Here is a 72,089-nt window from a genome sequence, read left to right on the forward strand (position 1 = left end):
TCCAGTCACTTAGCAAGGAATAGGAAATTTCCCCAAAATAAAATTCGGAGCTGACAGAAATCAACACAGAAGATCAGGTCCAACAGGAAAATGAACACAATCTGACAACTTCAACTCCCAGTTTCTCTCACTAATTGTTTTGGACATTCAAGCACTTGATGACGGTGAATTATTCACACTGCTGCTTCTTTCTCTTTCTCTTTACTTCGTCTTATCTCTTTCCCTTGGTTTCATTCTTCCTGCTCATTTTCTCCTTCCCTATCTCTCTGGAGTACTTACAACCTGCAAACTGTTACTTCATGCTACTTTTCACAGACAGTTCATTCCTAACATTCTGCGCCTCTGTTCTTATCACCAGCCCCAGGTTCAATGGTTCTATCCTCAGGGCCAGTTTGTTCAATGGTGAAACCTCTGTGAATAAGTTAATAGATCTACGGAATACGCAAGGCTCCACCTGTTCACCTGCACTCTTCACTTCATCTACAATGCATGGAATAAACAAGATCGAAAGCTTCTTCCAGACAAACCTCACAAACATTGAAATTCCTTCTCCTGGAATTATAAAGTAATCCGCTAGAATGTGGGATTGTTCAATTAATAAAACACCAACATCAGCGCTGCAGCTGATAATCTACAGATAAATGGAAAGACTCTTGATTCCAACTGATAGAGTGTAAACCAATAAAACATCACATTAGTACTTTCTATTTTACAATGTAGTCCAGTGACAGTGAAGGTCCACGGTGAAGCAGAGAAGGAGATTTGTGAAAGTGTCAGCACCAAACTCAGTTCAATAGCCGGACCTCCGATGCAGTGTCAGACACACACAGAATGAAACAACATTTGATAACATGATAACCAATATACAAATTGAAATCCCAGTTAAACTGAGCCATGTTATTGGGGAGGGATGACATTGTGCTGTCTCCTTGTAACACCGAGACTGTGAGATGTCTCATTATCAATCACTCAAAAAAAATCATAAAAATGTTCAAGGACCGGTTAGATCCACATCATGAAACTGTTAAAAGCTCTTGATGGTCTGATCTGGATCCTAGCCGAGATGCTTGATTTGAATACACTCAATATACACAGAATAATCCAGTAACAAAGCAACAGTTACCGAAACCACTATCATTAAAGACATAATACGCCTCCTGCAAGACTGGAAGAGTGGACAATGAGGAGATTCCATCAGTAAATTTCTGGAAAAGAAAAGGTGGCTATGTAACACATACAGTGAGAAATAATACCGAGTACAGGAGCACAGTTAATATCGATTGACACCATGAAAAGCTGAGATACAGGCTTACCAGGAATTCCAATTGCTGCAAGTACAGGATAGTAAATGACAATGAACTGAATGATTACTGGATATCCCATTTCTGTGAGAAGCAGAGACTTCTGTTAGCCTGGAACCCACAGCTCCACCAGGCACTGTGAGCTGATCCATTCCAATGGGTCCTGATTTACACAGGGGATAAGTCTCCACTGACACGGTTATAGCCCTGATCATTGTTATTAGTTACACTCTCCTGAACAAACACATTACATCAGCAGCTTTGACTCTGATGTAAATAATGTCAATGACATTTTCGAAGTAAGACCTGTCTCTGGAATAAAGCTGAAATCGGTACTCATTCGGGATAGATGCTACAATTATGAGTGGCAACATATATATTTTCCATATTATTGTATTGACCTTGTTCACTCTCAGGTTTCTATTGTAAATGTAACTGATCTGTCTACAGTTTGCACTGAATCCAGGGACAAAAGCTAACCCGTTTCACTCTGTTCCTGACTTTTCCCAGTTAAATGTGAATTTTGAGGAACCGATTCGAGACCATGTTCAGGCTTACAGACTAGAAACTACTGTGGGTGACATTGGGAGACAGACACTGTTCAAGTCCATTGGGGAGGCTGTCGCACGGTGATAATATCACTCGTCAAGTAATACAGAGGCCCAAATTGATGGTCTGGGTAGAGGGGTTCAAATCTCACCATGACAGCTGCATAAAATAGAGAGAGCTTCCTCTGTACGTATAATGTGGAGAGAGCACTGTCTCTATGTATAAAGTGGAGGGAGCTCCCTCTCTATGTATTAAGTGGAGGGAGCTCCATCACGACGAATACTGTGGAGTGACTTCCCTCTCAATGTATAATGTGGAGCTCCCTCTCTGCGCAAAAAGTGGAGGGATCTCTCTCTATATATGTAAATTGGAGGGAGCTCCCGTTCTGTATATAAAGTGGAGGGAGCTGCCTCGCTGTGTGTAAAATGGAGCGAGCACCCTCTCTATGTATAAATTGGAGGGAGCTCCCTCCATGTATATAAAGTGGAGGGAGCTCCAGTTCTGTTTATAAAGTGGAGTGAGCTTCCTCGAAGTATAACTTGCAGGATGCTCCCTCTCTATGTGTAAAGTGGAGGGAGGGAACTCGATGTACATAGTGGAGGGAGCTCCCTCTCTATGTATAAAGTGGAGGGAGCTCGCTCGATGTATAACGTGGATGGAGCTCCCTCTCGATGTATAAAGTGGAGTGAGCTGCCTCTCTATTTATAAAATTGACTGGGTTCCCTCTCTATGTATATAAAGTTGAGGGAGCTCCCTCTCTGTGTAAAAAGTGGAATGAGCTCCCTCTCTATGTATAAAATGGAGGGTTCTCCCTCTCTTTGTATGAAGTGGACGGAGCTCCCTCTCTATGTATAAAGTGGAGGGAGCACCCTCTCTATGTGTGAAATGGTGGGAGCCCCCTCTCTGTGTTTTAAGTGGAGCGAGCCCCCTCTCTGTGCATAAAGTGGAGGGAGCTCGCTCTCCATATATAGAGTGGTGGGAGCCCCCTCTCTATATATAAGGTGGAGCGAGCTCCCTCTCTATATCTAAAGTGGAGCGAGCTCCCTCACTCTATATAAAGTGGAGCAATCATTTCTGTGTCAATGACATTTTCTGAGTCAGAACTCTCAGGGTAATTCACCTGAAATCTGTACTCATACGGGGATGGATGCTACAATTATGAGTAGGGTCATTTGCATTTTTCATATTATTTTATTGGCCTTGCTCATTCTTGGTGTTTCTGTTGTAAATGTACCTGACCTGTCTGCAGTGGACACTGAATCCAGGGACAAAAGCAATCCCATCTCATTCTGTTCCTGCATTTTCCCAGTTAAAATGTGAACTTTGAGGAACCGATTCGAGACCATGTTTTGGTTGGAGCCTGGAACGTTTTGGTTACAGCCCAGAAACTACTGTGGGTAATATTATGTGCACATACTGTCCACGCCTATTGGGGAGGCTGTCACGTAGTGATAATATCATGGTGCTTGTCATCTAATGGCCCAACCTAAAGGCCTCGGGACAGGGAGACATCGAGTGACAGGGTGACTGACAGAGAAAGAAGGCCAAACCAGTGTTTTACACAGGTCTGGCATAGCCCCCTTGCTTTTGTACTCTCTGTCTCTATTTATAAACCCCAGGACACTTTATACCTTTTAACCACTTTCTCAAGCTGCCCTGCCACCTTCAGTGATGTGTGTATAAATGTCCTTGGGTATGTGGCACTCTACCACATCATCTTAAATCGTTAATAAATACACCATAACTGAGACACACACGGACTTTGCACTGGTAGACAGGTTTTTAAATTCCAGATTTATGTTTTTTTTTTAGAGAAACAGAATTCAAATTCACAACAGCCCAGTGTGGGATTTGCACTCCTGCTTTTTCAATCATCAGTTCAGGCCTTCAAATTAAAATCCATAAAAAGAGATTTATTTTCCTCCTGCTGTTGTGTGACTGTCTCAGGTTTTGTATATTGTTCCCTTCTCCTCTTCTCCCATGTGACTGAAGTCTTTGACGTTTATCAGACATTGGTAAACTACTTTATGTGGTGTCCTGCAAATACCTTCAATTCTGTGTATCTGCAAGGTCCATTCAAACACCCCTATTTCCTGTCTCTGCAAAGATAGTTCACACTTCCACAATGCAGGAATGTCTGAATGGAAACAGCTTTTGACACATTTCCCAACACGTTTGCTAACACTTTTCAGGATGAAGCTAAATTCATCTGACAAGATTGCAAAACCCAAATTTAATCTTTAAGATATAAAAAGTGTCGCAAATGAAATCCCAGATCTCTCTGTCCCTGCACCCATTTTAACATTGTAACATTTAGTTTATATCGCTTCTCCTCAGCCCTCCTTCCAAAATGCATAATTTTCCATTCCTCAGCATTGAAGTTAACCTGCCATGTGTCTGACCATTTCACCAGACTGCCTCTATCCTCCTGAAGTCTACTACTATTCAATTCCCTGTGTATTGCACTGCAGATGGCACAATGTTGAAGTTATGCCTTGTAAACCCAAGTCCAAGACATTAATATATATCAAAAAGATCAGTGGTCCTAATCCAAAGCCCTGGGGAGTACACCTGTACCACAATGTACGCTGTATACAGTGAGTACAAAAGCAGGGAGGTTATGCTGAACATTTATAAAGCACTGGTTGGCTGACAGAGACGGAGAGACTGCGATTCAGAGGGTAACAGAGAGGGAGAGACTGGGATTCAGAGAGTTACAGAGAGGGAGAGACTGGGATTCAGAGGGCAACGGAGAGGGAGAGACAGGGATTCAGAGGGTAACACAGAGTGAGAGACTGGGATTCGGATGTTAAACGAGAGGGAGAGAGTACCAGTGAGAAAGAGGGAGAGATTGGGATGGAGAGTGTTGGTCAGTGTTCCTGCAAAGCTCTGTGCAGCAGCCTGGAAGGTATGACACAGTGAGAGGTTGGGATTGAGAGGGTACATAGGGAGATAGAGATCCAGAGAAAAGAGGAGAGAGATAAACATGGAGGGAGTAGCAAAGAGAGAGTAAGAGAGAGGGGAAGACAGAGATGGAGAGAGATCACCAATAAGAGTAGTCTTTGATGGTTTGGTGCTCAACGCAATTCGATTACAGAAGGCATCACACAGGTCTTTCAGCAGTGGAGCAGCAACCGGTCTGCTCAGGACTCATATCAGCAACTACAGAAGGCAACAGGAACCACACACTGGTTGCCGGAATTCTTCAGTGACAGAAAGCAAGAGGAATCTGCCACCTTTCAAATTCAGGATTTATTTTCATGAGATGCAGCTTTCCTTTACAGAGAGAGGTCATTTTCTCCAGCCTTCCTGGCAGGTCAGTTTTAAATGCCTGCTCTCTGTCCAATTCACTGATTTTTATAAGTTCAAAGATAAATTAAAAAGCCTTTGTGAGCTTATCACGTGACCAGACCGTCTTTCCTGTCATTCAAAGTGTTGCTCTTAGAGGTCAGAACCCCTTGCTGTTTCCTTGAAACTGCTTGCTTTTCCTATTTTTGTGTGCAAATTCATCATCTAAAATTCCAGCTATTTGCAGGTGTCCAAGTCCACTGAAAATTCTTTTTTCAGTTTTTAAAACACACAGAATTTGAAGATTTTATTGCAAAAATAAAACCTATCTTCACACCTCTGGCCTTGGTGAAATGAAACGTCATTCTTGAATGCATTTTATTACAATGTAAAAACAGAAGATGAAAACTTTATAAACATTTGTTTGCACTCATGCCCCTCATTCACTCTACTGGTAGTTAATACAATTTTGCTTTGCACCGTTGAATCATAGAACAATTATGGCAAGAAGGAGGCCATTCAGCCTTTGCTGTCTCTGCTGGCCGAAGAAACTAGCCGCCCAATTTAATACCACCGTCCGACACCTGGTCCATAGCTTGGCAGGTTACAGCACTTCAGGTGCATTACCAGGTTACCTTATTAAAATAATTGAGGGCTTCTGCCTCTGCCACCATTCCTGCTAGCGAATTCCAGACACCCACTACCCTCTGGGTGTAATTTCTCTTCTAATTTCCCTTCTAATTCTTCTACCAATCACCTTAAACCTGTGTCCACTGGTAATTGAACTCTCCACTAGGGGAGCCAGGTTCTTCCTGTCTAATCTATCTAGGCGCCTCATAATTTTGTACACCTCAATTAAGTCACCTCTCAGCCTCCTCTGTTTTAAGGGAAACAACCTTAGCCTATCCAATCTTTCTTCATAACTGCAACTTTCAAGCCCTGGCAACAGTCTTGTTAATCTCCTCCATACTCTCTCCAGAGCAATTATGTCCTTTTCGCAATGCGGTGACCACAACTGTACACAATACTCCAGCTGTGCCCTAACTTGCATTTTATACGGTTCCAGCATTACATCCCAGCTTTTGTATTCTATACCACGGCAAATGAAGGAAAGAATTCCATATGTCTTCTTCACCACTCTATCTACCTGTCCTGCCAGCTTCAGGGATCTGTGAACATGTACTCTAAAGTGTCTCACTTCTTCTACCCTTCTCAATATTCTCCCTTTTATTGTGTATACCCTCACTTTATTTGCCCTCCCCAAAAGCATTACCTCACACTTCTCTGGACTGAATTCCATTTGCCACTTTTCTGCCCACTCAACCAAACCATGGATATCTTTCTGGAGTCCACTGCTATCCTTTTCACTATGAAGTACACAGCCAATTTTTATGTCATTGACAAATTTCTCAATCATGCCTCCTACATTTATGTCCAAACCATTAATATATGCCACAGAAAGCAAGTGACCCATCAGTGCACCCTGTCGAACAGCACTGGAAACAACAATCCTTTTGCAAAAAACATTCGTCGATAGAGAGATGCGGGAGGGAGAGAGAAAGAGATTAGGGGAGGGAGAGAGAGATATATGGGGGAGGGAGAGAGATAAATGGGTGGGAGGGAGAGAGAGAGAGATGGGGGAAGGAGAGAGAGAGAGATGGGGGGAAGGAGAGAGAGAAAAATGCCACGAGAGATTCACCAAATGATTCTACAGGTTTTATTCCTTTCAAATTGGTTTACGGACATGTGATGAGGGGTCCTCTAAAACTAATCAAAGACAGGTTCTTAGAACAAAGGAAATAGTCTTAGATACTAGACTATGTATCTGTGTTCCGGGAAGGGCTCACTAAAGCTTAAAATATGGCTCAGGAACACCTCAAAGCATCCCAAACCACTATGAAACATGGTCAGACAAGAATACAAAGACCCAAACATTTCAACCAGAGGATGAGGTATTAGCATTATTAACTTCACAGGGTGAACTATTAAAAGTATGGTCCATATAAAGTGGTCAAAAGAGTGGGTAAAGTAAATTATTTGATTGGCACCACAGATCGGTGGAAAAGAAATCAGCTGTGTCAGATCAAAATGCGAAAGCAATATTATCGCAGTCTCCCCTGTCATTCAAATTGTTGCTCTTAGGAAGTCAAAATCGCTTGCTGTTTCTTTGAAATTGCTTGTTTCTCCTATCCTTGTATGCAAAGTCAACATCCAAAAATTCCAGCTCCTTACAGTTGTCCAAGTCCACTGAAAATCCTTTTTTCTGTTTTTAAAACACATAGAATACGAAGATTTTAGTACAAAAATAAAGCCTCTTGTAATACTACTCTCTGTTTCATGTCAGCTAGTCAATCTTCTATCCATGCCAAAACGTTACCCCCTACGCATGAAGTTGTTATTTTCCACAATAAACTTTGATGTGGCACCTCATGAAATGCCTTCTGGAAGTCTAAGTACAGTACATCCACCAGTTTCCCTTTATCCACAGTACGTTACTTCTTCAAAGTACTCCAATAAATTGGTTAAGCATGATTTCCCTTTCACAAAACCAAACTGACTCTGTCTGACGACCTTGATTTTTTCTAAGTGCCCTGCTATAACGTCTTACAAAATTGCTTCTAACATTTTCCCTATGACAGATGTTAAGCTAACTCGCCTGTAGTTTCCTGCTTTCTGTCTCCCTCACTTTTTGAGTAAATGAGTTACATTGGCTATTTTCCAGTCTCATGGAATCTTCCCCAATTCGAGGGAATTTTGGAAAATTAAAACTAACGCATCAACTATCTCGCTAGCCACTTCTTTTAAGACCAATGGATGAAGTCCATTAGAACCCGAGGACTTGGCATCCAGCAGCTCCAACAATTGGCTCAGTACTACATTCCTGGTTATTGCAATTTTCTTGAGCTCCCCCCTCCCTTCCATTTCCTGATTTAGAGCTATTTCTGGGATGTTACTTGTATCCATTAATGTGCAGACCGATGCAAAATACCTGTTCAATTCATCTGCCATCTCCTGACATTCCCTTATTAAATCCCCAGACTCACTTACTATTGGACCAATACTCACTTTATTAAATGCGTTTTTTTAAAATATCTATAGAAATTCTTTCTATCTGTTTTTATATTGCTAGCCATTATTCTCTTGTGCTCCAACTTTTCCCTCCTCATTACCCTTTTAATCGTTCTTTGATTCTTTTTATATTCTGCCCAATCTTCAGGCCTGCCATCCATCTTTGTGCAACTATATGCTTTCTCATTAAGTGTGATACCATCTTTAACCTTTTTATTTAACCACAGATAGTGGGTCCTCCCACTAAGGAATTTTTCTTCCTTATTGGAATGTATCTATTCTGTGTATTCTGGAATATTCCCTTAAATGTCTGCCACTGCATCTCTATTGATCGATCCGTTAAATTACTTTGCTAGTTGACTTTTACTAGCTCTGCTTTCATGTCTTTATAATTGCCCTTATTTAAGTTTCAGACCCACTCTTTCATCCCTCAAACTGAATGTAAAATTCAATCATATTATGATTGTTGCTGCCTAGGGGCGCCTTCACTATTCCGACATTAATTAATCCTATCTCGTTGCACAGCACCAGGTCTAGTATAGCCTGCTCTCTGGTTGGGTCCAGAACATGCTGTTCTCAGAAACTATCCTGAAAACATTTTATGAACTGTTTATCTTGGCTACATTTGCCCATCTAATTTTTCACGTCTATATAGAACATAGAACATAGAACATTACAGCGCAGTACAGGCCCTTCAGCCCTCGATGTTGCGCCGACCTGTGAAACCATCTGACCTACACTATTCCATTTTCATCCATATGTCTATCCAATGACCACTTAAATGCCCTTAAAGTTGGCGAGTCTACTACTGTTGCAGGCATGGCGTTCCACGCCCCTACTACTCTCTGTGTAAAGAAACTACCTCTGACATCTGTCCTATATCTATCACCCCTCAACTTAAAGCTATGTCCCCTCGTGTTTGCCATCACCATCCGAGGATAAAGGCTCTCACTATCCACCCTGTGCAACCCTCTGATTATCTTATATGTCTCTGTTAAGTCACCTCTTCTCCTCCTTCTGTCTAACGAAAACAACCTCAAGTCCCTCAGCCTTTCCTCGTAAGACCTTCCCTCCATACCAGGCAAAATCCTAGTAAATCTCCTCTGCACCTTTTCCCAAGCTTCCACATCCTTCCTATAATGCGGTGACCAGAACTGCACGCAATACTCCAGGTGCGGCCGCACCAGAGTTCTGTACAGCTGCAGCATGACCTCGTGGCTCCTAAACGCGATCCCCCTACTAATAAAAGCTAACACACCATATGCCTTCTTAACAGCTCTATTAACCTGGGTGGCAACTTTCAGGGATTTATGTACCTGGACACCAAGATCTCTCTGCTCATCTACACTACCAAGAATCTTCCCATTAGCCCAGTATTCTGCAATCCTGTTACTCCTTCCGAAGTGAATCACCTCACACTTTTCCGCATTAAACTCCATTTGCCATCTCTCAGCCCAGCTCTGCAGCCTATCTATGTCCCTCTGTAACCTACAACATCCTTCGGCACTATCCAGAACTCCACCGACCTTCGTGTCATCCGCAAATTTACTAACCCACCCATCTACACCCTCATCCAGGTCATTTATAAAAATGACAAACAGCAGTGGCCCCAAAACAGATCCTTGCGGTACACCACTGGAAACTAAACTTCAGGATGAACATTTGCCATCAGCCACCACCCTCTGTCTTCCTTCAGCTAGCCAATTTCTGATCCAAAGCACTAATTCACCTTCAATCCCATACTTCTGTATTTTCTGCAATAGCCTACCGTGTGGAACTTTATCAAACGCCTTACTGAAATCCATATAGACCACATCCACGGCTTTACCCTCATCCACCTGTTTGGTCACCTTCTCGAAAAACTCAATAAGGTTTGTGAGGCACGACCTACCCGTCACAAAACCGTGCTGACTATCTCTAATGAACTTATTCTTTTCAAGATGATTATAAATCCTATCTCTTATAACCTTTTCCAACATTTTACCCACAACCGAAGGAAGGCTCACAGGTCTATAATTACCAGGGCTGTCTATACTCCCCTTCTTGAACAAGGGGACAACATTTGCTATCCTCCAGTCTTCCGGCACTATTCCTGTCTACAATGACGACATAAAAATCAAGGACAAAGGCTGTGCAATCTCCTCCCTGGCTTCCCAGAGAATCCTAGGATAAATCCCATCTGGCCCAGGGGACTTATCTATTTTCACACTTTATGTAGATTAAAATCTCCAATGATTATCGCTGCACCTTTCTGACAAAAGCACCCATTATTTCTTCCTTAATATCTATCATGTGCTTACGATTAGGGGGCCTGTAAAGCACTGCCACATGTGACTTCTTGCCTTTATCATTTCGCATTTCAATCCAAATCACTTCTCCATCCTGGTTTCCTGAATTAAGTCATCCCTTTCTATTGTGTTAATACCATCATTAATTGACAGAGCCACCCCTCCACCTTTTCCCACCTTCCTTTCCCTTCCTAAATGTCATATACCTTTCAATATTCAGGTCCCAATCAATGGCATCCTGCAGCCTTGCTTCTATCAGATGGTACTTATTTATTTCTATTTACACCATCTGTTTATCTGTTTTGTTTTGAATGCTACATGCATTCAGATACAGGGCCTTTAGTTTTGTCCTTTTATTATTTTTGTAACCTCTTGTCTGTCTGCTGATTTGCTCTTCGATTTGTACTCACTCTCCCTTCCTGTCTTGGTGTGTATTTATCTTTTCCCATTTTCATACCTTTATCTCTGGCCTTATCTCAACTGTTTGATTAACTGCATCTACCTAAATTTGATCCCTTGCTTCAAACCCTCTCTAATTCTCCAGATTTGTGGCTAGCTAGAACACTGGTCCAAGCACAGTTTAGATGTTGACCGTCCCAACGGTATAGCCCCCACTTTCACTGGTACTGGTGCCACTGCCTCACAAACCGAAACCCACTTGTACCAAGCGAGTTTTTGAGCCACACATTCATTTCTCTAATCTGATTTGCCCTACTTCAATTTCCACGTGGCTCCGGTAATAATCCAGAGATTATTACCTTTGCGGTTCTGCTTCTTAATTTGGTGCCTAGCTCCACATACTGACTATGCAGAACCTCTTTCCTTGTCCTCCCTATGTCATTGGTACCTACATGGACCATGAAGGCTGGATCATCCCCATCCCATTGCAAGTTCCTCTCTAGCCCTAAGCAGATGTCCTGAACCCTGGCACGAGGCAGGCAACACAGCCTTCTGGACTCTCGCAGTTTGCTGCAGAGAACAGTGTCATTCCCCCTCACTATACTGTCTCCCACTACCACTACATGCTTTTTTTCTCCCCCCACTTGAACTGTTTCCTGTGCCATGGTACCACAGTCAGTCCGTTCATCCACACTATCGCCCTCGCTCTTGTCCATGCAAGCCACAAGAACCTCAAACTTGCTGCTCAATTGCAAGGGCTGAAGCTCTTCCACTCCCACCTTCTCGATCCGCTTACCTGCTTCATTTGCAGTCACACCCTCCTGACCCTGACCAGTGATCAAAACAAAAGAACCTATCCTAAGGAGTGTGACTACCTTCTGGAACAAAGTGTTCAGGTAACTTACCCCGTCCCTGATGCATCATAGTATCTACAGCTCCGGCTCAAACTCAACTACACTGAGCTGAGGCTCCTCAAGCCAAAGACACTTACCCCAGACATGGTTGCCATGGATTGCCGTGGCATCCCGGAGCTTCCACATACTATATCCGTGGCTCATAACCTTTCCTGCCATCGTTATTGTGTTACTTTAATTTTTTTTTCTTAATTAATTTATAGTTCCCCTCCTTACTGAACACCCTTCTTCACACTCTGTGCCCTCCAGCAGTACTTAGTGCAGACCAGGAAGATTCCAGATTCAATTTGCATTCTGTGCTATGTTAGTTAATCTCAGTTGGCATGGTGGTGGGATCACCACAATTGGCCTCACCTACTCTTTAATTAGGGAGAGGTAAATGATCATGGCCCTTGCTCCTGATTGCTCTCTGATGTTTGTATGACACGAGTTTGGGTTCGGTTGGGTTGCTGATCTCTCTCTTGCTTCCCCCCTCTGCTCTCGGTGCGGTCAGTTAGGCTGCGAGCACTCACTGTCCTGGCTCAAACACAAATGGCTGCTTTGGAGAAGTGCCTCAAAGCTACAGGTACATGGAACCGTGCCACAGAAGGGGTTAACTTTTTCTGAGAGTGGAGGGAGGAAAATGGGCAGGAACGGATGAAAAAATAATCTATTATCAAAGTGTTGCACCGGATATCTTCTGCTTTTGAAAATGACTTCCCTACAGTAGAAGTTTGTATGACAACGAAAAGTCACCTTCATGTTACTGGTACAGGTAGAATAATCGTGATAAACAGCTGGAATCATGTTGGGATTGTCCGCCTCCTCGTTAGCCCCCCCCCCCCACCCCAACCCACACTTACCCCTCCACCAAATGCTTGCTGCTCTCCATCCCCACCTGATTCTGCTAACGGTAATGCACCTCCAGTTTTCTTAGAATCATACAGCGCAGGAAGAGGGGAATAGGCTGTGCAATTGAAAAGGAAAAATCTGCAGGGCTACGGGGAAAGAATAGGGAATTAGACCAATTGGTTATTTATCTCAAAATGCTGGCACTGCTCCGATGGGCCGAATGGCCTCTTCTTGCGCTGTTTGATTCAAAGAAAACTGGAGGTGCATTACCTTCAGCGGAGTCATGTGGGGATGGAGAGCAGCAAGGGCTTGGTGGTGGGGTAAGGATGGTTTGGGGGTGGGGGTAGGGCGGGAGCCAGGAGGTGGACAACAGCATCAAATAAATCTCAACAATCATTTACAAATAAAAACTCTCTAAATAAGTTGTGTTGAGTTCTTCATCACTAACGTTATGACATCTCTCTCGCTCTCACATCTCTCTCTATGCTGGTATCTTCTCGACTATAACTCAGAGTAATTGAAGTTTTGATCCGATTGTCTTTTGAAAATTAATATTGAATCTGCTTTCAGAAACCTTTCAGACCAGAACAACTCCCTGCCTATTTGTTTCTCCCCTCTGCTGGTGTAAACAGTCTCTCCTCACGTCTCCAAACTGCGGGAACGATTTTGAATACAATGAATTTCTGCAGGACAGCAGCTGCAGAGGAGCTGGAACATGCTGAATGTGGACAAGCGATGAACAAAAATATTCTCTGATTCCCCCAGGAGAGCAGAGGAAAAAAACATTCAGGAAGCAAATGGAAACACGTGACTCTTTATTACAGCAGCAAAAAACACTTTGTCAGAATGTAGAGGTCGTTATCGCTGAGCTTTACATAAGCTGATGGTGAAAAGTGGAAAATCTTTAATACAATTTGTATTAAATGTCCGTTTCACAGATATATACACTGGTGAATGTTAAGATGTTTTTTTGGATTGAATACAGGATAATGCATAAATACAGCAGCAGCAAATAAAGTACAAAGGATCACTGAGAAATATAACTGTAAATATAGGTGAGAATTGTTGTGTGAAATGTCACCAGTTGTTAAAATTTTCTTGGCTGCATCATTAACCTGGATCTAATTTCAGTCTTTGTCACACAGTGGAATTGAAAATCTGAATAAAAACCACCTGTTTCTACTGCAGTCAAACCGGCCTCTCCAGCAAAAACTCAGAATTTCAAGATAACTATAGTGAGTCATTTTCTGAACTTTCTGTTAACTGATAAAAAATGATTAAAACACTAATTAACTAATTAGTAAGTAGAGCAACTAAACCAGAGGGAGGAGATTACTGTATTTAGTTCGCATTCAGTATTTATTGTAGAAATCTAGCACGAGGGACCATATAGTTAAGTGTATCATAATTTAGTAAGGATTTAATAAGTATTCATTTATTTTATATTAATTAATTAGCGCTAGAAATGACTGTTAGAGGGGTGAAGTGCTTCACCTGTGAGATGTGGGAGGTCCGTCACGCTTCCAGTGTTCCGGCCGACCACATCTGCAGGAAGTGCACCCAGTTGCAGCTCCTCACAGACCGCATGGATCGGTTGGAGCGGCAACTGGATGCACTTCGGAGCATGCATGTGGCGGAAAGTGTCATAGACACGAGTTTTAGAGAAATGGTATCACCCAAGGTGCAGGCAGAGAGATGGGTGACCGCAAGAAGGGGCAGGCAGTCAGTGCAGGAATCCCCTGTGGCTATACCCCTCTCTAACAAGTATACAGTTTTGGATACTGTTGGGGGGGATGGCCTATCAGGGGAAAACAACAGCAGCAGCCAGAGCAGTGGCACCACGGCTGGCACTGTTGTTCAGCAGGGAGGGACAAAGCGCAGAAGAGCAATAATTATAGGGGACTCTATAGTCAGGGGCACAGATAGGCGCTTCTGTGGGCGTGAAAGAGACTCCAGGATGGTATGTTGCCTCTCTGGTGCCAGGGTCAAGGATGTTTATGAACGGACAGGGGGCATTCTGAAGGGGGAGGGTGAACAGCGAGAGGTTGTGGTACACATCGGTACCAATGACATAGGCAAGAAGAGTGATGAGGTCCTGCAGGGGGAATTCAGGGACTTAGGAGTAAGTTAAAAAAATCAGGACCTCTAGGCATGTAATCTCTGTATTACTGCCTGTGCCACGTGCCAGTGAGGCTAGAAATAGGAAGATACTGCAGCTAAAAACGTGGCTGAGCAGCTGGTGTAAAATGGAGGGTTTCAGATATCTGGACCATTGGGCTCTCTTCAGGGACAGATGGGACCTGTACAAGAAGGACGGGTTGCATCTAAACTGGAAGGGCACTAATATCCTGGCTGCAAGGTTTGCTGGCGTCACTCGGAAGGGTTTAAACTAGTGTGGCAGGGCGGTGGGAACCAGAGCGGTAGGACAGCTAGTGAAATAAATGAGGAGGACATAGTAAATAAGGCCAGTAGGACTAAGAGAAAGAGCAGGCAGGGAGATGCTGCTCAGCACAGCGCGAATGTTGGTCTGAAGTGCATTTGTTTCAATGCGAGATGTATAACAGGGAAGGCAGATGAACTTAGAGCTTGGATTAGTACTTGGAAATATGATGTTGTTGCCAGTACAGAGACTTGGTTGAGGGAAGGGCAGGATTGGCAGCGAAATGTTCCAGGTTTTACAAGCTTCAGACGGTATAGAGGGGGATGTAAAAGGGGTGGGGGAGGTGCATTGCTGGTTAAGGAGTGTATCACAGCTGTACTGCGGGAGGACACCTCAGAGGGGTGATGCAACGAGGCAATATGGGTGGAGCTCAGGAATAGGAAGGGTGCAGTCACGATGTTAGGTGTTTACTGCAGGCCTCCCAACAGCCAGCGGGAGGTAGAAGAGCAAACATGCAGACAGATTTTGGAAAGATGTAAAGGTAACAGGGTTGTGGTGGTGGGTGATTTTAACTTCCCCAATATTGACTGGGACTCACTTAGTGCTAGGGGCTTGGATGGGGCAGTATTTGTGAGGAGCATCTAGCAGGGCTTCTTGAAACAGTTCGTAGATAGTCCAACTAGGGATGGGGCCCTTCTGGACCTGGTATTGGGGAATGAGCCCGGCCAGGTATTCGAAGTTTCAGTGGGGGAGCATTTCGCGACCAGTGACCATAATTCCATAAGTTTTAAGGTACTTGTGGATAAGGATAAGAGTAGTCCTTGGGTGAAGGTGGTAAATTGGGGGAAGGCTAATTATAACAATATTCGGCAGGAACTGAAGCGTTTAGATTGGGGGCGGCTATTTGAGGGTAAATCAACATCAGACATGTGGGATTCTTTAAAGCGTCAGCTGATTAGAATCCAGGACCAGCATCTTCCTGTGAGGAAGAAAGACAAGTTTGGCAAGTTTCGGGATTCTTGGATAACACGAGATATTGTGAGCCTAGTCAAAAAGCAAAAGGAAGCATTTGGAAGGGCTGGAAGGCTAGGATCAGATGAATCCCTGCAGGAATATAAAGACAGTTGGAAGGAAATTAAGCAAGGAATTAGGAGGGCTAAAAGGTGTCATGAAAAGTCATTGGCAAACAGGATTATGGAAAATCCCAAGGCTTTTAATACGCATATAAAGAGCAAGAGGGTAACCAGGGAAAGGGTTGACGCCTTAAGGACCGAGATGGGAATCTATGCGTGGAGCCAGAGGAAATGGACGAGGTGCTAAATGAGTACTTTGCATCAGTATTCACCAAAGAGAAGAACTTGGTGGATGATGAGCCTAGGGAAGGGTGTGCAGATAGTCTCAGTCATCTCATTACCAAATCGGCGGAGGTGTCGGGTGTCTTGCAAAGCATTAAGGTAGATACGTCCCCAGGACCTGATAGGATCTACCCTAGAATACTGAGGGAGGCAAGGGAAGAAATTGCTGGGGCTTTGACAGAAATCTGCATCCTCATTTGCTATAGGTGAGGTCCCAGAGGACTGGAGAATAGCCAATGTTGTGCCTTTGTTTAAGAAGGGTGGCAAGGATAATCCAGGAAATTATAGGCCGGTGAGCCTTTCGTCAGTGGTAGGGAAACTGTTGGAGAGGATTATTCGGGACGGGATTTACTCTCATTTGGAAACAAACGAACGTTTTGACGAGAGACAGCATGGTTTTGTGAAGGGAAGGTCATGTCCTACTAATTTGATTGAGCTTTTTGAGGATGTGACGAAGACGATTGATGAAGGAAGGACAGTGGATGTTACCTATATGGACTTTAGTAACGCCTTTGACAAGTTCCCGCATGGCAGATTGGTACAAAATGTGAAGTCACACGGGATCGGAGGTGAGCTGGCATGATGGATACAGAACTGCCTCGGTCATAGAAGACAGAGTGTATCAGTGGATGGGTGCTTTTCTGAATGGAGGGATGTGACTAGTGGCGTTCTGCAGGGATCAGTGCTGGGACCTTTGCTGTTTGTAGTAGATATAAATGATTTGGAGGAAAATGTAGCTGGTCTGATGAGTAAGTTTGCAGACGACACAATGGTTGGTGGATTTGCGGATAATGATGAGGATCATCAGAGGATACAGCAGGATATTGATCGGTTGGAGACTTGGGCAGAGAAATGGCAGATGGAGATTAATCTGGACAAATGTGAGGTAATTCATTTCTGAAGGTCTAATGCAGGAGGGATGTATACAGTAAATGGCAGAACCCGTAGGGGTATTGACAGGCAGAGAGATCTGGGCGTACAGGTCCACAGGTCACTGAAAGTGGCAACGCATTTGGATAAGGTAGTCAAGAAGGCATACAGCATGCTTGCCTTCATCGGTCAGGGCACAGAGTATAAAAATTGGCAAGTCATGTTGCGGCTGTACAGAACCTTAGTTAGGCCACAATTAGAATATTGCATGCAATTCTGGTTGCCACACTACCAGAAGGCTTTGGAGAGGGTACAGAGGAGTTTACCAGGATGTTGCCTGGTCTGGAGGGCATTAGCTATGAGGAGATGTGGAGGTGGAGGGGCGACATGATAGAGGTTTACAAAGTTATGAGCGGCATGGACAAAGTGGATAGTCAGAAGATTTTTCCCAGGGTGGAAGTGCGAGGGGCAAAGTTTAGAGGGGATGTGCGAGGCAAGTTTTTTACACAGAGGGTGGTGAGTGCCTGAAACGTGCTGTCAGGGGAGGTGGTGGAAGCAGATACGATAGCGACGTTTAAGAGGCATCTTAAATATATGAATATATATTTAACGATAGGAGCGGAATAGAGGGATATGGGCCCCGGAAGTGCAGAAGGTGTTAGTTCAGGCAGGCATCAAGATCGGCGCAGGCTTGGAGGGCCGAATGGCCTGTTCCTGTGCTGTACTGTTCTTTGTTCCTTGTTCTTGGAGATGAATAGTGAAAGACATTTAATACAATTAGTGCTAATTGGCCGTTATCCAAACCGGCACCTCCAGGTTTTCAATAACAGCAGCTTTTCCGCTCTGTTAATAAGGTTTTTGGGAGAGAGTGAGAGAGAGAGAGAGAGAGACAGACAGACTGCCAGGTTTCTGTCCGGAATGGTCCATTTTGGATATGGCTGCAATATCCCTCTCTCCCCCACTCCCTGTTTACACAGAGCCTCACCTTGGACTGTCCTATACCTGGGAGGCAGTGTCCAGATGGAGGAAGCTGAGAGCTGGTTGGGTGAACTGTATTTTCGGTGGACTGTCTGTTTTGATTGACAGGTTCTGAGATATATGAGGACAGCATCAGCCTCCATTCTTTCTTTCCATGCAGCTGGTTTGTGAAGGTGAGCTTCTGTGTCGCAGTCTCTGTGCCCAGGTAAATTTCAAGCTGATTACAGTGTGTGTCTTTGAGAGAGAGGCCAGTCTGAATCCCCCCCTCTCTGTCCCAGTCCTGACCCTTTTCTTCAATTCCCACAGCAATCTCCCACTCCAGGATCCTTTCCCCGTGGACGAGCTGATGGAGGGAAGGTGTGAGAGTCCACCGATTGAGTGCAGACCGTGTGGGATGGTGAGGACTGCATCTTTATTGTCTCTCTCTCTGCCTTTCTCTCTCCTTCTGACTCAATCTCTCTCCCTCAATCTCTCTCCCTCAATCTCTGTGTCTATTTCTCTTTGTTTCTCTCTCAACCTCTTTCTCAATCTCTCTCTGATTCTCTCTCTATCTCCAGTTCTTTCTCTCTGTTCCTCAATCTCTCTGTGTTTCTCTCTTTCTCTGTTTTTTTCTGTCTCTCTGTTTCTCTCTCTGTTTTCTCTCTCTCTCTGTGTTTTCTCACTCTCTCTCTTTGTTTCTCTCTCTGTGTTTCTCCCTCTCTCTCTCTGTGGTTCTCTGTCTTTCTCCCTCTCTGTGTTTCTCTCTCTCTCTCTCTGTTTTTCTTCTCTCTCTCCCTCTGTGTTCCTTCATCTCTCTCTCTCTCTCACTTTTTTTAGATCAGAGATACAGCACTGAATCAGGCCCTTCTGCCCACCGACTCTGTGCCGAACATCAACCACCCATTTATACTAATCCTACACTAATCCCATATTCCTACCAAACATCCACACCTGCCCCTATATTTCCCTACCACCTACCTATGCTAGTGACAATTTATAATGGCCAATTTACCTATCAACCTGCAAGTCTTTTGGCTTGTGGGAGGAAACCGGAGCACCCGGAGAAAACCCACGCAGACACAGGGAGAACTTGCAAACTCCACACAGGCAGTACCCGGAATCGAACCCGGGTCCCTGGAGCTGTGAGGATGCGGTGCTAACCACTGCGCCTCTGTGCCACCCTACTTTGTGTTTCTCTCCCGCAATTTATCCCTCCCCCCGCAAATTATCCCCCAACCCCCCGCAATTTATATCCGCCCCCCAACCACCGCCCCCGCCCGCCGCAATTTTTATCCCTGCAATGTTTCCCCCCGGAAAACATCCCCCCCTTGTCCAGACCTCCCCAATCTAAATTCTCCTCGCCTGCAAACCCCTTTCTGAAATCTCCTGTTAACTGACCCCCATCTAATACCCTCACTATGATTTGACTCCCATCTAAATATTGCTTTCCCCCTGTTACAAGGCAACCCGTCTAAATACACCCCTGGGAACAAACTCCCATCTAAATACACTCCCAGGAACAGATTCCCATCTAAATATCCCCCTGGAACAAATCCCCACCAAAATACCCCCCGTGAACAGACTCCCATCTAAATGCCAGCCACCCCCCCCGGAACAAACTCCCATCTAAATAAGCCCCAGGAACAGAGTCCTATCTAATTACCCTCCGGGAACAAACTCCCATCCAAATATCCCCCAGGAACAGACTCCCATCAAAATATCTCCCTGAACAGACCCCCATCTAAATATCCCCCGTGAACAGACTCCCATCTAAATAGCCCCCCCCCCCCGCGGGATCAAACTCCCATCTAAATACCCTCCGGGAACAGACTCCCATCTAAATACCGCCCCCCCAGGAACAACTCCCATCTAAATACAACCCCCACCCCCGGAACAGGCCCCCATCTAAATACCCCCAGGAACAGACTCCCATCGAAATAATTTCCCCTCCGGAATAAACTCCCATCTAAATGCCGCCCCCCAGGAACAGATTCCCATCTAAACAACCCCAGGAACAAACTCCCATATAAATACCCCACCTCAGGAACAAACTCCCATCTAAATACCCCCCCCCCCCCCAGGAACAAGTTCCCATCTAAATACCCACGGGAACAAACTCCCAGCTCGACACCCCCAGGGAATAACTCCCATCTGAATAACTGCCCAGGACCAAACGCCCATTTAAGTACCCCCAGGGAAGAAACTCCCATCTGAATAATATCCCGGAACAAGCTCCCATCTAAGTACCCCCCCACCAGGATCAAACTCTCATCTAAATACACCCCCAGGAACAAACACCCATCTAAATACCTCCCGGGAACAAAATCCCATTGAAATACCGCCCCCCCAGGAACAAACTCCCATCTAAATACCCTCCCAATAACACCACAATAGGCAGCATTGTAAGCAGTGTAGCTGGAGGCATCAAATTACAAAGAGATATTAATGTCTTAAACAAATGGCCAAAACTGTGGGAGATAGATTTCAATGTCAGTAAAAAAAAAGAGTAGAACAGAATACTTTATAAATGGTGAAAAACTACAAACACTGAAGGTCCAAAGAGACTTGAGGGTCCATGTCCATTTGAGTGCAGTGTAGATGTACCAGAATGATAACTGGACTCCAAGGGTTAAATTACGAGGTGATATTACACAAACTAGGGATGTATTCCCTGGAATGCAGGAGGATCAAGGTGATTTGCTCAAAGATGTTGAGATTTTAAGGGGAACCGTGCCCACAAATCCCACCTCCATACTTACATTCCCTTTTTGATCCGTAATACTTTACCCTTAGTTATCCTCTTGTTCTTCATGTATTGAGAAAACATCTTTGTGTTTTCCTTGATTTTACATGGGAATATTATTTTCTGACTGTCTCTTTGCTTTCCTAATTTGTTTTTTAATTTCACCCCTGCACTTTCTTCACTCCTCTCGGCATTCTGTGGTATTGCACTTTTGGTATCTGACATAAGCCTCCCTGTTGTGCGTGATCCCACCCGGTTTGATCCTTGACATCCAAGGGGCTCTATATTTGGGAGTCTCACCCTGTTTGCATTTGTGTGAAAATATTTGTTCTCAACTCTCACTAACTCTCACTGTTCTGACACTCATTTACCTTCAGGTAGCTGTTTCCAGTCCACTTAGCTTAACCCTCCCCTCCCTGAAACTACCATCTCCTCTGATCCCCCTGAAGCACCCTCACATGCTTCCTAATGCGTGGTGACCAGAACTGGATGCAATATTCTAGTTGTGGCCTAACCAGAGCTTTGCAAAGGTTCAGCATAACTTTCGTGATTTTGTGCTCAACATCTCTATTTCTGAAGCAAGGATCCCATTGGCTTTACTGACTACTCTCTCAATATGTCCTGGCACCTTCAAAGATGTATGTACATGTACACGCAGGTCCCTCTGTCCCTACACTCTCTAGAACTGTGCCATTACGTCTATACTGCCTCTCCCAATCACTTCTGCCAAAATACAATACCTCACATTTTCCTGTATTAAATTCCATCTGCCACTTGTCTGCCCATTCTGCTCAACTATCTATGTCCTGTTGCAGTCGATTGGTATCACCCTCACTCTTTGCATCTCCTCCAAGTTTGAAATCATCGCTAAATATTGAAAATTTACTCAAACACTAAAACATTCCAAAATGCGAGGCTCACAAATTTAACACAAGTTTCCTTTTCTGAGTCTCGCTGGTCTGTTCTGATTTTCTGTTGGGTGGCATCAGATTGTGTTTTGTGTTCTGACCTGAACCCAAAAACGCATATCTCAGAGGCAGGATTATTACCCACGGAGCCACAGCTGTCTCCAATGTTCCCAGAATATTCAGTTGTTGTGCAGGGCCAGTTATTTTTTCGTGTGTTGTGCCTTTAAATATTTGAAGAATTTTTGAAGACGGCTTTCTAAATAAAGGCTTAGAGTATAAAAGCAAGGAGGTTATGATGAAGCTTTAGAAAGCACTGGTTCATCCTCCACTAATATTGCGTCCAATTCTGGACAAGGTACTTTAGGAAGGATTGGGGGCATTAGAGAGGGTGCAGAAAAGATTCATGAGCAAGGTTCCAGGGATGAGGGACTTCAGTTACGTGGATAGATTGGAGAAGCTGGGGTTGTTCTCCATAGAGAAGAGAAACTGAGATTAGATTTGATAGAGGTGTTTAAAAGCATGAGGGGTCTGGACAGAGTAGATGTCGGAGGAGAAATACAACACATCGGACATTCCAGACGCATTTCTGTTCAGTGTTTACTTGCACAAGTAAATTGACAATTTAATATTTTTAACTTACTTAACCCTTGTGTTCCCAGAAAGATAAAGCTAGCAAATTCAACAGTGTCCACTTTGACTTCACCCCTTCGTGTCTTATGTACATTCTCACAGGACAGCAGGTATAACTGTAGTCATAGTATTCAGCTGAAACTTGATCAGTTACATTATGATTTCAGTCCTTTCAATCCATATTTACAGTACACACGGTACCTTACTGTTGTAATAAAGTCATATACTTTCTATTCATCCCACTGGGGCAAAATTTCACTGGCTCAACATTCTCACCAAACACTAAAACATTCCACAATACAAGGCTCACAAATTCAACACAAGTATCCTTTTCTGAGTCTCGCTGGTCTGTTCTGATTATCTGAGGGATTACTGATGCTTATCCTCCACATGAGCATTCGTCCCAATCCCGCGTGCCTGTCCTGCTCCCAAACGCGATATCTGCTTACATTAAGGCAAGTGATACAGGAGCGTCTCAGTGACTAAAGCAGGTGAGTCCTGAGCCTGAGCCGGGCACAGTGAGTAACCCGGGTTATCCGGCACTCCAGGGAATGTTTAAACGGAGCTGTACTCCGTACCTAACCCGTGCTGTACCTTCTCTGAGATTGTTCAATGGGGCAGTGCAAGTGAGGAGAGTTATTCCTTAACCACTTTAAATATGGAGAAGTTATTCTTTCAAGTACATATCCAAGAGATTGTTTTAAATGTGGTGAGGGTTTCTGCCTCGACCATCGTTTAGATTCATAGAGCCACAGAGAGATACAGCACTGAAACAGGCCCTTCGGCCCACTCAGTCTGTGCAGGCCATCAACCACCCATTTTATACTAATCCTTTCAGGCTGTGAGTTCCAGACACCCACCAGCCTCTGGGTGAAGAAACTATTGATGTGCTTCGTTCAGTTAAGTTTGATGTCAATGTTTCCCCAGGATGTTGATGCTGGGGGATTCAGCGATAGGATAATGCTTCGAATGCCAAGGGGAGGTGGTTGGATTCTCTCTTTTTGCTGATGGTCATTGCCTGGCACTTGTGTGACGTGAATGTTACTTGCCACTGGTCGGCCCAAGCCTGAATGTTGTCCAGGTCTTGTGCCTGTGGCTATGGATTGTTTCATTATCTGAGGCAAAGTGGATGCTGTAAATCTAGAAACCATCGAGCTGAATCACTAACTCTATTTCTCCTTCCAGAGATGCTGCCTGACCTGTTCAGTATTTCCAGCATTTCCTGCTGGGATTTCATTATCTGAGGAGGTGTGAATGGAGTTGAACACTGTGCAATCATCAGTGAACATCCCTACTTCTGACCTTACGATGAAGGGCAGGTCATTGAGGAAGCAGCTGCAGATGCTTGGGCTGTGGACACTACCCTGAGGAACTCCTGCAGTGATGTCCTGGGACTGAGATGATTAACCTCCAACAAACACAACCATCTTCCTTCGTGCTCGGTATGACTCCAAACAGCGGATTCCTACTGGCTTCATTTTTACTCGGGCTCCTCGATGCGACACTCAGTCAAACGCTGCCTTGATGTTCAGGTCAGTCTCTCTTCCCAGTAGCAGACAGGAGTGAATCGTTCCCTTTGACCCGTTGTGTACTGAACATGCTCTGCTTCTTCACAGCCTGATCCAGGACTGTACACAGCCGATTAATGTAGCCCATCAAACACTCCGAGAGCAGGTTCAGCACAGCTTCGGAACAGAGTACAGTTCCTTCAACATTCTATCTAAACTTCCTCCCTCTGTCTCTCCCTCTGCTATCTCTGACACTAGGAGTGAGACAGAGGGAGAGAGGGTTAGATATGCAGACAGAGAGACTGCTGCGGAGAGGGACAGGGTGTCGAGGGAGATTGTTGGGGTAGATTGAAAGGGAGAATGCAAGATATATTAATTTGATATAATCCTTCACTGCTGTGTGCACAAACATATAGGAGATAGGTACGGAGAGTGAAACATCAGGAGAGACTCAGAGGAAATATCCTCCATTTTAAACATCCATCAAGCTATTCTACTGTGGGAGCCATCACCCCACCATGATATAGGTTGTGGAAATTTTGAAATCTATGTCCCTGCTTATGAACCTCTGTGCTACGGGGAATAAGTCCTTTCTACCCAATCTATCGACGTCCCTCATAATTTTATACGCCTCAACTCAATTTCCCCTCAGCCTCCTCTCTTCCAAATAAACAACCCCCAGCCTGTCCAATCATTCCTTTGGATTTCTTTGCATTTTTGGAACGCTCTTCTGCTAATAGGAATTCATGCTGGCTTAATTGTTAATTTTTTAATCTGTGATTGATAGATTCTTGTTAACCAAAGGGATTAAGAGATAAGGGACAAACGTGGGATATATGGCATTCGTTAGATCACAGATCAGCCCTGATCTCATTGAATGCTGGAACAGGGTTGAGGGGTTGAATTGCCTCGACATTTTCCTATGTCCGATGTTAAATATCCTTCTTTCACTCCCAGGCATCCTGCCTGGCTCGCTGTCGTTCTCTCTGTCTTTCTCTCTCTGTTTCGGACAGTGTAGAGTGAGATTCACTCTGTATCCACCCCATGATGTTCCTGCCCTGGGAGTCGTCTTTGCTTATGCTGCGTTTCATCCGGTCTCAGTTTGTACAGCACAACGCCATTTCTCTGTTTATAATATAATGGGCCCTGCCTTTACTCTGTATCTAACCCCATGCTGCCCCTGCCCTGGGAGTGTGTGGTGGGACAGTGCAGAGGGAAACTTAGTGTGTGTCTAACCTCACAGTGTTCTTGGCTTGGAAGTGTAAATTGGGAGAGTGTAGATGGAGCTTTACTCTGAATCCCTGGAATTTAGAACGTTAAGGGGTGATTTGATCAAAGTTTTCAGAATAATAAGGGGAAGTGACAGCATGGAATGTCCAACATTGGATTCAAGGACTCTTTGTGAAACAGAGAGTAACAATTCGCACTGGCTGCGGAGTCGAGAACTTGTGGGCATATTCTAAAAATCTAAACATCGTCTAAAACCATTCAGGAGTGAAATGAAGAAACACTTCAACACGCCAGGTGTGGTATCAGTTTGGAACTCTCTTCCACAAGCAGCAATTACTGCTGATACACTTGTTAATTTTTAGATTTTTTTTGTTAAAGGTATGAAGAGATATAGGGCCAACACGGGTATATGGAGTTCAATCGCAGATCAGCCATGATCGTTTTGAATGACAGAACAGGGTTGAGGGGCCAAATGGCCTCCTCCTCTTCCAATGTCCTCCGACAAATATCCTGCTATCAATCTCTGTGTCTGGGTCACCGTCTCGGTTTGTGTCTCTCTCTTTGTTTCTCTTTCCGTCTGTCTCTCTCTCTCTCTCTCTCCCTCTTCTCTCAGAACATCTTTAGAAATCCACAAACAACAGTCAGCCATTTTAGGTTTGTTCACGGTGGCCATTTTATGTTACCACAGCACTGGGACATTTATTTCAGAGATTGATTCCCCACTAATGTACTGTTAGTGCTTTAAACGTGACAGAGACACAGACATGGAGACACTGAGACACACAGAATCAGAAAGGAGTGAATCAGTCCCTTGTACCAATTGTGAACTGTATGTATACAGGCGCTGACACTGTATTAAATTAATTCCTGGGATCTGGGCATCACTGACAAGACCAGCATTTACTGTCTGATTTCCCTGAGAATGTGGTGATGAGCTGCTCCCCTCATCGACCCTCCTAGTTACCCCCACAAAAAATACAGTCAAGCTAGTCTGACACGATCTTCACTTAACAAATCCATGCTGACTATGCTTGATTAATCTGCATCTTTCTAAATGACCATTACTACTATTTATCAGAATTTATCCCAATCATTTGCCCTCCACTGAGGTTAGGCTGAGTGGCGGTATTACTGTCTATCCCTTTCTCCCTTTTTAATCAATGGTACAACGTTAGCCGTCCTCCAGTCCTTTCCTTCTTTAATTCTCACTGGTCTCTCCATCTCTCTCACACTCCCTCTCTTTGTCTCGCTCTCCTTCCTTCTCTGTCTATCTCTCTCTCTCTCTCTTTCTCTCTCTGACTCTTCCTATCTATTTCTTTGCCTCTGTACATTACTCTGTGTCTCTCTAACGCCAACTCTCCCTCTCTCTCTGTCTCTCCATCTCTCTCCCTTTTGCTCTCTCTCTGTGTCTCTCTGTTTGTCTCTGTCTCTTCCTCTATCACTGTCTCTCTCTATCTCTGCCTCTGTCTGTGATTCTCCCCCCCTCTCTCAATCTCTTTTGCTCTCTCTTTGCAGTGCCCCACTAGTCACAGCTTGCCAACCTGAAAATGACCCATTTCGTCCTACCCTCTGTTTCCTGTCAATTAACCAGTTCTCAATCCATGGCAGTATATACCCCCCAATCCCATGTGCTCTAATTTTGATTACTAATCTCTTGTGTGGGACCTTAACAAAAGCTTTTTGAAAATCTATATCTACCACATCCACCGGTTCCCCCTTATCTATTTCGCCAGTTAATCCTCAAAACACTCCAACAGCTTTGTTAAGGATGATTTCCCTTTCATAAATCCATGTTTACTCTGCCCAATCCGACCATTATTTTGCAAGTGTCCGGTAATCACATCTTTTATTATTGATTCGAGCATTTTCCCTTTGACTGATGTTAGACGAACAGGTCCGTCGTACCCTATTTTCTCTCTCCCTCCTTTTGTAAATAGTGGGGTTACATTTGCTATCTTCCAATCTGCAGGAACCATTCCAGATTCTATCGAATTTTCAAGAATGACCAGCAATGCATCAACTATCTCGACAGCCACCTCTTTCAACACTCTGGGATGTAGATCATCAGGTCCAGGGGATTTATTTACTTTAAGTCCCATTCATTAGTCTAGTACTTTTTTTTACTGATATTTATATTTTGCAGTTCCTGATTTAGACTAGATCCTTGATTCTCCATTATTTCTGGGAGGTTTTTCGTATTTTCCTCTGTGAAGACAGACACAAAGTATTTGTTTAGTTTCTCTGTCATTGTCCTATGATGAGAGGCTGAGTAAATTGGACCTGTATTCTCTTGAGTTTAGAAGAATGTGCGGTGATCGGATTGAAACATATCAGATTCTAAAGGGACTGGATAGAGAAAGAGGAAAAGATTGGGATGGCGAGTGTCGGTCAGTGTTCCTGCAAATCTGTGTGCAGCAGACTGTAAGGTATGACAGAGCGGGAGATTGGGATAGAGAGAGTAGAGAGTGACATAGAGATAGAGAGAGAAGAGGAGATGTTCAGCATAACCTCCCTGCTTTTTAACTCACTGTAGACAGTGTACATTGTGGGACTGCGATATTCCCCAGGGGTTTGGATTGGGACCACTGATCTTTTTGATATATATTAATGACTTGGACTTGAGCTTACAGGGCATAACTTCAACATTGTGCCATCTGCAATGCAATAAACAGGGAAGGGAATAGTAGTAGACTTCAGGAGGATAGAGGCAGTCTGGTGAAATGGTCAGACACATGGCAGGTTAACTTCAATGCTGAGAAATGTAAAATGATGCATTTTGGAAGGAAGGCTGAGGAGACGTGACATTAAGGAAATTGTACAATGTTAAAATGGGTGCCAGGACAGAGAGATCTGGGATTGCATTTGTGTCACTTTTTATATCTGAAAGATTCAATTTGGGGCTTGGAATCTTGTCAGTTGAATTTAGTTTCATCCTGAAAAGTGTTAGTAAACGTGTTGGGAAATGTGTCAAAAGCTGTTTCCATTCAGACATTCCTGCATTGTGTAAGTGTGAGCTATCTTTGCAGAGACAGGAAATAGGGATGTTTGAATGGACCTGCAGCTTTTGGTTGATGCAATAAGGTGAGAATTTGAATTGTGTCCCTTGCAGATACACAGAATTGAAGGTATTTACAGAACACCACATGAAGTAGTTTGTCAATGTCTGACAAACTTCAAAGATTTCAGACACATGGAAGAAGAGGAGAAGGGAACAATATACAAAACCCGAGACAGTCAGACAACAGCAGTTGGAAAATGAATCTCTTTTTATGGGTTTTACTTTGAAGGCCTGAGCTGATGATTGAAAATCCAGGAGTTCAAATCCCACACTGGGCTGTTGTGCATTTGAATTCTGTTATTTTCTTAAAAGAAAAACATAAATCTGGGATTAAAAAACCTCTTGGATGGAATGATTCACTCCTGTCTACTAGTGCAAAGTCCGTGTGTGTCTCAGTTTTGCTGTATTTATTAACGATTTAAGATGCTGGGGTAGAATGCCACATACCCAAGTTTGCCAATGACACAAAAATAGGCAGCATTGTAAGCAGTGTAGCTGGAGGCATCAAATTACAAAGAGATATTAATGTCTTAAACAAATGGCCAAAACTGTGGTAGATAGATTTCAATGTCAGTAAAAAAATAGTGGAACAGAGTACTTTATAAATGGTGAAAAACTACAAACACTGGAGGTCCAAAGAGACTTGGGGGGTAGGGGGTGGGGGGTTCCATGTCCATTTGAGTGCAGTGTAGATTTACCAGTATGATAACTGGACTCCAAGGGTTAAATTACGTGGTGATATTACACAAACTAGGGATGTATTCCCTGGAATTTAGGAGGATCAAGGTGATTTGATCAAAGTTGCTGTGATGTTAAGGGGAACCGTGCCCACAAATTCCACCTCCATACTCACATTCCCTTTTTAATCCCTATTGCTCTATCCTTAGTTATCCTCTTGTTCTTCATGTATTTATAAAACATCTGTGTGTTTTCCTTGATTTCACTTGGGAATATTATTTTCTGGCTATCTCTTTGCTTTCCTAATTTGTTTTTTAATTTCACCCCTGCACTTTCTTCACTCCTCTCGGCATTCTGTGGTATTGCGCTCTTGGTATCTGACATAAGCTTCCCTGTTGTGCCTGATCCCACCCGGTTTGATCCTTGACATCCAAGGGGCTCTAGATTTGGGAGTCTCACCCTGTTTACATTTGTGTGAAAATATTTGTTCTCAACCCTAACTAACTCTCACTGCTCTGACATTCATTTACATTCAGGTAGCTGTTTACAGTCCACTTTGCTTAACCCTCCCACCCCTGAAACTACCATCTTCTCTCATCCCCTGAAGGACCCTCACATCCTTCCTAATGTGTGGTGACCAGAACTGGGTGCTATATTCTTGTTGTGGCCTAGCCAGAACTTTGTAAAGGTTCAGCATAACTTCCGTGATTTTGCGCTCAACACCTCTATTTATGAAGCCCAGGATCCCATTGGCTTTACTGAATACTTCCTCAATATGTCCTGCCACCTTCAAAGATGTATTTACTTGTACCCCCAGGTCCCTCTGTCCCTGCACACTCTCTAGAACTGTGCCATTAAGTCTATATTGTCTCTCCCAATCACTTCTGCCAAAATACAGTACCTCACATCTCCCAGTATTAAATTCGAACTGCCAGTTGCCTGCCCATTCTGCTCAACTATCTCTGTCCTGTTGCAGTCAATTGGTATCATCCTCACTCTTTACATCTCCTCCCAAGTTTGAAATCATCAGTAAATATTACAAATTTACTCAAACACTGAAACATTCCAAAATGCGAGGATCACAAATTTAACACAAGTTTCCTTTTCTGAGTCTGGCTTGTCTGTTCTGATTTTCTGTTGGGTGGCATCTGCCTCGGTTTTGTGTTTTGACCGGGTTATCATTAGGGGTCGATTTAAATCACAGACAAAATAAACACTTCACCTTTCTGCCCCGAAATGAACAGCAACATTTGTGGCTATTTTATGTTTGTATTCGGACAATATAGACAGCAATGTATGTTATATGATGGGATGCTGCAAATCAATTTACACTAGTACGTTAGGACAAACAACTTCAAAACAATTATTCACCAGAATAGTCCAACTTAACAGCAGATTCGACCCGATAAGGTAATAAATGCCAAGACTCTTGAGTTTGTTGCAGTACCTTAAGCTTTACTCTGTATGGATTTCAGAAATTAAGCATTACACATGCACTACAAGATTAAAGATTACACGTTGGTTAGGTTACATAGAATCCCAGTAAAATAGCACTAAAATCCGAGTGAATATTCCTGGAAAAATCAATGCTGCAAATGATCCCCACAGACTCTCACCTTGTCTGTGTTTTAAATATCACCAAGTTCCCACTGATCGATGACCAGGAGGGATCTTCTTCCAATAGCTGGCCTGGCTATCCGGACTGCAGTGTCAGATAAAGGAAAGGGACCGTCTTATATCCGGGACTGACCCTCACTCTCCCCTCGTGCACCATGTCACTGGTCTCAGTGTTAGGGTCTTTCCCTGCATGATCAATCACTGTGTGTGATCTGTATCTTTATTGCCTGGATCACCCCACACACACATTGCATTTGCTTCTACATTCCAAGCCTCACCCGTACCTTACTTCTTGTCATTAAAAGACTCCGTTTTATTATCCATACCATGACTTCTTGTAATTCCAGGTCTTTGGTCATTTACTGTCCATATCTTGTCCGAGGAATGCAGCACATAGGACATTCCAGACCCATTTCTGTTGAGTGTTTATTTGTACAAGTGAACTGACCATTTAATATTTTTAATTACTTAACCCTTGCGTTCCCACAAAGATCAAGTTAGCAAATTCAACAAAGTCCACTTTGACTTCATCACATCGTGTCTGATGTGCACTCTCACAGGTTAGCAGGTATAACTGACCAGTGTTGTCCTGCAGGGATCGGTACTGGGACCCTTGCTGTTAATAGTGTACATTAATGATTTAGATGTGAATATAGGAGGCATGATCATTAAGTTTGCAGATGACACGAAAATTGGTGGTGTCGTAAATAGTGAGGAGGAAAGCTTTAGATTGCAGAACGATATAGATGGGCTGGTAGGATGGGTGGAGCAGTGGCAAATGGTATTTAATCCTAATAATTGTGAGGTGATGCACTTTGGGAGGACTAACAAGGCAAGGGAATAAACAATGGATAATAGGACCCTCGGAAGTACAGAGGGTCAGAGGGACCTTGGTGTACTTGTCCATAGATCACTGAACGCAGCAGCAAAGATAGATAGGGTGGTTAGGAAGGCGTATAGGATACTTGCCTTTATTAGCCGAGGCATAGAATATAAGAGCAGGGAAGTTATGATGGAGCTGTATAAAACAGCTGGAGTACTGTGTACAGTTCTGGGCACCACACTGTAGGAAGGATGTGATTGCACTGGAGAGGGTGCAGAGGAGATTCACCAGGATGCTGCCTGGGCTGGAGCATTTCTGCTATGAAGAGAGACTGGATAGTCTAGGGTTGTTTTCCTTAGAGCAGAGAAGGCTGAGGGGAGACCTGATTGAGGTGCACAAAATTATGAGGGGACTTGATAGGTTAGATAGGAACAAACTTTTTCCCTGAGCGGAGGGGTCAATAAAAGGCGGGCATAGATTTAAGGTAAGGGTCAGGAGGTTTAGAGGGGATTTGAGGAAAATATTCTTCACCCAGAGGGTGGTTGGCAACTGCAACACACTGCCTGAACAGGTGGTAGAGGCAAGAACCATCAAAACAGTTAAGAAGTATTTAGATGAACACTTGAAATGCAATTACATACAAGGCGACGGGCCAAGTGCTGTAAAATGGGACTAGAATAGATAGCTGCTTGATGGCCAGCACTGACACGATGGGCCGACGGGCCTTTTTCTGTGCTGTATAATACTATGACTCCATGACTCTAACTGTCGTCATAGTATTCAGCTGAAAATTGATCAGTTACATTGTTATTTCAGTCATTGCAGTCCATATGTACAGTGCACACGGTACCTTACTGTTGTAATAAAGTCATATAATATCGATTCATCCCACTGGGGCAAGATTTCACTGGCTAACATGCTCACCCAACACCAAAACATTCCACAATACAAGGCTCACAAATTCAACACAAGTTTCCTTTTCTGAGTCTTGCTCGTGTGTTCTGATTCTCTGAGGGATGACTGATGCTTATCCTCCACATGAGTAGTCGTCCTAATCCCGTGTGCCTGTCCTGCTCCGAAACCCGGCATCTGCTTACATTAATGCAAGTGATAGAGGAGCGTCTCAGTGACTGAAGCAGTTGAGTCTTGAGGCTGAGCCGGGCACAATGAGTGACCCGGGTTAATCTGACACTCCGGGGAGCTCCCTCAACGTTTTAGTAGAGAGGGAACTCCCTCCACTTTACACATCGTGAGTGAGCTCCCTCCACTTTATGAACAGACAGGGAGCTCCCTCCAATTTATACATAGAGAGGGAGCTCCCTCCACTTTTTCATAGTGAGTGAGCTCCCACCATTTTATACATAGAAAGGGAGCTCCCTCCACTTTATACATAGAGAGGAAGCTCCCTCCACTTTATACATAGAAAGGGAGCTCGCTCCACTTCATATATCGAGAGGGAGCTCCCTCCAAGTAATAAGTAGAGATGCAGCTCCCTCCACTTTGTACACAGAGAGAGAGCTCCCTCCACTTTGGAAGTAGAGTCAGAGCTCCATTTACTTCATACATAAAGAGCAAGCTCCCTCCACTTTATTCATTGAGAGGGACCATCCTGCGCTTTCTACATGGAGAGAGAGCTCCCTCCACCTTCTACGCAGAGAGGGAGCTCCCTCCAATTTATACAAAGAGAGGGACCTCCCTCCACTTTATACATAGAGAGGGAGCTCCCTCCACTTTATACAGAGAGATGGAGCTCCCTCCAGTTTATACAGAGAGCGGGAGCTCCCTCCACTTTATACATAGAGAGGGAGCTTGCTCCACTTTATACAGAGAGAGGGAGCTTCCTCCACTTTATTTAGAGAGAGGGTGCTCCATCCACTTAATGCATCGAGGGGAAGCTCCCTTCACTTTACACATTGAGACAGAGCTCCATCGACTTTATACATAGAGACAGAGCTCCTTCCACTTTATATTTCGAGAGGGTGCTGCCTCCACGTTATACATGGAGAGGGTGCTGCCTCCACTTTATACATAGAGAGGGAGCTCCCTGCACTTTATACATAGAGAGGGAGCTCCCTCCCCTTGATACAGAGAGAGGGAGCTCCCTCCACTTGATAGAGAGATTGGGAGCTCCCTCCACTTTATACATAGAGAGGGAGCTCCCTCCACTTTATACAGAGAGACGGAGCTCCCCCACTTTATACAGAGAGAGGGAGCTCCCTCCATTTTATACATAGAGAGGGTGCTCCCTCCTTTTTATGCATATAGAGGGAAATCACTCCTCTTTTTACATAGAGAGGGTGTACATATTATACTCGGCTCTGTCTCTGATATAAAAATGGTTAAAAAGTTTTTTCTTTTAAATGGGATTCCCTCCATTTTAATTGTACAGGTGGCACTCCCAACATTTTGTATGCAGAGAGGGAGCTCCCTCCATTTGTTAAATAGACAGGGATCTCCCTCCATTTTATACACAGAAGGGCACATCCCTCAACGTTATATGTCGAGGTGTATCTCCCTCCAAATTATACACAGAAGGGCATCTCCCTCCAACTTATATGTATAGAGGTATATCCCTCCATTTTATACGTAGAGAGGTGTCTCCCTCCACCTTATACAAGAGGGGGAGATCCCTCCATTTTATGCTTAGAGGAGTATCTCCCTTCATTTTGTACGTAGAGGGGTATATCCCTTCATTTTATATGTAGAGGGGGAGCTCCCCCCAGTTTATATGGAGCGTTGTAGGTGCTGCATTCATCCGATCAAGTCGAGAGATACCATCACACACCTGACTTGTATCTTGTAGGTGGTGTAAATGCTTTGGGGAGTCAGGGGGTGTGTCACTTGTAGCCACAGTTTTGATGTGATTTCTTCAGTTCAGCTCCTGGTCAATGTTTCCCCAGGATGTTGATGCTGGGCGATTCAGCGATGGGATAATGCTTTGAATGCCAAGGGAAGTTTGTTGGATTATCTCTTGTTGCAGTTGCTTATTGCCTGTCTGTGTGTCTTTTATGTGTGTGTGTGTGTGTTTTTCTGTGCTCTGGGACCAATTTCCTCATGGGGACGTTATAATGGTGCCTCATATTCGCAAAATGAATGCTCATGGAATGAACGGGACAGGGACAGAGTGGATACAACATTGGCTTAGGGACAGAACACCGAGAGTAATGGTGAACGGTTGGTTCAGACTGGAGGACGGTATATTTGCCTGACAGAATATTATGCACTTCTATTCAGTCTCCCCTCAATCTGCTTTCTGCTAAGGAGACCAAACCCAACTTTCCAACCTAACCTTGTGGCAAAAATCCCTCATCCCTGAAACCATTCTGGTTAATCTCTGCACCCTCTCAAGGACCCTCACCTCTATCCTAAAGGGTGGTGACCAGAACTGGACACAATCCTCCAGTTGGGGCCTAACCAGAGCTTTATAAATGTTCAGCATACCCTCCCTGCTTTTGTACTCACTGTACACAGAGCACATTGTGGTACAGGGGTATTTCCCAGGGCTTTGAATTAGGACCACTGATCTTTTTGATATATATTAATGACTTGGACTTGGGTTTACAGGGCATAACTTCAACATTGTGCCATCTGCAATGTAATAAACAGGGAACGGAACAGTAGTAGACTTCAGGAGGATAGTAGCAGTCGGGTGAAATGGTCATACACATGGCAGGTTAACTTCAATGCTGAGAAATGTAAAATGATGCATTTTGGAAGGAAGGCTGAGGAGAAGCGATATAAAGGAAATGGTACAATGTTAAAATGGGTGCCAGTGCAAATCACACCAACAACTATTACGATAAAAAAGTGATGGACGCTTAAATAAAGCAGCACTGAAGTCGACGATGTTTCCACACGTTGACTCTGGATGATATGAAGGCACTTCACAGCTATCGTTAGGTATAAACTGTGTTGACATGGTTACTGGTTTATGCTGTCATAGCCAGACCATTGTGAGGTCAGCTGCACAATGTGCAGGACCAAAAGTTACTGCATTTAAATATAAACATTGGTAGCAAAGAAATGAAATATACTTGAACAGTTATATGCTGTGAAGTTGATGGAATATTTCACCTTTCATCACCGATTGCATTTGACAGAGCACCTGTGCCAATGTTCAGTTAGAGAACCCTATATTTTACTAGATAATGACATTTAATATGACCAAGAGTTTTGAAACAATTGCCAAAAGCAAACATGAGGGATTGAGTGGAAATTACCTCTTTTGCCGCCGAGACATAAATATGTATTGGAATATCTCGCATGTGAGTGTGTCAATTTAAATATCTTACAAAGTAGTTTGACTGGCGAGGCTAGGATTCTTCTTCTTTGGTGGGTTTTGATGGAGTAAATAATGATGCGAAACAGATGGCACAGATGTAGGTTTATCGGCAAAAATTCTGGGGTGTTGGGGCCGGGTTGCAGTGGGCATGAAGGAGAATGAGAATTTTTTGAATAAACGTTGCAGGTTATGATCTGGAATCTACTGTCCAAGATTGGCGGGAGCCGATACAGTCATAACATTTAAAGGGGAATTGGCTGTACGCTTGAAAAAGGAAAAATCTGCAGGTCTACGGGGAAAGAACAGGAAATTAGACCAATTGGCTATTTCGCTCAAAAAGCTGGCAATGTTCCGATGGGCCGAATGTCCTCTTCCTGCTCTGTATGATTCCAACAAAACTGGAGGTGCATTCCCTTTAGGTGAGTCATGTTTGGATGGAGAGCAGCGAGCGCTTGGTGGTGGGGTCAGGGTGGGTTGTGGGTGGGAGTGGGGGGGGGGGTGAGGAGGAGGACAATCCCAACATGATGCCAGCTGTTTATCACGATTATTCTACCTGTACCAAAAACATGAAGGTGACTTTTAATTGTCATACAAACGTCTACTGTAGGGACGTCATTTTCAAAAGTAGAAGAAATCCATTTCAACACTTTGATAATAGATTATTTCTCTTCCATACCTGCCCATTTTCTTCCCTCCACTCAAAGAAAGGATTAACTCCTTCTGTGGCACGGTTCCATGTACCTGTAGCTTTGAGGCACTTCTCCAAAGCAGCCATTTTCGTTTGAGCCAGGACAGTGAATGCTCGCAGCCTAACTGACCACACTGAGAGCAGAGGGGAGAAGCAAGACAAAGATCACCAACCCAACTGACACCAAACTCGTGTCATACACACACATGGATGTTACTAAATAGCAATCAGGAGCAAGGGCCATGATCATTTTGCTCACCCTAATTAAAGAGTAGGTGAGGCCAATTATGGCAATCCCACCACCATGCCAGCTGAGATTAACTAACATAGCACAGAATGCAAATTGAATCTGGAACCTTCCTGAAGTGAAGAGTGTAGGTGGACAGGTGGTGCCTTGAGTGTTCTGTAGATACTTTAAATTATTCACAGAAGCTTCACAGTTGAACAAATTGACTTTGAAAATAAAATCATTGAACCTGGTGCTGGTGAACAGAACACATGCACCGAATGTTAGGAATAAATCATATGTGAAAAGCAGCATTTTATAACAGTTTGCAGAGTGTGAATACTCCAGAGAGATGGGGGAGGAGAAAAGGAGCAGGGAGAACGAAACCGACGGAAAGAGATAAGCAGAAGTAACGAGAAAGAGAAAAACGGCATTGTGAATAATTCACTGTCATAAAGTGCTGGAATGTCCAGAACAATTAGTGAGAGAAACTGGGAGTTGAAGTTGTCTGTTGTCAGATTGTGCTCATTTTCATGTTGGACTTGATCCTCTGTGTTGATTTCTGTCAGGTCCTCATTTTGTTTTGGAGAAAGTTCATAATCCTTACTTAGTGACTGAATAAACAACAGAATCAGTTCATCACTGATGGTAATTCATTATTTAAATACTGCACTTTAAAATCTCAGTGACTGCTGAATTCAATAAAGAGCGAGGCTGACATCAGAAATATATTTAAGTTTATATTTAATTGCCTGTACAAACTAAATATATCGACTATATTCTATAAACAATGAACTGTTCTCCAACACCAGTAACCACAGGGATTCTTGTTTGAATGTATTACTTGAGTTGTCTTACTGGGATCTACAGATTAGATTTCCTCTAACACTCTGCTGCAGTCTCTCTCTGTGAATCTCAGCCTCTCCTTTCAGTGTATTGAATCTTCAGTCTCCTCATCCATTGCTTCACTTTATCCTCTTTCCCAAACCATCTGCTGCAGTGTCCCCTACTGTTCCAACATGTCCTTTGCCATCTCTCCTTCCCAATCTCACGCACTGGCTCCACCTCCAGCTTCCTCGTCCAACCTGATCGGGATACAGGAACATCGGAGCAGGAGGAGGCCATTCAGCACTGCGAGCCTGCTCCACCATTCTAGATCATGGCTGAGAGTCAAACTCAGCGCTGCAGTTTTCAGTCATTTCCCATTTGGTAATAGTCTCTGTCAGTTCCCTGAACCCAGAGTAACAAACCAGCTAACCCGCTCTCCACAAACCTTACCAACCAACAGTCTGGAGACAAATTCCCAATTAACCCATTGGATTCCATCTCTGTAAAATCCCTTCTCATTTCCCCACTGGCACTGCATCCTCACTCAGTACTTCCAGTAGATCCGGTGCTCACTTTATTCACTTCCTGTATCAATTTCCCAATTCATTATTAATAATTGTGTTTTCAAACATTTCACTGTGACAAAGCACTGCCCAGGTCAATGAACCAGTTTCACTGCTCGATGCAGCAACAAAGCTGGAAATTTCAGCCCAGATCCTGTCAAACTGCTGATTTGTCTCCAGGTCTGATCAGTAATTCGTCTGCTTCCTTTTCTCTCTCTTCCAGTTAGATTGGTAGCGATTGTGAGATTGTCCCGAGGAAAGTTCGGTCTCGCGAAAAGTATCACCGTCGACCTGGTGGGAATGGCAGTGTCTGATCTCCTGATCGTTATCACTGAACCCATATTGACTTGAATTGTTTCAATTTATTTCCCAGATTCATTCCTGAGAATTACTCCTGTGTGTTCTCTCATTGCCGTTCTGCTTTGTGCAGCCACAGTTGTTTCTGGCTGGCTCACAGTCACTTTCACCTTTGATCGATCTGTGGCCATTTGTTGTGAGAAAGTGAGAACGAAGTATTGCAGCGAGAAAACGGCGGCTGTGGTTGTAGGAACAGTGAGTATGCTGAGCTGTTTAGAGTCTCTCACCTGGTACTTTACATCAGAACAATTTACATTATTGATAATGTTCCCATGGGTTGTGTTAATAAACTGAGCTTCGATACCTCCCCCATATGGGGGGCAGTTGAATTTTAACCCCTTGTGGCCCGGTCTTTGTGATCTTACTGCTCAATGTTCTGACTGTCAGACAGATGTTATATTATATTTTTTATATTTAGAGATACAGAACTGAAACAGGCCCTTCGGCCCACCGAGTCTGTGCCGACCATCAACCATCCATTTATACTAATCCTACACTAATCCCATATTTCTACCACATCCCCACCTGTCCCGATATTCCCCTACCACATACCTAGGGGCAATTTATAATGCCCAATTTACCTATCAACATGCAAGTCTTTTGTGGTGGGAGGAAACAGGAGTACCCGGCGTAAACCCAAGCAGACACAGGGAGAACTTGCAAAATCCACACAGGCAGCACCCAGAATTGAACCCGGGCCACTGGAGCTCTGAGACTGCGGTGCTAACCACTGCACCAGTGTGCCGTCCAATTCTCCAGTCAAGTCCGCAGGGAATTCCGGCGCCTCAGCAATGGAGAAAATCACAAGGAACCAAAGATGGAGAATCACAGGAAATCAATTACTTTACTCTTCAGTATATCTGGCAGTTTTATTCTGTTATGTATGACCCGAGTTGTGGTTATCCTTTATAGGCGAATTGCAAGCATTCAGGATTATTCCTCCTACACTGACCCTATCCTTATCACATATCACACATCAAAGATGCTGCAGCGTCTCGGTTCCTGCACCAACACATGTATTTACACTGTGACACAGACTAAATTCAGACAGGAGCTGAAGAAGGCGGTCAAATACCGTCTCAATCTCATTGTTAAATGAATCAAAGCATAGAAAGAGCTGAAGGATTTCAAACACTGTAATGGTGAGAGGGGGCCGTAACTGTAGTGAGACAGGGGCACCAGCAGATGGAGATGTTGCGTGGGGGACAGTAACTGCAGTGAGACAGGTACACCAGCAGATACAGATGCTGAGAGGGGGCAATAACCGCAGTGTGACAGGGACACCAGCAGATGGAGATGCTGAGAGAACACATTAACTGCAGTGAGACAGAGACACCAGCAGATGGAGATGGTGCGAGAGGGACGTTAACTGCAGTGAGACAGGAACACCAGCAGAGGAAGATGGGGAGAGGGGCCCAGGAAGTGCAGTGAGACAAGGACACCAGCAAATGGAGATGGTGCGAGGGGAACAGTAACTGCAGTGAGACAGGGACACTAGCAGAGAGAGATGGTGAGAGTGGGCAGTAACTGCGGTGAGACAGGAACTCCAGCAGATGGAGATGATGAGAGGGGGAGCAGTCACTGCAGTGAGATAGAGCCAGAGGAAGAGTTTCAGCTTGTTGGATCATTGGGATCTCTTCTGGTGCAGAGTTGACCTGGACAACAAGGGCAGGTTACATCCAAACAGCAGGTGGACCGGAACCCTTCCGGGGAGGTTTGCCTTTTCTACTCGGGAGGGATGAAACTCATCATGCGGGGGGGTGGGACCCAATGTAGTAGTCTCTCCAATGAGATAATTGAGGCAAATGCAGAGGTTAAAGCAAGCAAGTCCAGTAGGCAGGCCGGGCGGGGACAGAAGAGGGAGCGTGGAAGGTCTGGTAGGCTAAATTGCACTTACTTTACTGCAAGATGTCTTGCAGGTAAGGCAGATGAACTCAGAGCATGCCACGGTACTTTGGATTGTGATATTATAGCTATTACAGAAACGTTCTTGATGGATTGGCAGGACTGGCAGCTCAATGTCCCGGGATACCCATCTTTCTGGCGTGACAGAGGTGAGGTAAGAGAGGAGGGCGAGTTTCACTATTGATTAGGGTGGACATCACGGCAGTACTCAGCGAGGATATCCCTGGGGAAATGTCCAGCGAGGCCATATGGGTAGAACTTAGCAACAATAAAGGGGTGATCACTTTGATGGGATTGTACTATCGGCTCCACAATACTCAGAGGGAATTGGAGGAGCATATATTTAGGGAAATCAGAGATCGGTGTAGGAATTATAGGGTCGTAATTGTAGGTGATTTTAACTTCTCTAATATTGACTGGGACTGCCTTAGTGCTCAGGGATCAGATGGGGAAGAATTTGTTAAGTGTGTCCAGGATAGTTTTCTGCCGGAGCTACACTCGAACTCCTCTTAGGAAACACGGATGGGCAGGTGGTTGATGTGTCAGTGGGGGAGGACTTTGGTATCAGTGACCATAACTCTATTAGCTTCAAGATAGTTAAGGAAAAGGAAAGGACTGGTCTTCAGATTGAATTCCTAAATTGGGGTAAGGCTAATTTCGATGGCATCAGGCAGGAACTCTCAAAAGTTGAATGGGAGAGGCAGTTTACTTGTACAAAGGGACGTCTGGCAAGTGGGAGGCTTTTAAAACTGAGATCGGAGGAATTCAGTGCCGACATGTTCTGTTGGATGGAAGGGCTAGCCTGGCAAGTTTAGAGAAACTTAGTTGATGAGGGATATTGAGGGTCTGTTTCGGACAAAGAAGGAGACATATGTCAGGTATAGGCAGCTGGGATCAAGCCAGTCCCTCGACGAGTATAGGGGATGTAGGACTACACTTAAGAAGGAAATTAGGAGGGCGAAAAGGGGCCATGAGATTTCCCTGGCAGATAAGATAAAAGCGAATCCTAAAAGATTCTATAAGTATGTTCAGAGTAAAAGGATAGCTAGGGAGAGAGTAGGTCATCTCAAGAATCAGTGTGGCAATCAATGCGTGGAGCCACGGGAAATGGGCGAGATCTGAAATGAACCTTTCTCGTCCATATTTACCGTGGAGAAGGTCATGGAAACTCGTGAGATCAAAGGATATCCTGGAGCATATCAACATTACAAAGGAGGAGGTGTTGGAGGCTTTGAAGCGCATTAAGAACAAGAACAAAGAAGAGTACAGCACAGGAACAGGCCATTAGGCCCTCCAAGCCTTCGCCGATCTTGAAACCTGCCGAAGCTAACACCTTCTGCACTTCTGGGGCCCATATCCCTCTATTCCCTTCCTATTCATATATTTGTCAAGATGTCTCTTAAACGTCGCTATCGTATCTGCTTCCACCACCTCCCCTGGCAGCAAGTTCCAGGCACTCACCACACTCTGTGTAAAAAACTTGCCTCGAACATCCCCTCTAAACTTTGCCCCTCGCACCTTGAACCTATGTCCCCAAGTAACTGACTCTTCCACCCTGGGAAAAAAACTTCTGACTATCCACTCTGTCCATGCCGCTCTCAACTTTGTAAATCTCTATCGTGTCACCCCTCCACCTCCGTCCTTCCAGTGAAAACAATCCGAGTTTTTCCAACCTCTCCTCATAGCTAATACCCACCAGACCAGGCAACATCCTGGTAAACCTATCCAAAGCCCCCACGTCCTTCTGGTAGTGTGACGACCAGAATTGCACGCAATATTCGAAGTGTGGCCGAACTAAGTTTCTGTGCAGCTGCAACATGATTTACCAATTTGTATACTCTATGCCCCGACCGATGAAAGCAAGTATGCCGTATACCTTCTTGACTACCTTATCCACCTGCGTTGCCACTTTCAGTGACCTGCGGACCTGTACGCTCAGATCTCTCTGCCTGTCAATACTCCTAAGGGTTCTGCCATTTACTGTATACATCCCACCTGCATTAGTCCTTCCAAAATGCATTACCTCACATTTGTCCGGATTAAACTCCATCTGCCATTTCTCCGCCCAAGTCTCCAACCGATCTATATCCTGCTGTATCCTCTGACAATCCGCATCATTATCCACAACTCCACCAACCTTTGTGTTGTCCGCAAACTTACTCATCAGACCAGCTACATTTTCCTCCAAATCATTTATGTATACTACAAAAAGCAAAGGTCCCAGCACTGATCCCTGCGGAACACCACTAGTCACATCCCTCCATTCAGAAAAATCACCCATCCACTGTTACCCTCTGTCTTCTGTGACTGAGCCAGTTCTGTGTCCATCCTGCCAGCTCACCTCTAGTTCCGTGTTTGCACCAGCCTACCATGCGGACCTTGTAAAAGGCTCTACTAAAGTCCATATAGACAACATCCACCGCACTTCCCTCATCAATCATCTTCGTCACTGCCTCAAAAAACTCAATCAAACTAGTAAGACACCACCTCCCCTTTACAAAACCATGCTGTCTCTCACGAATAAGTTCGTTTGTTTCCAAATGGGAGTAAATCCTATCCCGAATAATCCTCTCTAATAGTTTTCCTACCACTGACGGAAGGCTCACAGGCCTATAATTTCCAGGATCATCCTTACCACCCTTCTTAAACAAAGGAACAACCTTGGCTAAGGTGGACAATCCCCAGGGCCTGACTAGGTGTATCCTAGGATGCTCTGGGAAGCAATGGAGGAGATTGCTGGAGCCCTGGCAGAGCTTTTTGTATCATCATTAACCACGGGTGAAGTACCCAAAGACTGGAGGATAGCTAATGTTGTGCCTTTATTTAAGGAGCGCAGCAGGGATAAGCCAGGAAACTACAGGTCAGCGAGCCTTACATCAGTGGTGGGAATGGTATTGGAAGAGATTCTGAGAGACAGGATTTATATGCATTTGGAAAGGCATGGTGTGATTAGGAACAGTCAGCATGGCTTTGTCCGTGGGAAATCATGTCTCACGAATTTGGTGGAGTTTTCCGAGGAGGTGACCAAGAGGATTGATGAGCGCAGGGCAATGGACGTTGTCTATATGAACTTTAGCAAGAACTTTGACAAAGTCCCACACTGTAGGCTGGTCCACGAAATTCAAACACATGGGATACATGGTGAGCTAGCAAATTGGGTACAAAATTGGCTTGGTGATAGGATGCAGAGAGTGGTAGTGGAGCGTTGTTTTTCAGATTGGAGGCTGGTGACCAGTGGTTTGCTGCAGGGATCGGATTTGGGTCCTCTGTTGTTTGTCATATATATTAATGACTTGGATGTGAATGTAAAGGGCATGATTGGTAAGTTTTCAGATGACCAGAAAATTGGTCGTATAGTGGCCAGTGAAGTAGGTTTTCTGATGTTACAACAGGATATAGATCAACTGGGGAAGTGGCCAACGGAGTGGCAAATGGAAGTTATCGCACACAAGAGTGAAGTGATGCATTTTGGGAAATTAAACCAGGGCAGGACATGTGCAGTGAATGACAGGGCCCTGGAGAGAGTTGTTGAGCAGAAAGACCTCGGGGTGCAAGTCCATAGTTCCTTGCAAGTGGCAACACAGGTAGACAGGGTGGTGAAGTAAGCGTATGGCATGCTTGCCTGCATCGGCCGGGGCACTGAGTACTAGAGTTGGGATGTCATGTTACAGTTGCACATAACGCTGGTTAGGCCACTTTTTGAATACTGTGTGCAGATCTGATCGCCGCACTACAGGAAAGATGTGATTAAGCGAGAGAGGGTGCAGCAAAGGGGCACAAGGATGTTGCCTAGGTTGGAGGGCTTGAGTTAAAAGAGAGATTGAATGGACTGTGCCTGTCTTCCCCGGAGTGAAGAAGGCTGAGAGGGGGCATGATAGAGGTATGCAAAATTATGAGAGGCATAGATAGGCTGGATATCCACAGCCTGTTTCCCATTGTCGGGGTGACTAAAACTAGAAGGCATAGATTTAAGGTGAGAGGGAGGAGGTTTAAAAAGGAACAAATGGGTAAATTTGTCACACGAAGAATAGTGGGAATCTGGAATGAGCTGCCTGAGGAGGTGGTGGAGGCAGTAACAGTAGCGACATTTAAGAGGCATCTGGACAGGTACTTGAATGAGCAAGGCATAGAGGGATATGGAATTGATGCAGGCAGGTGGGATTAGTACAGATAGGCATCATGGTCGGCATGGATGCAGAGGGACAAATGGTCTATTTCGATGCTGTACGACTCTATGACTCTAAAATGGGAGTAGGGGGTGTGGGGGGGATTCTCCAGGTTTAAAATGGGAGCGGTAGAGGATTCTCCATTCCGTTCATTGCGGTTTTAGATGTTGTCCTGTTCACGGTGAGGGTGGGGGTCTAATTACATGGGGGTCTGTTCACAGGAGGGGTATTGGGATGACGGTCTGTTCACAGTAAGTGTCAGTCAACAGAGGGATATCAGATAAGGATCTGCAGCTATGGTGGTCTCTTCACGGGGTGGGGGGAATATTTTCCAGTCGGGTAAATATTACAGTGTCAACGAATTGATGGGAGCAAATAATTAGCCTGGGGGAGAATTTTCTGAGGGCGGGCAATATTTGCAGGGGGTGGGGGCGAGAAAAATACTTGCCAGGTGAGGGGGTAGACAAGGAAAGAGAGAGAATGCAGAGAAAGAAAAAAGTGGAGAAAGAAGAGAAAGAGAAAAAGAAAGACTGAGAAAGTCAGAAAGAAAGAGATTGGGAGAGAGAGAGAGATTGAGTGAGAGAGACTGAGGCAGAAGGAGGGAGAAAGGCAGAGAGAAACAATAAAGATGTGTTACTCACCATCCAACACAGTCTGCACTCCATCGTTGGACTCTAACATCTTCCCTCTGTCAGCTCGCCAATGGAGAAAAGATCCTGAGCAGGGGCATTGGGGTGGGAATAGGAGAAAAGGATCAGGACATGGACAGAGAGAGGGGGATTCAGACTAGACTCTCTCACTCATACACACTGTATTCAGCTCCAATTCACCTGGGCACTGAGACTGAGACACAGAAATTCACCTTCACAGACCAGCCGCATGGAAAGAAAGAATGGAGGCTGATGTTGTCCGAATATATCCCAGAACCTGTCACTCAAAGTAGCCAGTCCACCCAAAATACAGCTCATCCAACCATCTCTCAGCATCCTCCATCTGGACACTCCCTCCCAGGTATGGTACAGTCCAAGGTCAACTGGGAATGGGGGAGAGAGGGATATTCCAACCATATCCCAAATGGACCGTCCCTGACAGAAACCTTTGTGTGTGTGTGTGTGTGTGTGTGTGTGTGTGTGTGTGTGTGTGTGTGTGTGTGTGTGTGTGTGTGTGTGTCGCTCTTTCCCCCTCCCCAAAAACTCATTAACAGTGCAGAAAAGCTATTGTTATTTTAAAACCTGGAGGGGCCGGTTTGGATAATGGCCATTGAACACAAATTGTATTCAATGTTTTTCACTTTTCACCTCCACTTGACAGAAAGTTCAGATAATGACTGAAAATGTTTCATGCAGTTACCTTGAAATTCTGGTAACGTGTTTTTGCTGGAGAGGCCGGTTTGACTGCAATATAAACAGGCAGTTTTTATTCGGATTTTCAATTCCACGGTGTGACAAAGCGTGAAACTAGAGCCAGGTTAATGATGCAGCCAAGAGAACATATACAACTGGTGACATTTAACGCAACAATTCTCACCCATACTTAGAGTTATATTTGTCAATTATTGTTTGTAGTTTATTTGATGCTGCTGTATTTTTGCATTCCCCTGTCATCATTGGAAAAAAAAACTTTCTTAACATTTACCACTTTAATGTTACAAGGTTTTACAAAGCTGCAAAATGGCCATTTACGAAAGATCTGCCACTTTTCAACTCCAGACCAGATACCAGCATTGAAAGACAGGTGAGAGAGAGAGGGATGTCATCACAGTATTGATGAAGAACTCAACACAACTTATTTGGAAAATTTTTATTTATAAATGTTTGTCTGTCTTTTATTTTATGCTGTTTTTTTAAATTTATGCATTAACTTTAATCACTAACAATAATTTTCCAAACATGAGCGAGTTTAATGTTACAAGTGTTCACATAGTTGGAAAATAGCCATTTTAGGCAAATTGCATTGAAATTCTTTTACGAAGCATCTCAAGTTTACAGAAAGTAAATTCCTCAAACTTGTGAAAACCATCAAACTCAGTAACCCTGTCTCACTGCAGTTACTGCTCCCTCTCTCCATCTCCATCTGCTGGTGTCTCCGTCTCACTGCAGTTACTGCCCCCTCTCACCATCTCCATCTGACGGTGTCCCTGTGTCACTGCAGTTACTGCTCCCTCTCACCATCTCCATCTGCTGGTGCCCCTGTCTCACTGCAGTTACTGCACACCCCTCACCATCTCCATCTGCTGGTGTCCGTGACAAACTGCACTAACTGACCCCTGCTCATCTACTCCATCTGCTGGTGGCCCTGTCTCTCACAGCAATTACTGTCCCCCACTCACCATTGCCATCTGCTGGTGTCCCTGTCTCACTGCAGTTACTGCCCCCTCACCATCGCCGTCTGCTGGTGTCCCTGTCTCACTGCACTTACTGAACCCCTCACGATCTCCATCTGCTCGCGTCCCTGTCTCACTGCAGTTAAGATCCCCCCTCACCATCTCCATCTGCTGGTGTCCCTGTCACACTGCAGTTACTGACCCCCTCACCATCTTCATCTGCTGGTGCCCTTGTCTCACTGCAGTTACTGCCCCCCACCATCACCATTCCAGTGTTTGAAATCATTCAACTCTTTCCATGATTTCACCAATTTAACAATGAGATTGAAAGGGTATTTCACCGCCTTCTTAACCTCCTGTCTGAATTTCGTCTGGGTCACAGTGTAAATACATGTGTTGGTGCATGAACTGAGAAGCTGCAGCATTTCGGATGTGTGATTTATGATATAGAAAGGGTCAGTGTAAGAGGAATGATATTGAATATCTGCAATTCGCCGATAAATGATAAACACAATCAGTGTCATCCATAACAGTATAAAACCGGCGGATATACTGAAAAGTAAAATGATTGATTTTCTGCGATTCTCCATCTCAGGGTCCTTGTGATTCTCTCCATTGCTGTGGTGCCGCAACCCCCTGCGGACATTACTGGAGAATAAAATCCGTCTGATAGTCAGAACATTGAGGAGCAAAATCAGAAAGACCGGGACACAAGGGGTTAAAATAAGTTGAATCAATTCAAATGCCCCCCATATGGTGGAAGTATAGAAGCTCAGTTTATAATCACAACCCATGGGAAGATTCTCAACAATGTAATCTTGTTCCCGTGTAAAGTACCAGGGTAGAGACTCCAAACATCCCAGCACACTCACTGTTCCCACAACCACAGCCGCCGTTTTCTCACTGCAATATTTTGTTTTTAGCTTCTCACAACAAATGGCCACAAATCGATCAAAGGTGAAAGCGACTGTGAGCCAGACAGAAACATCTATGGATGCACACAGGGGTAATAAAGAGGAATGAATCTGGGAAATAAATTAAAACAATTGCAGTCAATATGGGACCAGTGATAACGACCAGGAGATCAGACATTGCCATTCCCACCAGGTAGACAGTGATACATTTGGAGAGACCGCACTTTCCTCGGGACAGGATCACAATCGCCACCAAGTTAACTGGAAGAGAGAGAAAAGGAAGCAGAGAAGTTAATGATCAGACCTGGAGACAAAACAACAGTTTGACAGCATCTGGGCTGAAATTTCCAACTTTGTTGCTGCATCGAGGAGTGAAAACTGATTCATTGACCTGGGCAGTGCTTTTCCACAGTGAAATGTTTGAAAATACAATTATTAATAATGAATTGGGAAATTGATGCAGAAAGTGAATAATGTGAGCACTGGATCCATTGCAAGTACTGAGTGAGGATGCAGTGCTGTGGAGAAATGGGAAGGGCTTTTCCACAGATGTAATCCAATGGGTTAATTGTGAAGTTTTTCTCCAGACTGTTGTTTGGGAAGGTTTGGGGCGAGCGGAAAGTATAGCTGGTTTGTTGTTCTGGGGGCGGGGAACCGACAGGGACTGTTACCAAATGGGGAAAACACTGAAAACTGCAGCGCTGAGTATGAGAATCAGCCATGATCTAGAATGGCAGAGCAGGCTCGAGGACTGAATGTCCTCTTTCTGCTCCTATGTTCCTAACAAGTTGGACAAGGCAGCTGGAGGTGAAGCCAGTGAGTGAGATTGGGAGAGAGAGAAGGAAAAAGACATGTTGGAGCAGTAGGAGAGACTGGAGCAGATGATTTGGGAAAGTGGATAAACTGAAGCAATTAATGAGGAGACTGAAGATTCAATGCAGTGAGAGGAGAGTCTGAGATTCACAGGGAGAGACTGCAGCATAGTGTTAGAGGAAATGTAATCCATAGATCCGAGTAATACAACTCAATGCATACATTCAAACAATAATCCCTGTGGTTATTGGTGTTGCAGAACAGTTCATTGCTTATTGAATTTCGTCAATGTATTTAATTTGTATAGGCTATTAAATATCAATTTGAACATATTTCTGATATCAGCCTCGCTCCTTATTGAATTCAGCAGTCAGAGAGATTTTAAAGTGCAGTATTTAAATAATGAATTACCATCAGTGAAGAACTGATTCTATTCTGTTTATTCAGTCACTAAGTAAGGAATGGGAACTTTCTACAAAAGAAAACGTCGACCTGACAGAAATCAATACAGAGGATCAAGTCCAACATGAAAATGAACACAATCTGACAACAGAAAATTCGACTCACAGTTTCTCTCGCTAATTGTTCTGGACATTCCAGCACTTTATGATGGTGAATTATTCACACTGCTGCTTTTCTCTCTATGTCTTTCCTTCTACTTATCTCTTTCCCTCGGTTCCGTTCTCTCTGCTCCTTTTCTCCTTCCCTGTCTCTCTGGAGTACTCACACCCTGCAAACTTATACTTAATGCTACTTTTCGCACAAGACTTATTCCTAACATTTTGCGCCTGTGTTCTGTTCACAAACCCCAGGCTCAATGATTCTATTTTCAGAGTCAGTTTGTTCAATGGTGAAAACTTTGTGAATAATTTAATGCATCTACAGAACACCCAAGTCTCCACACGTACACCTACACTCTTCACTTCATCGACAATGCCTGAAATAAACAAGATAAAAAGCTTCTTCCAGGCAAAACTCACAATTATTGAAATTCCTTCTCCTGGAATTACAAAGTAATCTGTTAGAATGTGGGATTGTTTAATTAATAAAACACCAAGATCAGCGCGTAGCTGATAACCTACAGATAAATGGAAAGGCTCTTGATACCAACTGATAGTGTGTAAACCAACAAATCATTACATCAATGCTTTCTATTTTACAATGTAGTCCAGTGACAGTGAAGGCTCCACAGTCGAGGAGAGAAGGAGATGCGAAAGTGTCAGCAGTAAACTCAGTTCAGTAGCCAGACCTCTGAAGCAACGTCAGACACAGACATAGAGAAATACTATTTGATAACAGTGATAACCAATACATACATTGAAATCCCCGTTAAACTGAACCATGTTATTGGGGAGGGAAGACATTGCGCTGTCCCCTTTTAACATTGAGACCGTGTGATGTCTCACTACCAATCAAAGCAAAAAAATGTTCATAAAAATATTCCAGGACCGGTTACATCAACATCATGGAACTGTTAAACGCTCCTGATGATCTGATTTTTGACCCTAACCGAGATTCTTAATTTGAATGCAGTCAATACACAGAATAATCCAATAACAATGCCACAGTTACTGAAACCAATACCATCAAAGACATAATACAACTCCTGCAAGACTGAAAGAATAGACAATGAGGAGTTTCCATCAGCAAACTGCTGGAAAAGAACAGGTGGCTGAGTAACACACACAGTGAGAAATAATACGGAGTGCAGCAGTACAGCTAACATCGAGTTACACCATTAACAGGTGAGATACTGGCTTACCAGGAACTCCAATTGCTGTAATTACTGGATAGTAAATTCTTGCTATCTGATACATTACTGGATGTCCCATTTCTGTGAGAAGCAGAGACGTCTGTTGGCCTGGAATCCACAGCTCCAGCAGGCACTCTGAGCTGATCCATTCCAATGTGTCCTGATTTATACAGGGGATATGTCTCCACTGACACGGTTATACTCCTGATCATTACTATTAGTTACTCTCACCTGAACAAACACATACAATCAGCAGCTTTGAAACTGATGTAAGTAATGTGGTGGATAAAACACAATCATTTCAATGTTAATGACATTTTCTTTGGAAGACCTCTCTCGGGAATAAACCTGAAATCTGTACTCATTCGGGATAGATGCTACAATTATGAGTGGCGTCATGAATATTTTCCATATTATTGTCTTGATCTTGTTCACTCCTGGCGTTTCTATTGTAAATGTAACTGATCTGTCTGCAGTGGCCAATGAATCCAGGAACAAAAGCGATCCCGTGTTTCTGCCTTTTCCCAGTTAAGATGCGAACTCTGAGTCTCTGATTCAGGACCATGTTCAGGGCTACAAGCTAACAACTACTGTGGGCGATATTAGGTGACAGACACTGTCCACGTCCATTAGGAAGGCAGTCGCAGAGTGATATTATCACTGGGTTAGGAATGTAGACGCCCAACCTAATGGTCTGGGGACAGTGGCTCAAATGCCAGCATGACAGTTGGATAACATGAAGTGAGCTCCCACTCAATGTATAAAGCGGAGGGAGATTCCTCTCTACGTATGAAATGGAGAGAGCACTCATTTCGTGTATAAAATGGAGAGAGCTCCCTCTCCATGTATTAAATGGAGGAAGCTCCCCCGCTATGTCTAAAGTGATGGTGAGGGAGAGAGAGGGAGAGAGAGCGAGCAATCGGATTAGGGACAGAGAGAAGGAGAGAGAGAGAGAGCCAGGGTGAGGGAGAAAGAGAGAGAGAATGATAGAGACAGGATGAAGGAGAGAGAGAGAGAGAGAATGATAGAGACAGGATGAAGGAGAGAGTGAGAGAGAGAAAGAGAGCGGCATGATGGGGAAGGTAGAGAGAGAGAGACTGGGTGAGGGAGAGACAGAGACACAGACAGAATGAGCGAGAGACACGGTGAGGAGGAAAGAGGGAGAAAGAGAAAGAAAGGGTGCGGGTGAGAGACAGAGAGAGGGGGAAGATTAAAGACAGAGAGACGGGGAAAGGAAGCCAGGCTGAATGAGAGAGAGAGACGGTGAGGGCGAGAGAGAGACGCACACACATAGTGACGGAGAGGGAGGGAGGGACAGGGTGAGGGGAAAGAGGGAGAAAGAGAAAGACAGGTTGAGAGAGAGAGACACAGAGACAGAGACAGAGACAGATACAGAGAGACAGAGTGGAGGAGCGAGAGCGGGTGAGAAGCAGAAAGAAAGACAGGGTGAGGCAGAGAGAGAGAGAGAGACAGGGTGAGAGAGAGAGATAGAAAGAGACAGGGTGAGAGTGAGAAGTGGAGAAAGAAAAAGTCAGGGTAAGGAAGTGAAAGAGAGTAAGACAGGGTGAGTGAGAGGGAGAGAGAGAGAGACTGGGAGAGGGCGAAGGAGAGAGAGTGAGAGACAGGTTGAGGGGTGAGGGAGAGAGAGAGGGTGAGGGAGAGAGGCAGCGGTTGAGCGAGGAAGAGGGAAAGACAGCGTGAGGAAGAGAGAGAAACACGGTGATGGAGAGAGACAGAAAGAGAGAGCGAGAGGGTGAGGGAGACAGAGAGAGACAGAGACGGGCAGAGGGAGCGAGAGAGTCAGATAGTGGAAGGAAGTTAGAAAGAGTGAGGCAGGGTGATGCAGCGAGAGAGGATAGGGATAGAGAGAGATAGGATGAGGGGGAGAGAGAGCGAGAGAGAGAGAGACAGGATGAGGGAGAGAGCTACAGAATGTGAGAGCCAGGGTGAGGAAACGAAAGAGAGGGTGAGAGACAGCGTGAGAGAGCGAGAGAGCGTGACAGGGTGAGGGAGAGAGAGAAAGAGTGGCAGGGTGTGGGAGGGAGAGAGAAAAAGCGGGAGGGAGAGCGAGAGAGACAGGGTGAGGGAGAGAGAGAAAGAGTGAGAGTATGTGGGGGAGAGAGAGAGAAAGAGAGAGAGAGAGGTTGTGTGTGTGAGAGAGAGGGTGAGGGAGAGGGAGGAAGAGAGAGACACAGGGTGAGGATGATAGACAGCGAGAAAGAGAGATAAGGGGTGGGAGAGTTAGAGTGAAGAAGTGAGAGAAGGTGAGGGGCAGAGCGTGAGAGGGTGAGTGAGAGTGAGAGGGAGGGGTTAGGGGAGCTAGAGAGAGTGGGACAGAGTGATGGAGGGAGGGGGTCAGTGTGAGGGAGAGGGACAGAGAGAAAGAAAGAGAGAGAGAGGGTGGGAAAGAGAGAGAGAGAGAAAGAGAGAGAGAGGGTGAGGGTGGGAGAGAGAGGCACAGGGTGAGGGAGAGAGAGGGAAAGTGAGAAACAGGGTGATGAAGCAGGAGAGTTGGGGAGAGACAGCGTGAGAGAGAATGAGATAACGGGAGAAACAGTTTGAGGGAGAGAGATAGAGTGAGAGAGATAGGGTGAGGAAGCTGGAGAGAGGAGAGAGACAGGGTGAGGGAGAGAGACAGAGACAGTGTAAGGTTGCTAGAGAGAGAGAGAGAGAGACAGGGTGAGGAACAGAGAGAGAGACAGGGTGAGGGAGAGAGAGAGAGGGAGAGACAGGGTTAGGGGAAATTTTGCCCCTGTGGGATTGATTGATACTATACGTCCTTATTACAACAGTAAGGTACTGTGCACACTGTAAATATGGACTGAAATTACTGAGATAACAATGTAACTGTTCAATTTTCTGCTGAATCTTATGACTACAGATATACCTGCCATCCTGTAAGAAAGTAAATTCGACACGATGCTAGGAAGTCAAAGAGGACACTGCTAAATTTCATAGCTTGAACTTAGTATGACCACAAGGGTTAAATAAGTTAAATTATTAAATGGCCAATTCATTTGTACAAGTAAACACTCAACACAAATGGCACTGGAATGTCCTATGTGCTGCATTCCTACTCCGACATCTACTCTGTCCGGAATCCTCATGATTTTGAACACCTATATCAAATCTAATCTCACTTTCTCTTCTCTATGGAGAACAACCCCAGCTTCTCCAATCCATCTGCATAACGGAAATCTCTCATCCCTGGAAACGTTCTCGTGAATCTTTTCTGCACCCTCTCTAATGCTCCCACAAATTTCCTAAAGTACGATGTCCAGAATTTAACACAACACCAGTTGAGGATGAACCAGTGTTTTATAAAGTTTCATCATAACCTCCTTGCTTTTATACTCTAAGACTCTATTTATAAAGCCTGGGATCCCATATGCCTTTTAACCACTTTCGTAACTACCCCTGCCACCGTCCATTTGTGCACAGATATCCCCAGGTCTCTCTGTCCCTGCACCGAAATTCTTATGTTCTTAGGTTCTCATGACAGAGAGGGACAGGACAGGGAGGTCCAGAAAGAAGGAGTGGGAGAGAGAGCAAACAAACAGGAAGCACGTTTGGGAACACCACCACCACCTGCAAGATTCCCTTCAAGTCACACACCATCCTGACTTTGAACTAAATCGGCGTTCCTTCACTGTCACTGAGTCAGAATCCAGGTACTCGCTTGCTAACAACACTGTGGGTCGACCTAACCCACATGGACTGCAGTGGTTCAAGAAGGAGGCTCACCACCAGCTTCTCAAGGGCGATTAGGGATGGGCAATAAATGCTTGCTAAGCCATTAACGCATACATCCAACAAATGAATAAAGAAAATAAAAAAATTGACACTGAGTCACTTCAGGAGATATTAGACTAGACGACCAAAAACAAGAGATTGCTTTGAGGGAGCATCTTCAAAGAGGAAAGAGAGTTAGCTAGACGGAGAGGTTTAGGAAATGAATTCCAGAGTTAGGGCCTTGGCAGCTTGAAGGCCCAGTCAACAATGGTGGAACGATTCAAATTGGGAATGCTCAAGAGGCCAGACTGACAGGAGCGCAGATATTGGAGGATTGTGGAGCTGGAGGACATTGCAGAGATAGGGAGGGATCATTTGTGGAAGACAGTTCCAAACTTCTACCACCCTTTGTGTGCAGAAGTGTTAATAAATTTCACCCTTGAAAGGGCTTTAGAGTAATGTTCGATTTTTCGACTGCACCCTCGTCCGTGTCTCGGCCAACCAGTGAGAATAGTTCCTCTCTATCTACCCTATCCGATTCCAGTATTGTCTTGTAAACTGTGATCAATTCACCCCTTACCCTTCGAAATTCCACAGACACAGAGCAAAGCTCCGTCTAAACTGTCCCTTCAAATGCTGCCTAGCGAGTACAGCCTGGAGTTATCTACAGAGTAAATCTCTGTCTTCTCTGGCCTATCAAACACTCCCAGCACAGGTACAGTTTGGGTTAGATACAGAGTAAAGCTTTCTCTTTATATGCCTCTATTTCTCCTGCTCCATCCAGATGGAGAGAGTAACAGTGAGAAAGACAGGGATATATATAACAAGAGAATAATAGAGAAAGGGAAGGTTACGAAGGGGAGAGAGTACCAGAAAGAGGAAAAGATTGGGATGGAGATTGCCATTCAGTGTTCCTGCAAAGCTGTGTGCAGCAGCCTGGAAGGTACCACGCAGGTCCTGTTCTGCGATAAATAATACACGTCTGCAAAGTTTCTTAAAAATTTAAACGGACTGTGCATGAAAAAATAACTGGCCATGCACAGCAACCAAATGTTCCGGGAATACTGGAGCCAGCTGTGGCTCAGTGGGTAATAATCCTGCCTCTGAGTTATACGTTTGTGGGTTCAGGTCAGAAAACAAAATCTAGGCTGATGCCACCCAACAGAAAATGAGAACAGACCAGCGAGACTTGGAAAAGGAAACTTGCGTTAAATTTGTGAGCCTCGCATTTTGGAATGTTTCAGTGTGTGAGTAAATTTTTATATTTGCTGAAGATCCCAAACTTGGAGGAGATGCAAAGAGTGAGAATGATACCAATCGATTGCAACAGGACATAGATAGGCGACAGGTTTAGATAGAGGATTTGATCGGCGTAGGCTTGGAGGGCCGAAGGACCTGTTCCTGTGCTGTAATTTTCTTTGTTCTTTGTTCTTTGAGCAGAATGGGCAGACAAGTGGCAGATGGAATTTAATACAGAGAAATGTGAGGTGCTGTATTTTGGCAGAAGTGATTGCGAGAGGCGATATAGACTTAATGGCACAGTTCTGGAGAGTGTGCAGGGACAGAAGGGCCTGAGGGTACATGTACATACATCTTTCAAGATGGCACGACATATTGAGAGAATGTTCAGCAAAGCACGTGGCATCTTAGGCTTCATAAATAGCGGTGTTGGGTACAAAAGCAGGGAAGCTATGCTGAACCTTTATAAAGCTCTAGTTAGGTCATAACTGTGTCACCACACTTTAGGAAGGATGTGAGGGTCCTTCAGGGGCATCAGAGCAGATGGTAGTTCCAGGGATGTGGGATTTTAGCAAAGTGGATTGGAAACAGCTACTTGAATGAAAATGAGTATCAGAGCAGTGAGAGTTATTGAGGATTGAGAACAAATATGTTCAAACAAAGACAAACAGGGTGGGACTCCCAAATTTAGAGCACCTTTGATGTCAAGGAGAAAACAGGGTGGGATAAGGCACAAAAGGGAAGCGTATGTCAGATACCGAGAGCTCAATACCACAGTAAGCCGAGAGGAGTGAAGAAAGTGCAGGGGTGAAATTAAAAAAGTAAATTAGGAAAGCAAAGAGATGGCTAGAAAAATATTACAAAGTAAAATCAAGGAAAACGCAAAGAGCAAGTGGATAACTAAGGATAGAGTATTACAGACCAAATAGGGAAAGTGCGTTTGGAGGTGGGAGATGTGGGCATGTTTCTTAATGAATATTTTGTGCCTTTATTCATAAAAGATTGGGAACGATGCAGATATTGTAGTTAAAGAGGAGGTGTGTGAAATATTGAATGGGATAGACAGAATGAGAGGGGAAATATTAGGTGTTTGGCATCTTTGAAATTGGATAAATGGTCAGGCCTGGATGCATTGGCATCAATTCAGAGAAGGTTCACTGGGCTGATTCCTGGGATGGAGGGTTTGTCTTATCAGGAATGGTTGAACAGGTTGTGACTATACTCATTGGTGTTTAGAAGAATGAGAAGTGATCTTATTGAAACATACAAGATTCTGAGGAGACTTTACAGGGTGGATGCTGGGAGGATGTCCCCCCCCCCCCCCCCTTGGAGCAGAGTTTAAAATAAAGGGTCTCCCATTTATGACAAAAATGAGGAGGAATTTATTTCTCTCAGTGGGTGGTTTGACTTCGGAATTCTCTTCCCCAGAGAACAGTGGAGGTTGGGCCATTGAATATATTCAAGGCTGAGTGAGACCGATTTATAATCGACAAGGGAGTCAAGAGTTATGGGGCGGGGGTGGGGGGGGCAGAGAGGAAAGTGGAGTTCAGGCCACAATCAGATCAGTCATGATCGTATTGAATGGCAGAACAGGCTCGAGGGGCTGAATGGCATACTCCTGCTCCTATTTCTTATGATCATGTGCATAAAATGGAGAGTGTTCTCTTCACTTTTTAAAACACTTTTATAGCAGATGGCCAGCCCATATGTAATACAAATAGGGACGAGGTCTAGTGCAGACCTAACTAATGCATTGATAACTGTGTAAAAGTTATTGAAAATACAGAATTCTTAATATGCATTCACTGGAACAATTTTAGGCGAGTACGTAGCAAGGCCAACAACAGATGGGTCAGTTTTACACTTAGTTTTAAGGCATAATGAAGGGCCGGTGGAAGGTGATTTAGAAAAGCTGGACTGGGAAAAGCTAATTGAAGGTACATCAGTGTCAGAGCAGAGAGAGTGAATCATTTCATCTTGGGGCATTTATTATTCCAGATTTAGCTTTTTTTTTATTTTCAGTGAAGTTTAAATTCACAAGAGCCCAATATGGGATTTGAGCTCGGGCTTTTTCAGTCATTAGCATAGGTTTTCTGATTGCAAACTGCAAAAGACATTCCCCTTCCTCCTGCTGTTGTCTGACTGTATCAGCTTTTGCATATTGCCCCCAATCCTATTCTTTCATGTGTCTAAGACTGTGATTTCAATCAGACAATGGTAAACCACTTCATTCTCTCAGGACATCGGCTTAAAAACCTTCAGGGACACAATCCACAATCTAATTCACACCCTAATCAAGCAACCAAAATCTTCAACTCCATTCAAACATCCCAATATCCTGTCCCTGCACAGATAACTGACAGTTCCACAATGCAGGAATGTCCGAATGAGAAACCACATTTACCTGGCACAATCCAAACTCCAAATTGAATCATTAAGATATAGAAAATACCACAGAAATGTGACTTGTTCCTTGTAACAGTGAGACTGAAACATTTCCGGGTACTATTCAACCAAGAAGGATTCTGAGAAAAGCCAGAATCGGTATTGAAAGAGAAAGAGAGTGAGTGAAATGGGGGGAGCGAAAGAGAGAGAGAGAGAGAGACACTGTTAGCTCCTGTATGTGTAAGGTCTCTCTGTTCCTGCACCCATTTTAACATTGTACCATTTAGTGTATTTGCCTCTCCCAGTCTTCTCTCCAAAATCCATCACTTCACATTTCTCAGCATTGAGTTAACCTGCCATGTGTCCGTCCAATTCACCAGACTGCCAATAGCTTCCTGAAATCTGCTACTATTCTCTTCCCTCTTTACGACATTTTCAACGTTTTGTGTCATCTGCAAACTTTGAAGTTCTGCTCTGTAAACCGAAGTCACATCATTCACAAACATCAAAAAGAGCAGTGGTCCCAGTGTAAACCTCTGGGTGACACCACTCTACACCCTCCACCCAGTCTGAAACAATCGTTCACCACTACTCTCTGTGTTCTGTCTCTTCCCCAATGTCGTAACACCTCTGTCACTGTCCCTTTCATCACAGGAGCGACAATATTGCGAAATAGTCAGGAAAGAGGGGACGATGCAGGCGTTGTGGTTAAGGGTCAATGAGGAGTGTGAAATATTGGATGGTATAAACAGAGTAGAATGATACCTGGACTCCAAGGGTTAAGCTAACAGTGATAATCACAAACCAGAGGAAACAGTTTTTAAATGTGATCTCGGACAGTCCGCTGTGAACTCACCAAATCACAGACTGCTCCAGCACAGCAAGAGGCCAGTCACCCATCGTGCCCGTGTGGGCTCAATGAAGTTCTCCCTGGTGCCCTGGACAATATTTATAACACAACCAAAGTCACTAAAATAAGGCTCTGCTCAATATCTTATTGCTATTTGTGGAATCTTGCAGTGCACAATTGGATGTACCGCTGTACATCTCTACACAGTCTGAGAAACAACCGTTCACAACTATTCTCTGCTTTCTGTGTCTTGGTCAGTATTAGACACAGAGTAAAGCTCCCTCTGCATTGTCCCCATCAAACACTCACCAGACAGGTATAGTACAGGGTTAGATACAGAGTAAATCTCCCTCTGCACTGCCCCATAAAACACTCACGGGGCAGGTACAGCACGGGGGTTATATACAGAGTAAAGATCCCTCTACACTGTCTCCATCAAACACTCCCAGGGCATTTGCAGCAGAGGTTGGATGCAAAGTAACGTTCCATCCATCAATGCCAGCCTCACTCTTCCTCTTTCTCTTTCTCCTCATCTCTCACTACCTGCGCTCTTTCTCCCTCTTCTCATCCGCAGAGCAAGACGTAGAGATTGAGATAGTGTACAGAGGGAGATAGATTTAAAGAGAGAAAAGGGGAGAGATAGACTTGGAAAGTGAGTAATAGAGAGAAGAAATTCGGTTTCAGAGAGTGCAAGAGGGGATGAGAGAGATAAAGGTGGAGAGAGATTACTAAGGGAGAGATTACCAGAGATTACCTCTCCCTTCGTGCCTATCATTCTTTTCCTATTTGTTACCCTCTCTATCTGTGTTCTCCCTCGACCTCGATGTTTCATACTCCATGTCTCTCTCTCGTATGTCTTGTATACTGCAGTGAAGGATTACATCAAATTGTTATGTTTTACATTTGCTTTTTCAATCTAACCTAACAATCTCTCCGTCTGGGAACAGAGGGACCTTGGACTAAATGTCCACTGATTCCTGAGGTAATGGGACAGGTGGATTTTGTCTTCTGACTTTGTCTTTTCTCCATTTCTTTGACTTTCTGTCTTTTCACGACTTCTCTGACTTTATCTTTTCTCTATTTCTCTTTCTCTTTCTATCTTTTCTCTCTTTTTTTCTCTCTTACTTTGTTTCTTTCTATCGTCTCTCTTTCTAACTTTACTCTTTCTTTTTCTCTCTCTTTCTTTGTCTCTTTCTATTTGTTCTCTCTTTTTCTCTCTCCTTCTTTGCCTCTTTCTATCTTGTCTCTATTTCTTTGCCTCTTTCTTTCTTTTCTCTCTTTATTTGTCTCTTTCTGTCTTCTCTCTTTCTCTCCTTTCTCGCTCTTGATCTATCTTTCAGACTTTTTCTTTTTCGCGTTCTATTCCTAACTCTATCACCCCCCGCAATTTATTCCCCCCGCAATTTATCTCCCCTCAAATTTCCCCCCCGCAATTTATTCCACCCCCCGCAATTCCCCCCCCCGCAATTTCCACCTGCAATTTATGCACTCGCGCAATTTATACCCCCCAGCAATTCAAAAACCCCAGCAATTTATATTCCCCCCGCAATTTATATTTCCCCCTCAATTTCACCCCCCGCAATTTATACCCCCCCAATTTATACCCCCTGCAATTTATACCCCAGCAATTTATACCGCCACAAAATATCCCCAACGCAAATTTCCGCACCCCACAAAATTTCCCCCCCGGACATTTTTACCCCTTCAAAATTTCCCCCCGTGCAAACGTTTTACCTCACAAAATGTCCCCTCCCGCAAAATTTTCCCCTGCAAACTTGCCCCCCTGCAAATTTTTTATCCCACAACATTTTGTCGTGCCGGAATTTTTCTGCCGCAAAATTTCCCTGGCAAATTTCCCCCACGCAATATTTGCCCCTTGCAAATTTCCCAATGCAAATGTTTTTCTTCACCCCCAAATTCCACCCCCAGCGCAAATTTTCTGCCCTGCAATTTTATCCACCACATAAACGTTTTCCCCTGCAATATTTTTCCCTCCTGGTAACCGTCCCTCCCTTGTACAGACACTGCCCCACTAAATAATCCTTGTCTGCAGACCGCTATATTATATCCTCTGTTAACTGACCCCCATCTAATACCTTCACGATGAAAATACTCCCATTTAATTATCCCCTCTCTCCTGTTACAATTCAACCCATATTAATTCCCCCCTGTTAAAAGACAACCCATCTAAATACTCCCACCGAGGAACAGACTCACATCGAAATATCCCCTGGGAACAGACTCCCTTCTGAATACGCCCCAGGACCTGGCTCCCATCTCAATAACCCCCTGGGAACAGGCTCCCATCTAAATACCCCCCAGCGAACATGCTCCCATCTAAAATAAACCCAGGAACAGGCTTCCATCTAAATCCCTCCCGGGAACAGACACCCAGCTAAATAAAACCTGTTAAAATACCCCCATCTAAATACCACCCGTGAATAGACACCCATCTAAATACCCCCCGGGGAACAGTCACCCATCTGTATGCCTCCCCCCCCCCCACACACGGTAACAGATTCCCACCTAAATATTACCCCCATGGAACAGACTCTCACCTGAATACCTCCACCCGCTCCCCCCCCCCCCCCCACTGTAACAGAGTTCCATTCAAATATTCCCCCCCCAGGAACAGACTCCCATCTAATTACCCCCTGGGAGCAGACTCCCATCTAAATACGCCCCCCCGGGAACAGGCTCCCATTTAATTACCCCCGGGAACAGGCTTCCATCTAAATACCACTGGGAGCAGACTACCATGTAATTACCCACCGATCCCCCACCCCGCGAATAGGCTCCCAACTAAATACACACCGGGAACAGGCTCCCATGTAGTACCACCCGCCCCCAACCCCGCCCGGTAAAATACTCTCATCTAAATACTCACCCCAGGTACAGCCTGCCGTCTAAATACCCCCTGGGAGCAGACTCTGATGTAATTATCCCGCCCCCCCGGGAACAACTCCCACCTAAATACCGCCCCCCGGGGACAGACTCCCATCTAAATACCCTGGGAACAGACTCCCAGCTCATTACACACTGTTAAAAGACCCCCACCTAAATACCCACCATGAACATACTCCCATTTGAATACCCTCCAGGAACAGAATCCCATCTAAATTCCCCCTTGGAACAGTCTCATATCGAAATATCCCCCCAGCCCGGGAACAGGCTCCCATCTAATTACCCACCTGGGAACAGGCTCTCACCTAAATACCCCACCGTGAACAGACTCCCATCTAAATATCCCCCCTCCTGTTAAAAGACAACACATCAAAATACTGCCCGCCCCCCCAGGAACAGACTCCCATCTAAATACCCTCTGGGAGCAGACTCCCATCTAAATACCTCGCCCAGGGAACAGGCTCCCATCTAAATACCCTCTGTTAATAGACCCCCATCTAAATATCCACAGTGAACTGACACCCATCAAATACCCCAGGAACAGATCCCAATCTAAATACCCCCCACCCCCCGGCACAGATTCCCATCTAAATTCCCCCCAGGAACAGGTTCCCATCTAAATACCCCCTGTTAAAATACCCCCATCCAAATAACCCCTGTTAAAAGACCCCCCTCTAAATACCTCGCATGAACAGACTCCCATCTAATTCACCCCTGGGGAACAGGCTCCCATATAAATACGCCGTGGGAGCTAACTCCCATCTAATTGCCCCCTGGGAGCAGTCTCCCTTCTAAATACCCCCCCAGGAACAGACTCCCGTCTATATACCACCCCCCGTTAAAACACAACCCATCTAATTACTCCCCGCCATCCCCTCCCCCCCGCAGAAGAGACTCCCATCTAAATACCCCCTGGGAGCATATTCCCATCTAAATACCCCCCAGGGAAAAAAACTCAGAGCTAAATACCCCCTGTTAAAAGACCTCCATCCAAAAAACTCCACCCCCCAGGAATAGGCGCCCACCTAAATGCTCCCTGTTAAAATACCCCCATCTAAATACCCCCAGTGAACAGACTCCCATCTAAATTCCCCCCGAGTGCAGACTCCCATCTAAATACCCACCTGTGAACAGACTCCCGTCTAAATATCCACTTGTTAAAAGATCCCAATCTAAATACACCCCGGAAACATGTTCCCAGCTAAATACTCCACTGTTAAAAGACCCCCCATCTAAATACTCCCTGGGAACAGGCCCACATCTAAATACCCCCCGGAACAGACTCCCAGCTGAATACCCCCTGTTGAAAGACCCCCGTCTAACCCCCACCCCACCCAGGAACAGACTCCCATCTAAATAACCCGCTGGGAACAAACTCCCAGCTAAATACCCCCTGTTAAAAGACCCCCATCCAAATAACGCACACCCCCTAGGAACAGGCTCCCATCTAAATTCCCCCTGTTAAAATACCCCCAGCTAAATACCCCCAGTGAATGGAGTCCCATCCAAATTCCCCCCGGGAGCTAACTCCCATCTAAATACCCCCCTATTAAAAGACCCCCATCCAAATATCCCCCGGGAACAGGGTCCCATCTAAATACACACCCCACCCCCGGGAACAGACCCCCATCTGATACCCCCTGCTAACTGACCCCTATCTAATTTTCCCCCTGCCCTCCCACTATAAAAACTCCCCCTTTCTAAATACCCTTCCTGTCCTGTAAATGCCTCCCCTCTACTAATTTCCACCCTGCATCATCTCCCCCGTGAACAGGCACCCCCCGCCAGCCTCCCTGTTGAACTCCCATCCCAGTCAACACTCCCCCATCCGCCTCCCGTGTATTACCAACCTCCATCATTTTCCTGGGTTTGGCTCCGTCTTCCAACAGTCTTTAATTCACTTTAATTCCTGGTCTGGATCAGCCACTGGAATTCCATCAACGGGCTCCCAGGGCCCTGGCACATTTAACTTGTGTCTAGCCAACAGCAGGGCCGGGAAAAGAGCAATGACGCCGTCCCCCACCCCCCAGAGGCGAACAGCATTCTGAGCATTTAATGCACAGTAAGATCCCAGCACAGCCACATCCCTCTCTGTGGAAAGGTGTTTCACCTCTTCTCCCCATCAGCTTCAGGGAATCAAACAGAGCGAGACACACACACACAGACACACACTGACTGGCACAGGGACGGGATGAGGTCATTCAGCTCTTTGATCCTGTCCCATCCATGTTAGATCATGGCTGACTTGTCCCTTCCTCCATTGAGCCACAAGGAGACAGGTAGAGACATTCGGGGAGCAGATACACAGGGAGGCAAAGAAACACTGGGCTGGACTTGGACTTATTGCCAATGGTGCAAACCAGGGTGGAGGGCAGGAGGGTGGTTGTGAATCGGCTGCCCGTTCAGCATCTCTCCCCTGTTTTTACATCAATGGGAGCAAAACTGGGGAGAGATGGAAAGCAGGATCCCGGTTCACAATCACCCTGTACAACACCAAGGCAGCGAGTTCAAATCCAACCCCAGACTGAGGGACCGAGACACAGAAAACAAATCCCGGGATTAGGAAAGAACAGAGAGAGAGATAAATAAATGGAAAGGGAGATGGTGAATGACATGCAGGGAGTCCGAAACCAGTGAGAGAGAAACTGACAAGAGAGCTCAGAAATACCGAGAAGGGCAGAGACAGAGACAGAGAGAGGATGAGAAATGGAGACATACACAGACAGATGTAGATATGGAGAAAGATTCCAGACAAAGCGAGAGATGCAGCGACAGAAAGACGTGGAGGGGCAGTGATACAAAGTAAGATGTGTTTACAGAATAGAGAGGGGTGTCCCGGGAAAGGGGGAAGGGGAAATGCAGAGATAACCTTGCAGGAAAGGAAGAGCAGAGATGGAAAGATTCGGGGATTTGGACGAGAGTGAGAGAAGAAATGGATGTAGTGTTTGGAGTAGGTTATAGAGATAGGGAGGGCTTTAGGGGGCTGGAGGATCTTACAGAAATTGGTAGGATTGTAGGGGCTTCAGGAAGTTGCAGAGATATGGAGAGTGTCGGTGTTGGAAGAGTTTTCAGAGATATAGAGAGTTGTAGGATCTTGAGGGAATTCCAGAGCTCAGGGTCTCAGCAACTTACAGAGAAAGGGACTGTTTCAGTGTTGGAGGAGATTACAGACATAGGGATCGCTGTGGAAGTGGACGAGAATACAGAGATAGGGAGGGTTATAGTAGTGGAGGAGATTACAGACATAGGGAGGGTTGTCGGTGCAAAGGAGTTTACAGAGATACGAAGGGCAGTAGCGCAGGTTTTGATTAAAGATTTCTCAGATATGAAAGGAATTAATAAGAATTGTGTGGACATTAGCCTTTTTCCTGCAGTTGTTAGATTCAAGGGCAGACCTTTACAGTCGAAGGCAGGCCATTGATGATGGAAGATAGGAAACAGTGCATCACATTGAGAATATTGCTTGTGTGGAACTCTCTACCATGAAAATAAACATCAGGAAATACTGGAGCTTAATGAATAACTTTAAACCTGCGGTGGATAGATTTTTTTTCTCGCCAAGTGGATTGAGGAATATGAACTCTAAGGTTGATTATGGAGTTCCGATTCAGATCTGCTATGATGTCACTGAATGGCAGTTCAAACTTGAGGGCTGAATGGCCTCCAGCTAATTATTTGTATACCAATAGTATGAACACTAAACTGAGCAGATTATATCCCGTTATTTTGTGCAAGGAATGATGAACAATCATTTTTTTGGATGTACTTGCAGCCTCACAGTAGATTTTTCTGCTACCTACGATTATCAAATTAACGCCAACATCCTCTCCTCCTTATGTCCCCTCATTCTCCTCTCAGCAACATCTTTTCCACAAGAAGTCAGTTCCTACTGGCACAGGACTCACACTGGATTGTGTGTGTGTGTGTGTGGGGGGGTTTGCGTGCGTGTATTTATGTGTGTGTATGTATATGTATGTGAGTGTTTGTGTGTGTGAATGTGCGTGTGCTTTGATTTTATACATTAATGGGCTGTGGGCGTGGCAAGCTAGGCCAGCAATTATTGCCCGTGTCGAATTTTTCGTGAGAATGACATGGTGAGTTTTAGTTAGTATGTGTGTGTGTGTGTGTGTGTGTGTGTGTGTGTGTGTGTGTGTGTGTGTGTGTGTGTGTGTGTGTGTGTGTGTGTGTGCGTTTGAGATGGTGTTTATGAATGTGACTGCACGTTTGTACTTGTGCGTATGTCACATTGAGAGGAGTTTGGGGTAAATGTGTTCAACCATGTGGCTCCTAAAAATTTTATTAGTTTAAAAACTTTCAGTTTTCTTTCATTCATTGGGAATGGTTAGTTTTTTAATCAGGTCCATTTGAAGTTCATTTGTTTTTTTTGTCTTTGCCTCTTACAAAGATGGCGGCCGCTGACGGACAACAGGACAGGCCACGGCCGTTATTCTTGACAAAGAGAATCCGGGAAGAGACAGGAATGCGCCAAAATTATCCGGCTTCTCCAACAGCGCCGGGAGGAATTTGTGGCTTTCTAGCTGCAGCAAACAGTTTGTTTTATTTGTTTAAAATAGTTATGAAAGAAAATATGTTACGTTTCTTTCTGGCAATTCCTTGGATTCCCTCATCCAAGTGGCCCAGTCTTCACCTGAGAAAAAAAAGACAGAGCTTGGTGGCATGCTATTCTATCATGGAAGGCTGTACAACTGAGCCAGGTCCTGGAACTCACTCAATCGTAGCAACTGTGGGAGCTCCATTGCCAGTGGGAACAGCAGCGAGTTCAAGACAGAAGGGCGGGCATCATCTTCTCAAGGGACAATTACGGATCTGCAATTAATGCTGGTGTTGCTAATGGGAAGCACATGCTGTGAATCAATCTACACAGAAAATATTTTGGAAACAGATTTATTCTTTCATAGAGTGGCAAATGACACTACAGTATGTACTTATGATCTGTGAGTAAGTAAGTGTGGTTGATGAATGGGTTAATGTGCGATCTCAATCTAATAGTGCCACTGAATGTGAGCGGGTAGGTGAATAATGTTCATATTCTCCATTGTCTCAGCTCATCTGTGGTGGAAACCATCAGCCATGCCTTTATTATCTAAAACTTGATAAATCAAATACTCTCCTTACTGGCCTCCCTATTTCCACTCTCCATATAGTTCAGTACATCCAACTCCCTGCTGTCCCACCTCTTAACTCGGATGAGGTCCCGTTCACCCATCCCCCAAGTGTTTGCTGACCGACATTCGAACCTGGTCCAACTACATGATTTTTTAAAAAGAAATATTCATCCTTGTGTTCAGATCCTTCCATGACCTCATCCCCATCTCTGTAACCTTGTCAGGCTCCACACCTCTCCCTATGTCTGCATATCCTACACAAGCGATAGCAATATTCCCCAACTGTTTCACCTCCTGCAACCCCTATTACAGTCGCTATTACTGAAACCTCTTCCAGCCCTGCAACCCGCCCTATCCCTGTATCCCCCTCCAGCCCTGAAACTCACCCTATCTTCGCAACCACCTCGAGCCAGTACAACGCCCCTTACCTCGATAAAATCCTCCAACCCTCCAGCCCGTCCAATCTCTCTAACTTCCTCAAGCCCCTACAATCCTGCCTATCCCTTTAATATTTACAAACCCTACAACTGTCCCCATCTCTGTTTCCTAATCGAGCCCATCACCCCGCCTATCCAGAGAGAGAGAGAGGAAGAGAGAGAGAGAGAGAGAGATCTGCCGTTACCATGGCCACCAGGTAGCGAGTTGTGCAGGTGGAGAGGCCGTATTTTCCCCGAGCCGAGATCACAATCGCCACTAAATTAACTGGAAGAGAGACAAGGGAATAATGACTGAAAATTAATGATTAACATTTTACAGACAGTAAGGGCAGGATTTTAGCACCTCCGATAGGTGAGTTGCTGGCGTGTTGGAGGTTAAAATTTTTAAAATCTCAACTCCGAGCACAACCCACCTCTGACCCCTCCATTTCTGGTTTTAATGAAGCTGTGACAGGGCACGGGCAGACCCACGTTCCAAGGAGGCAAGGTTGCAATTGGAATACTTTACTGATGCTGGAAATTTCTGATTTTATGTGTTTGACAGGTTTAACTCTGGCCAGCCCGCTTTCCCTGCTATCATAGGGAACATTTGCATGTGGAGCCCCATGTGCAAAGAAAGCCGGGTTTGGCCATTCTATCCGACCCCCACCAAAACTGGACCCTGAACGGCAAGATTAGACCCGCCCTTCCAGGATCAGAATTCCCTCCAGGATTGGAACCCTCTCTCTTGATCAGACCATACGTCGTCTCTTGGATAACATAATCTCCAGGACCCATCCTTCCCTGGCCTGAGATCACACTTCAGGATAGGAGTCCCCTCCCCTGCTTTCAGGATTGGCAACCGAGTGATCGGATATTTCAAGACTCTTCCTCGCTCTAGAGTTAACCTTTGGAGACCCCAAAGTCAGGCAGCTCCTCCCATTAGCCGGGGTCAGTATTTGAACAACCCTGGTCCGAAGATCAGGTCTAGACTCCTTCATGCCCAATTGGAAGCAAAGCCTGTTAGTGTGACATCAGGCGGTGTACCTGTCAAGGATTAAAAATTTAGGGTATGCAGTTAAAACTCTAGAACACCTATCCTCAGCTGTGTCATTCACTCTTTAATATCTATACCAAAGTAAAAACAAAATATTGACACAGCTGTAAATCTGATTGAAAATAGCACAATATTGAAGAGGAAAATGTGTTGTAGTGCCAGTAAGCTAGTAATCAGGAGGAACAGGCTAATGCCCCGGGGACACGTATACAAATCCCACATGGCAATTAGTTGAATTCAAATTCAATTCAATTAATAAAGTCAGCAAATCAACAAAAAGCAGGAATTGAAGGTTAGTCTCAGTAATAGTGACACCAGCATTTTTACTGTCAAAAATTATCAGCTTCACTAATGTCGTGTAGGGAAGGACATCTGCCTTCCTTACTTGGCCTGGACTACATATGACTCCAGTCCAAGCGCAATGTGGTTGACTCTTAGCTGCCCTCTGAACTGTTCTGGCAAATAACTCAGTTGTCAAAGGAAATAAGGGATGGCCAATCAATGCTGGCCTTACCAGCAGCACACTCATCCCGTGGAGGAATTAAAGGAAACACTCAGCAGGGCAAACAACATCTGTGGATATAACAAGGGAGTTAACGATTCAATCTGATAGGTTTTCTCCAGTACTGTGCGATATTAGAGATTAACAGTTTTAAAGCAATGATAGAGTTGTGAAAAGTCGGGTATGGGAGTGGAAAGAACAACGGGGAAGGTCAGTGATGAGATGGAGGGCAGGAATAATACAAAGGGCAAAAAAACATATGGCGAATGGGACAAAGGAAAAGGAGAGGATTAAAACGTGGGTGGTTTATATGGTTACAGAAGATTACAGAAGGAGGGAGGAACCTGGAAAATCTGGCAAAGATGAGCCAGAAAAAGTGACCCAGAATTGTGGGTATACCCAGCAGCTGTTTATTAATAGAGAATCCCTACACCACCTTCACTCTGACTGACTCTGGTTTAACCATCCCTCAATAACAGCACAGGCTGTCCGAGAAAGTGTTTATTATCTGAATATTTTAATCTCAGTGTTGAACTCGAGATGCGATAAAACACCTATTCGAAATTAAGCTGCAATGGAAGAGGATGGGGGGTCAGCTGTCGAGAGGTCAGAGTGGAGGAGGGTGTAGAATTAAAGTGATAAGTGACTGGAAGCTCAGGGATACACTTGCAGACTGAACGGAGTAGTCATGCAATGCAATCACCCAATCTGCATTTGCTCCTGTCCCAATGTCCAGCAGATTTCACCAAGTGTACTGAATACTATTACTAAATGGTAAATAGTACAGCACATTGTTTCACCGGGAAGGATTGTTTGGGGCCCTGGATACCTCTTGCATGGGAATGTGACAGGGAAAATCATCTGATATTGTGGGTAATTGAGGAGTGGACCAGAGTGCAGGGAACAGGGTGGTAGAAGGGGAGCCAAATATATGTTTAGTGCTGGACTTAACCGGATATGGTGGAAATGTTGGTGGATGGCGTGTTCATTGTGGAGGCGAGTGGGGTGGAAAGTGAGGGTCAGGGGAACACTATGATGGCTTTGGCTGGGAGGGGAAAGGGTGAAGGCAGTAACACGGAAAATAGGATAGACATGATGAAAGGTCCTATTAACCACAGTGGAGGGTAACCATTGTATGACGAATAATGACGACATTTCTGAAGCACTGGTGTGAAAGGTAACATCCTCGGAACAGATGGAATAGAGATCGAGAAATTGGGAGAATGGCACAGAGTCTTTCTAGGAAGTGGGATGGGAGGAAAGGTAATCAAGGTAGCTGTGGGAGTTAATGGGATTATTGTAGATATTCGTGGATAGGCAATCCATGAAATAGAGGCAGTATGGTCGAGGAAGGAAAGGGAAGTGTCAGAGACGGCTATGAGAAGACCAGGGACGGATGGGATTGCGAGAAAAAGTTGCAGAAATTTTCCAGTTCAAGGCAAAAGAAGTAAAAAGGCAGCAGTACAGTCAGCAAACTATCAGGAAAAATGTGAAGGAAGGGAACAAAGAATGGTCCCCGTATTCTAAGCAAATGAAGCACAGCTTAACCCATACAGTTTTCCAGAGACATTATTTGAGTGTGTAATATCCCATTGTTTAGACCCGAGGTCCACACACCATTAATTTACGACAGGGTTCCTGCACAGGGGTCAGGATCACAAAACGGGGTTGGTTTTGATTCCCAGGCCAGAGTCACTGACAACGAGTGGGGTTCCAGTGGAAATGGTGAGAGAATGACACAAAACCAATCAATTTCAAATGGGACCCTCGGAATCTACCAGCAAAAGATGCTGGAAGGAAACGAGGTGGGAATCGGGCTCATTGTGCTGGAGCCTGTTCTCCTCCCGAAGCCGGGTTTTGTTGCGTGGGTTTGGAGAATCCAGGCAGAATCAGGATTGCAGGTTCTGATTCTCCCAGGAGCTGGATAGGCCAAATGATGCCTTCATGCCCAGAGACCAACTGAGGTCCTTGAGTGGCCTATTCACGGGGCTACAGCTTCACAGGACTGGACCTAATATCCTCACAGGGAGATTGGACAGCGCTGCTGGGGAGTGTTTAAACAGTCTTGTCAGTGGGATGGGAACCGGAGGCATAGCTCAAATTGGAATGATGTAGAATTTAAAACATGAGGTAGAAAAGTAGACAACAGCATTAGAAGGTATGCGAAACAAAGGCAAGTCTCCACTAGTTTTAGAATGCAGAATAATATTAAGAATCCAAGGTTAAGGGCACACTACCTGAATGCTAGCAGCATTCGAAACAAGGTAGGTTATTTAAAGGCACAGATAGAGGTAAATGGGTATGATCTCATTGTCATTACAGAAACGTGGCTATAGGGTGACGAAGACCGGGGACTGAAGATTCAAAGAGATTCAACATTTGGAAAGGAAAGGAAAGCAGGCAAAGGAGGTGGTTTCGCGCTGATAATATGGGATGGGATTAGTATATTAGTAAGGGATGGTCTCAGATCGTAAAAACAAAATGTGGTGTTTGGGTGCAGCTATGAAACAGAAAGGGGCAGCAAACATTGGCAGAAGTTGCTTATAGGCCAACAGGCAGTAGTGACAGTGTGGGTCATGGTGTTAATCAGGAGATTAGAAATATGTAGCATGGGTAATACAGTGATTATGGGTGACTTCAATCTGCAGATAGACAGGGTTAATCTAATGAACACTAGTGCTGTGGAGGACAAGTCGTTGGACTGTTAGGAATGGTTATCTGGAGCAGATGTTGTGGAACAGACCAGAGAACATGCTATTTTAGATCGAGTATTAGGTAACGATAAAGGGCTAATTAATAATTTTGTTGGTAAAGATGCTTCCAGGATGAATGACCATATATGATAGAATTTTACGTTTTGTTTGAAAGTGAGGTAGTTCAACCTGAGCCAGGGTGTTAATTTTGAACAAAGGAAATTATGAAGCTATGAGGGGCAATTTGGCTGCTGTGGTTTGGGAAAATACAATAAAAGGTCTGACAGTGCAGAGGAAATGGATAGTCTTCAAAAAAATATTTCATAGTTTACAGCAACCGAATATTCCTTCAAGGTGCAAAGAAAACAAATGTAAAGGCAGTCAACAGTGGCTAACAACGGAAGTTAATGTTTGTATAAGATTAAACTAAAATGCCTATAAAGTTGCCAGAAATAGTAGTAAACCAGTGGGATGGGAAGATTTGAGAATACATTAAAGTCGGACCAAAAACTAATAAAGAAAGACAGAATAGAATATGAATATAATAGTCAAAAAGCAAACAAAGTAATGCACTTCAAAAGCCTCTATGTCCATAAAAAGGAAACGATTGGCTCAGTCAAATGTGGGTCCATTACAGGTATTGTCAGCAAAATTTATAATTGGAACAAAGAAATTGCAGAGAAGCTAAATGATTTCTTTGTGCCTTTCTTCTCTGAGGAAGATAAAAGAAATTTCCCAAAATTAGAGATCCAAGGTACTCGGGAGAAAGGGAATATGATGGAAATTAGTGTGAGTATGACGGCTGTATTGCAGAAATGAATGGGGCTGAAGGATCCTGCAGATTTGAAGGTCGCAAATGTCACAACACTACTTTCGAATGGAGGGAGACAGAAGACAGGGAACTACAGACCTGTTAGCCTCACATCAGTAGTAGGGAAAATGTAAAGATCTATTGTACAGGATGTGATAAA

This window comes from Heterodontus francisci, unplaced genomic scaffold, assembly GCF_036365525.1.
Source record: "Heterodontus francisci isolate sHetFra1 unplaced genomic scaffold, sHetFra1.hap1 HAP1_SCAFFOLD_92, whole genome shotgun sequence".
NCBI lineage: Eukaryota > Metazoa > Chordata > Chondrichthyes > Heterodontiformes > Heterodontidae > Heterodontus > Heterodontus francisci.